The sequence below is a fragment of the Aythya fuligula genome, chromosome 1 (assembly GCF_009819795.1).
Source record: "Aythya fuligula isolate bAytFul2 chromosome 1, bAytFul2.pri, whole genome shotgun sequence".
Lineage (NCBI taxonomy): Eukaryota > Metazoa > Chordata > Aves > Anseriformes > Anatidae > Aythya > Aythya fuligula.
The window spans coordinates 53700132-53766305 of NC_045559.1; the positions used below are offsets into that span (position 1 = coordinate 53700132).

The 66174-nt window shown below is 41.3% G+C and overlaps 1 long non-coding RNA gene across 1 annotated transcript; it reads right to left on the minus strand.

The window, feature by feature from the left end:
- Positions 1 to 17662: 17662 nt before the first annotated feature.
- On the minus strand, positions 17663 to 45760 carry LOC116489029. Its single transcript, XR_004253239.1, has 4 exons — positions 45698 to 45760; positions 42631 to 42703; positions 36773 to 36862; positions 17663 to 17764 (listed from the first exon to the last, which is right to left on the minus strand). It is a non-coding gene; the product is annotated as an uncharacterized LOC116489029 (long non-coding RNA).
- Positions 45761 to 66174: the final 20414 nt, after the last annotated feature.

The window sequence follows — 66174 nt, forward strand, 5'->3', positions numbered from 1 at the left end:
GGACCCAGGAGTTGGACTCACGGATCCCTGAGCTGTTCAAATAGGGAAACAGCAAACTGAGCCAGCTCTTCAGAAGGAGGCAGGTTTCTTCTCTATCAATTAAAGAAAAAAAGAGAAAAAAAAGAACAAAACATCCCTCAAACTTTATAAAACTGCCAGCTAAAGACAATACCAAGTCAACACCTTCCATCCTCAGCACCAAAAGCAAAGTAGTTCCACGATGACCAGAATTCAAGGTCTGCCTCAAGGTACAAGCCACAACACACTTTTTTGCAGAGGAACTGGGAAAGGTACTGATAAAAATTCTCTAAGTTTCTACATTTGAATGCTTTTTTTTCCTCTAGTAAGTCATTTAGTAATACGTAAGAGACAAAAGTCTCAGAAGGTTAAGTTTAGCTGGAACCAGCCAACACAGAGGGTATGATCTTAGGAATTTCTTTTTTTTTTTCCCTCCTTACCCAGGAGATAAAAAGGCTAAAAACCCCGCTGAAAGCCAAGCATACTGATTTTTCAGACACTTGTTTTCCCTTCCCTCCAGGCTCCTGTATACTGAAGCTCAGTGGTAATAAGGCTTTTCTTGTCAATTATTTCTCAAGACTCTCAGATGTAGTGCACAAAACTCCAGGGGCTCTGCTGACTACAGACTTCACTGTAGTTTTCAACCTACTAGAATAGTCTGCCTCGGAAAAGGACTTTCTGATTCCTGCAGATACCAATAACAATCGTCATAGAAACGCAAACAGAAAAAAAAAAACCAACAAAAAAAACCACATGCTTATAAAGCCGCTGTCATCGTTGTAAACCGAACGAAGAAAAAAGGCTCCTTCCCTCCCCATCACTGCTGTAGGATTCAAACTCAGACACAGGAATTGCAACTCTTGAGTCAGGTCCTTCAGAATGGACCTAAATCACTTTTTGTTCCCTTTGTACTGCAGGAATGTACCAAATGCAAACAGTATAGAGAACTGCCTCGATTTGGTCTTTTAAAGTCCTACCATTTTACAGGCTGCAGTCTTCAACACACCCTGTGCTAACATTTCCTAGGTCGAAGACATTTATATGAGGAATAATTTGAATTGGCCCTTCCTATTCAGAATGTGCTGCCTCAGGAAGCCACTCAAAAGGACGAAGACTACATACTGGAATCACTTCTACTCTCAGCGATGTGTGCACGCGTGTGGTTTTTTTTTAAAGCATCCATGGCAGCTCCTAGTTATGAACAATTGCAGGTACTATAAAATATTACTTGAATATTATCAAAGTAGAATACAGGATACCATTATTTATGAGCTTTGACAGCATACAACACAGACAGTAATGAATGAAAGCAAAAAAATACACAGGAAGGGCGACTACTTTTCCAAAGCGTAGAGTCTGAGAAGGCCGAGCCCTACCATATTGCCAACCCAGAACCAAACTCACATCCTCATTACTTCCTCAGTTCAGCCATCCTAGGCTATAACTAGCATCACATGAACTACGTAACTGATGTTTCAGTCAAGCAGTTACCAAATCTAAGAACCCTACTACCTATAATGCTGTATCTGAAAACTGAATTAATTAAGTTTACTGATCAACAGGTATATTCAACATATTCTGTCTACGTTAGAACCTCTGTTAAGCTAAAAAATGCTTTTAATAACAAAAGGAGCTTCAGTCATCAGGCTCAGGCTGCATCAGGTCAAAGACAACATTTTTATAATATCCTCCCACACAGATACATGCTAATAGAGCAAGAGGGTGGATTCCAATACATTCGTTAATCCTAAGAAGGACCAGAGCATGTTATTTTATACATGAACGAAGTAATGCATTACATCTGAACTATAAGACCAAAATTTGAGTGGAGTTCTTTTTTTTAAAATTGGCTTTCTTCTATTTAAAAGAAAAGCTACCTTTAATTTCCAAGAGCAACTTGATATACTGCAGAATTACTTCACATACCTGCTAGCTGAGAAAACAAACCCATGATATACGCTATGAGACTACAAGGACTGCTCGATATACCTTCAGCACATCTGTCTCCTCCATTTGTATTTAACTGCGTGGATGCGAAGCCACAAAGAAATATAAAATACGACCCTGTCTGGTACGTTTCTAAGTTGATCTGCAAACCATAACCACGGTACGTGTACACGGCAATCTGAAAGCAGATTCACAAGACGGTTTTTTGCTGCTTCGACATCCAAAGAGAGAAAAACCAGCCGAGCCGAGACCTACCAAGCGGAGATGAAGAATACCGTAGAGCACCGCCGAGAAATTGTTTCATTGAACCCCCCAGCAGGAGCATTACATCACACTCCTACAATGCAGGGGGAGGGGCCTGCTCGCAGCAAGCTTCGCCTATTTCCCTTTAATTTTCTGCTCGCTTCTGGAGGGAGATGCAAAAATAACTCGGGGTTAAATCGCTACTAACAGAGTCGGGGGGGGGTTAAATGCGAGAAAACACCCCCTTTGCCCCTCCATTTGCCGCCGGCGAGAGGAAAGCTTGTTTTATAGGGGCAACCCGAGCCCCGGGCAGGCTGCCTGCCTGCCTGCCTCCCCCCTACCTGCCTCGGGGGGGCTCCGGGCACCGCGGGACCCCCTGGGCCGGCCCCGGCCGGATCCGGGCAGGCCGGGGGGAGCCCGGCCGCTGACATTTTGCACCGCCGGCCGCCCTATTTGACGCGAGGTTTTTGTTTGGTTGCTTTTGTGTGTGTGTGTGTCCCGTCCCCCCCCCCTCCGGAAGGATGGCCTGCTGCTGAGAGCACTTCCCCATCTGTCCCCCGCCGGAGCCGGCAGCAGCAAGAATGCAAAGCCGGGGCTCCCTATGCAAATTTGTGCAGCAGATCGAAGAGCTCGGGGTGGCGCGGGGAAGGAATCGGCTCCTTCCAGGAGGCTGCGTTTAAATAAAACGAGATTTTCTGCGGGGAAAATAAAAAATAAAAAAATAAAAAAAAAATAAAGATCGGCTGCGATTTGCCCGAGTGCTTTAAATTACCGATCTCTGCAAAAACCTAGGCTCCCACGGAGACGCCTGGGTAAAAACCCGCAAAACCCCTCCGTGCACGGGGAGCAGGCGAGGTGTTGGTGCAGGGAGGAGCCCCCCCAGCAGCCCGGGCTGCCCAGCCCCGCGGCCGCCAGCGGAGCGCGCCACTCACCTCATAAAGTGCAGCAGTGCTTAAATCCAGCGAGCTGAGGCATGCGAGGCGGAGGTGGGAAACGGAAAGCGATCCGGGGCTGAGCGTCGCGTCGGGGCTGGCGGTGCCGTGGCGCTGGGTTGCGTTGTGTGGTGGTTTTGTTGGTTTTGTTGTTTTTTATTATTTTTTTTTTTGCCGTGCGCGCTCTCTGCCCTCCCCCCGGCTCGCGGCGCTCAGCAGGCAGCGGTGGCGGCCATCTTGGCGTCGGCTCCCTCCCTCGCTGGCTCTCCCGCTCCCTCCCTCGCGCTCCCTCTCGCTCTCTCTGAAGGAAGCGGCGCCTGGTGACCTTCACAGCGGCGCCCGGTCACGTGGCGCCCGCCGCCTGTCAATCACGCCCGCCGCGCCCGCCCCCCCGCCTTAAAGGGCCAGCGCGGCGCGGAGGGGACACCGCCGGCCTCCACAGCCAAAGCCCTCAGCGGCTGAACAAAGAAGCCCCGCGCAGCGCAAACCCATAAAAAGCTGATATGCCTCAGGTTTTGGCATGTTTTGCACCAGGTGCCTTCATGGCAAGGTGCAGAAACCCTAACTCAAGGATTCCCTCAACAAGAGTTGTCCAACGGGACCCCAGCCGTGTCTGTTTGTTCCCTGCGGTGCCTCACAGAGCAGAGGAGCGGTTAGCGGGCTGCAGGGCGCTGTGGCAGGGCTAAGCCAAACACCACGATCTAAAAAATATAGTGAAACCTCATCTGCAGCAAGACCTGAAGAGAAAACCCAAACCAACTGCATCAAATGTTGCAGCTTCACATCCCATGCATATGTTCGCACCAAGTATGAGTGCGTGCACTACAGCTACAGATAACTTCACTCCCCTCCCCAAAGCCAAATTGTTTTACTCAGACTTATAAATCCTCTCAACTTCGGCAGGGCTTGCCAGCTCTCCATTCTGAAGCCCTGGAAGCTTTCAATTCAAGGAGCTGACAATACTGCTCAGTCTTGAAGCAACCAGCACTCAATTGAGTTGCTGCGTATCAAGTGTGAAGCACTGCTGCAAAACTTCATCTTGTCCCTGCTCAATAGGCTAAACTTTTAAAAGCACAACGCGTTTTGGGAGGACAAGCAAATAACCAACAAATACAGAGAGTATGAGTATGGGCAATTCTTAAATAACTGCAGCACCCATAAAACATCTTGACTAATTTACCATACTGTTAAAAACGGCTGTCTGTGGGCCTATGTTTTATCTTGATTAGCCTGTCTTCCAGAAAGAATTGTGGATTCCACTGATGAGGTGAAAATTGTCTACAAACAGTATTTGGAAGCAACTTCAGGATTGGTATTTTAGTATTAAAAATTCAACCAAGCCAACAACTGAAACATACTTCACTGTATATCTGTTCCTGTTGGCATATTGGTTAAGCCTTGACTACCCATGGCACAGAAAAAAAAGATTTTTGTTTCGTTTTGCTTTAATGCAGCATTTCTCCAACCAAAATTGTGGAAGGAGAACCAGCAGCATAGCGGTTCAGAAAACTGAGCAGAGCATAAAAATACAGAGCATATACAAAACCCACACATCCCTTTTCAGAGGGCAATTGCCCTTGAAAACCTAACCATTAAGCTGTCTGGTGCTCACAGCTCTGTTAACAGCTAGTGTTAATTGGTTGTATCTTTGTTATGTACTACTAACTTATCTGATTATAAACACTTCATTTCTAAGCACCTTCCATCTGAGGATCATAAAGCACCTTAAAAACTGTAACGATGCTTCAGAGTGCTCCTACCAGGACAGCGTCCAGCCTGAGCGGACATGCACACGCGCACACTGAACGCTTACAGTTACAGATTCTGTGTCCTCATCTCAACTTAGGCAGGAGGAAAGGGATTTTTTCTAACTCACATTGAGGTGCGTTTTGGTTCTAGTTAGAGACGATCCTTTTTGATGGCCTTTTGATACAGAACTAATAAATTCGGCTTCAACTGTACGTGCACAGCAATGCTGCAGCGTCCTGTAGATGAACGATGACATCAACTGTGCCTTCTAGCTGTCACATCAGAAAGGAGATGTTCTCCATCCCATCTGCAGAACTTTACTCAAATTTAAAAGATTCAGGTTCATCCAGTCCTTATGCAAAACTCCGTCTGCAGGGCTGGCATTTTGTTTTGGTTCACAAGTCCCATGGGTTGATGCCATCTTACTTATTTTGAAGGCCGAGCCCCTACCATCCTGCAGCTCCTCCACCCCCAGGGCCTTCTACATTGCCCTTATTACCCGTGGCAACAAATTTAACACTTAATTTTTCCCCTAATACGTTCTTCATAGCTGATGCTATGGAAGTGAAAAAGTCAACTTGGCTCCGCTGGACATAATTCCTCAGCAGAAACCTCAAATATTAACAAGTTTCTCATAGTACAGATGCCTTCTCACCAACTGTCATTTTTTCTGCTGGTGAAAAATTTGCTTCCTAGAGCATGAGAGGCAAAAAGACAAATCCTGAAGTGACCTGAGACCTACACGTCCTCTATCCCGCTGCAGCTCATCAGTTAGAGTCCCACAGAGCGACCCCAGACGGCTGGTGGGGTAATGGAGACGGGGTGATTGGAGGCCGATTCCTCCACAGCTCCTCAACCAGTCACCAGCAGACCAACTAACCTGGATTGCCGTCCTAACAAGCACAAACTCCAGCTCGTTTACTACATCACATTAACAGGGTTTAGAAGGATCACTGTCTTTCTGGAGGTGAAATTAGAAACATATATCTTAGCATGGGGACATGCATGCATACAGTTGCATGATGTCTAATAACAGCAAGCAGTGAAAACACTTAAATTATGGAACAGAATTACGAGTCTCAACTATTCCTTGGGCGCTCTAAAAATTATTGATTTCAAGAGAACAATTAAAAACATTAGGTTAAAATTTCAAAGCATCTTGCTTCCTCGACTTGGTAGATGCCTGTGTCAAGTTCCTAGTTGCTCAGGTCTAGATAAGGGACAGTTAATAAAACGTTTAAGTTGTTTTCTTCAAACAGCGATGCTGAATGCCTACCACTTCTGAAAAGTGAAGGCGATAGCTAAATCTGGCTGTATCAACTATCAACTTTTTTTTCTTTTTGAAGTCTTCAAAGCAACTGCACATTAAGCCATTGTTCAAGAGAGATAGCCTCCCCTCTGTAGGAGTTCAGACTTTGAAGTGTCAGAGCATTCTTCAAGGACAAAATACTCATTCCTAAGGAAAACTATATTATCTCCCCTTCCCCCCTCTTAGTGAGCAGTGAGACATCTGATGCTGCAGAACTGTGAAAAGAGAGTTAGCAGGATTTATTTTTTTTAAACTATAGTAGCCAAAGTATAATGTAAATTCTTTCTACAGAGAAAAACACCATGACGAAAAGCGACCGACACAGGAAAAGTTTGCACAATTTCTGAAAAGGTTACAACCGCTTTTGCAAAGGCGCTTATCAACATGTTTTAGGAACAGAGTATATATACACCATTAGTATTCAGAGTTTATGTTGTGGCAGTGGTCTGGAGACTCAGTGAAACTCAGTTTTCCTACCTTGCCAGGGACAAAAAGAATGCAAGACCTGAATAGTTCAGAGCACATTAAGTTTAAGAACTATTTATGTCTTCAAGGCCAAGACCAAGTTTTGAATCCATACATTGATGAAGCGTTCACAGAAAGATAACTCGGAAGGAAAACTTCATTCACAGAACTTAGCAAACACCCACTTTTCCACCTAATTTTTTCCTCAATCTGCCACAATACTTTCCCTAGCTGCGCGGCCTATAAATAATCCATCGCTATGCCTCCACTTCTTCAATCTCCTCAAATGCCCTTTCCGAAGTGGAGAAAGATAAAGCCTTCTATCTTCCTCGTAACAAAGTTGTTCCACGAACAATGGAACTAAAAGCTCATTTCCTACCCAACTCTGTCACACACCACCGAACCTCTGCTCTGCCCCGCTAATCCCAGCATCCTGCAGCCAGCTCTCCTTTGATGCCAAGGCCCTGCCAGTACACGAGTCCTACGCAGATCTCTTCCTATAATTGTTTTGCACCCTCCCAGCCTGGGCAGAAGATAGCATATGCTGCAGCTAATCCCAGAGCGCATCTGATGATTAGCTAGCCACTGTCGTAAACACAAAAGATTTGTTTTGTCCTGAAGCCCTTCTTTTAGTGGAAAATTATTTTTGCTCTCTCTTCCAGGCAGCCTGATGTTTTACATACTGGCAGTTGTAAGTGGCCTGTCATTTCCTACTCTAAGGCTTCACTTGAACAAAACTGGACAAGATGCTGAAAACTTCCTGGGAAAGACAGACACAGAAAGTAATAGCATGAGACTTAACTGAAGGAAACAAAAGAACAGGCCTTCCAAAACCTTCTCCCGTTAAGTCCCCTTCTAAATGCTGAATGATTTTTTTTTTTTTTTTAAATTGCAGAAATCATTTATACATATATCCCTGCAAATTATGAGAGTACTCTGCACTAACACAATGCGCAAGGCAACTTTTGCAGATCAGTCTTCTTACAGTTTAGCACTTCATTAACCTGCTCCTGTATTATCATCTCGGAAGCTTCTCACTTTTGGAGACTATAATCCTTTCCTAATGGGTTTCCATCTTTGGCTTCTAAAATCCTACAAACTGTCAAGGTATCTATGAAATATGAAAAGCTTATCAGTTTTATATGCCAAATATGATACATTTTTTTTTCCAGCATTAACACATGTTCAGGGAAATAGTTACTCCAGCTGTATGTACAGCAAGCTGTTGCTTTCTAATGGTTGTTTATGACAGGTGAATTACCACACCAGTTAGAGGACGGATTCAACTGACCTTCCCTCACCAATAGCTGTTCCGCTGCATTTCAAAAGGAGTAATAACCTCATGGGTTAAATCCTTCCCTCCCCTCTGTTTAAGGCTAGAAGCTTTCAAGAAATTTAAACAACTACCATCAAGCAGTAAGACGAATATTTCAGGAAAAAAACTTATCTTTCATGTCAATAAACCCTACTGCAACAGGACCCCCTTCCTCGCATGGAACCTGCAGACAGGCCTCTCCTGAAATTCAATATATCCTCTGCACTTTGGTTTAGCCTTTCCATGTAAAGCAGATTTCTCACAAATATTTATGTGAGGTCTCACAAAAGAGAAGCAAGATATTTAGACTGAAAGCAATGGTCTTATTCACCACCCCCCTTTTCTTCCCCTGCACCTAAAAGGAAACTATTTTGCACTTAGCTTTTTGTATATAACTTTATTATTTATCTATGGTGACATGGACCTGTACCTCTCCGCAAATTGTTCTAACTTGTCTTTAATTTTAGTGTGGGGAGTTCAGTCACTGGCCCGGAAACCTCTGAGCAAAGGAATTTCTGGCATCTTGGTTGGAGCTGGCACCAACCCATTTGCCTTTGTTCTCATTAAAGGAACCATAATACGGTACGTTAAAGAAAATAGAAAGAATAGTAAAGTGAGCTGAACACCTTCCCTAAATAATTTGCCTTCATGTACAGCCCTTGAGTTTGAAATGTCAAAAAAGGAACAGCAAGGTATCCAGGCAGAAAATCCTACAAGCAGTACTGCTGTCAAATGCTCAGATGCATGCATTAACCTAACTCAAACCAGTGTGATCCCCAAATATGACTGAGTCGATGAAGTGCAAAGAGTTCAGCAGATCTATCAAGTCAGAGGTAGAAGAAATTATACCAGCTTTCCTGATCACAGCATGCCTGGGGATGCAGTTTCGGAGTTCCAAAATATCTCTGTAAACAAGTTTTTAATTCATACCATGCTGACCACCGAGAGCAGTATTTTTAAGTCATACAATGCATGCCCTATCTTCTACACGGAGAAATAAAGAACCCCATAATTTACAATAATGGATGGTCACTTCCTGACGGGTCTGCATGAGATCAACAACTTGCAGCCACGTTCTAGGACTTTGAGATCATTCATCTTTTTTGTCCTTTAACTTCTGGCATCTGGAAGCCATAGCAGATAGTCACCAAGATTTCTATTTTCTGGACACAGGAAACAAGAAGAAAGCACAAACCCTAATGTAACATAGAGCTATTAGTCTTCTTCCTCTTGCTTTCTCCATCTGCTTGAAATGAATATTCAACTTTTCATCTGGGTGTCCACGGAAAGAATACAGAAGACTTGATGAATGTATTTATTCTTTGGAGAGAATTTAAAATTAAAAAACCAAGTTTGGGGACTGTAATTCATACACATTTATCATGCCACTGGCTTCCTCTAACAATCCAGAAAGAGAATCTTTAGCAAAACCATGTGGCACCAACTTGGTGTAGATACCACAGATTTTTTTTTAAACTATACTTTTACATCAGTAATATAGAGAAAACGCTAATTTAGACAAGGCTCAGAATTATCCTTGTCACTTAAATAATTTTTCCTTGTAGTTCTTTAAACCTGTTGCTATTACCTGTGTAGCAAACACTTGCAGCAGGGCACATTAGATTTTAAAGAACAAGTACAAAGCTATTCCAATTTCCATTTTGGTTAAAAACATGCTTCCCACTAAAAAAAAAAAAATGACTTCAAACTTCTTTTCAAAACCAAGGCAATTTTGCAGTAAGCTTCATCATTAATAAATTCAATCACATGAGGTTATATTCAAGTTTTACATCCTTACTGTTAAGAAGTTAATCCAAGCAACTTGAGTAATCACCAATTTTTTAGCTAATACTAGTTCTTGTTTACGTACTAAGCCACTTTTTCCTCAGCAGTAAATACCTCTACAAGCAGAATGACTTTTGCCTCTTTACTTTGTGTATCAGTTCAACGACAAGCCTACTGAAAAATCGATGTATCAACAGGTAACTGAAAAGCAGAATTCCTTGTTTTTCCTCCTTCCATTCTACAAGTATTATTTGGAGGACAAGATCTTCTCTTTCAGAAAGTGTTGTGTTTTTTTTTTTAAAATATACTAACCAGAAATACATTTGATTTATCAATGGAAAATACTAGTTTTGTTTAAGGAACTTCTAAATACTTGCTTGAATTCCAAGGATTTCCTCTATAAAACACTTAGAGGATAGCACTGAAAGTTTTACTCTTATAAAAGTGTACAAAGTTATACTGAGAGGAGCAAAGGTGGGGAGAAGAAGGAAGAAATCAAATTGTCCTCAAGGAAGTGGCAGTACAAAGGCAAAAAGGTAGAACAGTTTCTTTAAACTGCATTTCCTGCCAATCTCAGGAACTAACTTTGTAGTATGTGTTCTTCCACATCAAGGTGGGAGACAAATCACAAACGGAACATTTAAGGCTCACTGCGGACTTATGGCATTCTATATAGCATTTAAGGCATATATTTGATACAGACATCATACCTTTTAAGTTTGTACATCACAAGTACGTGCTTGAGAAGGGCAGCATAGAAACAAACAGATCTAAACAGGTTTCTTTATGTTTGTATTGTTTGTTTTATATGTATGTTTTATCTACATTTCTAAACATCAACCTGTAAGCAACTCGTCTCTCTCCTATGTAAGAGGCCACCCATCAGTTTCTATCTAGCTAGCAGGGGAAAGCTGAAAAGAGAGCAATTTCCAGCCATCCATATAAATGATGCATCAGAAGGCAGTTACCTCAGGCAGCTTCTGAGGAAGCATCAGCCTAGGAAAGGGGTGGCGGGGAACATCCACTAGTCAACCAAACCAAAAAAGACTTCTCGGACAATTAACCTGATCTTAATAGTGTCCCTAGCTAGTTCACTCCCTGAAAATGGGCTGGAGAGCTTAGGTTGGAGGTTGTGTCTCAAATAAAGAGACTCTGGGATTTTAGGAATTTAGTCTGTATACAATTACTCTCTGCTTCAAAATACAGTAAACTGTACAGTAAGTTTTTGTTAGCAATTAGAATTACTACTAAATTATTAATTAAACTGGGAATATGTAACGCTACCTACTCCGGATATTTTGCAATACCGTATTTATAAGTATCAGCAAACCAGAACACAAAATACACTTTTTTTTCTTGGTCTGGGAAGACAACAAATATGAAGTCTCTTGATCAGATTAGACTGCAGAGTTCAGACGCAGATTTTGTGAACTTCCTACGCAGGACAAATACAGATCTCGGAAAAAACAACAAACTAGCCTGGTCTTACCAGAAGACATCTGGAAGAAAACGCTGTAAAATCCCAGGGAAAAGAAGCGTCATGCTATTCAAATGTAGAATGCATACTGTCCACAAATCTTTTCTTCTCTCAATATTCAGTAGTGTGTAGCTTAAATACGTGGATAGTAAGTAGGAATTTTATTTCCAGAGTTGATGTTTTTCTGTGTGATATGTTATCTTTTTCCTCAAGTCACCTAGCTTCTGCTTTTCCACATATTAAGAAAATACTTGCTAAATGACAGCATACTAATGGTATAGGTTAGCTGGAGTACATGAAAAGCCAGTATCTGTTCATGACAAAGTAAGACACAATGCTGTATGCTTTGCTGCCTCTTAATACAAGGTTTGAAAGAAAAATGAGTGAGTAGGTGAATCTGCGTAACTTTAAAAAAATGAAATGACAATTGAAAACATTTTCCAGCGTTTTCAAGACTAGCTTGCAGAAGTGAGTGTGATTTTTAATGATTTTTGCATAGAATACTCAGACTGGAGTTTTCCTGGGAAGAATAACTTTAGGCACAAAAAAGTTAAAATAAATAAATAAATAAATAAAATAAGCTTAACACTAACTGATAAAACATGGAAGAGAATTGATGGAACCCTTAGCATTTAAAGTGCTGAAGTCTTAAGTATATTCTGCATATTTTTGTAGTTGTTTAGTTCTGAAGTATTCTATTTTAAGAAGTGCAAGCCAGCTTTTTCAACATTATTGACTTACCAGTCTTAGGGCTAAAACACAGCTGCTCTCCAGCTAGAGTTCACAGCTGCCTCATCCATTACTACCCACTCCATCGCACAACAAAGGGCAATGGTTTTCTGTGCCTCAGGCCCCTTCCTTACCTACACAGGTAGGGTCGCCCACACCAATGCAGCGTAAAAACACTTGGACAGTATGTAGCTGATGAAAGTATTCCTGAATCCTCACCTAGATACTCAATTCTTACCTCTAGCACTAGTTTCGTGCTCTCCTGTTTCCCATATCCTTTCAAATCTCCAAGGATGTAAAAGAAAAAAAAAGTCCAAGTCAAAATTCTCCTGCTCGGATGCCAACACCAGAACTAGTCTGAATTATTACCAGCCTGAAGCATCTTCTTGTACATTAACAGAACCACAACACCCTGCGACAAAAACGTCTAGTATGGCCACTACATACGTAGTGCATGTCTCAGCTGTGCCTTGTTTGGATGTAGGACAAAGGACTTTTTTTGGGGGTGGGGGAAAGAGGGGTGGATGGACAGTTTTGTAGAGGATTTATCTAATGGGTTACTTATTCTACAGACACAGAAAAAATAGCTACGACCTTTAATTTTGATCATAAGCATTGATATTTCCAAGGAAGGGCATAATTTGCCATGAATTTCAACAGAATTTGAGCTGACATCCAAATTAGGTAGCCCAAATTGGGTTGATAATCTGAACTAGGATTTGGAGGTTACTTTGACAGTATTAGCATGAATACCTTCAAAATCTTCTGTTTTGGCTGGCACTGTCAGTTAATTAAAAAAGGTGTGGAGCTACTTGAGACAAATCTTAATACCTTCCGTACTAAGGAGTGTCCTTAAAACAACAAGCAAAAAAACTCTGTTATGCAAGTATTTAGCTATGGCTTACTTTAAATTTGCTAAGAACACGATTTCATGCTACAGAGAGAGATTCTATGGCTTTGGGCCTTCTTGGAAATTTAACATTGAAGAAACCCTTCACAAGAATACTGCCATTATTTTCTAACAACATTGTGCATTCCCAGCAGCCAAAGCTGTTTGTTATCTTCAGGATATACCACAGAAGACTTTAGTTTTCAGCATCACTATAAAAGAGGAGTATTGGTTGATTTATGCTACTGTGGCAGCGAGGCGCATAATATTGGTAGGTTGCTGAAAATGAAGGAAGACAGGCCTATTAACTGGTTCCTTAATGCGACTTACAAAGAAAGGCTGATAGCACTTGCTTTGCTTTGTCTGAAGAGAAATTAAGCAAGTGGGCCACGGGGAGATCCTTCTGCTTAGTAAACAAAGAGAGATTAAGTTTTAGTAAAGACTGAGCCTGACTTTCAGACATGCATAATGGAAGGTTGAAAGGCAATAGACTAATTGCAACAAGGGAAATTCCCACTGAATATTAGGATTATTGAGAGTGACTGAACACTGCAAGAGATTGCCCAAAAATGCTCTAGAATAATCCTGAGTAGCCTGATGTAACTGTGAAGTTAGATCTAACCTTCAAATCCCCCTATCCTTTAAGCATAGGATTGGATAAGATGACTTTCAGAGGTCCTTTCCAACCTAAATATTGGTCTACAATTCCTCTTTCCAGCCTGTATGATTTTATGTGTAGCCTTCTTTAAATTACGGTGTGATATAAGTCCAGAAAGACATTGAATATTTCTTCTCAAGCCTTAAAAAAGGATTTAAAAGAGCATGACCAAATTTAAAACAATGATTTTGCGATCTTCACAGCTGCAATCTCTTTTCTGGCATGACTGCAATTTTGTTGCCTCAGAATCCACATAAACCTGTCAAGCCAGGGAAGAGGCTATCCAATATGGCTAATCAATGATACTTAGTAAATGATAATCTTCTCTTGCTGTCTTTCTTGTGGTGTGAATCACTTCCAGATGTACAAATTACTTAGGTAGTTGAAAACACCTCCATAAAGCAGCAGGTAGGGAATAGCCAACTGAGGTGCATCAGACAGTGGTAATAGCTTGGCTTACCTTGCAAATGAATGTATGAACTTGGCTTCCTTTTTAGTCTGAATAGCTGCTGCCTCCAGCAGCCTTCTCCTATGTGTCAGTCAAACTTTTTGTTGTTGTTGTTACAAAATGAGTTTCCCTTTCACTAATAAATCCAGGTGTGCTCTATTACTTCAAATCTGCAAAGTAACAATTTCTCAAATGCATTGCTCTTCTTCTGGAGGAGAAGCACGGTCCATGGTGGCCATCATCAGCCTCAATCCTCTGTGGGAATCCATGCAGGGGTTTCAGAGTAAGGTGCAGCCCTCACTGCTGCACAACCACGCCAGTCCATATAACACTGGCACCACACGTGAACTGCAAATCTTTCAGAGGACTTGAGACGAGAACGTATTTCATTTGTACAAAGGATTTTGAATGGGTAACTTCATAAACAGCTTCAACTGAAACGACTTATGTTGTAAATGACCAGTTTAAAGACCTCATACACCATCTAAAAGGAGAATTCCTCCTCATAAAGCTGACAGATACTAGCAGATAAGAGTTCAGTTATTATCCAGATTTTAACCAAAAGATCTTGAAATGCTACAAGCCTACAGTAGGTTTGCTTGAGAGAACCATTCCATACAGCTAAAGAAAAGTTTTTGCAGTTAAACCATTTTTTAAATACCAGAAGGTACACTTAAAATCCCAAGATTATACCCAAGTCATACTGAGCTGAAATACTCTGTTGCATTTCAGAAATACAGTGCCAGAAGTTGTCCGCGGATGCTGGCTCTTTGTAATCCGTTATGCAGCTGTACTTTTGCAGACGACATTTCACAAGAGACCAAGGCTAGTCAAGAGCTACTGCTTCCACTGGAAGTCTCTCAGAAGTTTTTTTGTTTGTTTGTTTTTATTTATATTTTTTTGTTATTGCACATTCAAACCTTATTTGAGTCCCCTGGAATGCTGCTAGATACTAAGAAATTGCTGGGTTTGCCTAAGGTAAACACTTGCTGACTGCTTCAGCGCTGTGGTGCAAGTTAGCTCCCTCACAGGTCACTTGGTGAAACCTGTATCTTCCAAAGGCCATGGCAGTACAGTTATACAGATTAAGGTATGTATGAAAGGTGATTAAATTAACAAGGACAACTTTCCTGGAAAGCAAATTAGAGGGACTCCAAAAAAAAAAAAAAATCTGCATAGGTGCACAGAGAGTAAACTCCAGGAAGTGCAATGAACAGCTGGAAAGGGAAGGACACATCTTCCACAGAAAACATCTGATTCTGCATTCAAACTTACTATCTTTTCATTAACAAGCTCCAATTTTAATTCAAATCAAACAGGAAGACAATAGTAAGCGCACACATACACCAAATCACAGAAATGTTGAGGATGGAAGGGATCTCTGGACATCATTAATCCCAACCCCTTGCTGAAAGTAGGGCTAACTACAGCAGGTTGCTCAGGGTTGTGTCCAGCTGGGTTTTGAGTCTCTTAACAGCATGAAGAAGGCACAACCTCTCTGGGCAAACTGTTCCATTGCTTGACCACCCCCAACAGCTTTTTTTTTAAAAAATAAATAAATAAATAAATAAATTGTTGTTTTATTTTCCTTCTTATGTTTGAGTAGAATTTTCTGTATTTCAGTTTGTGCCTGTTGCCCCACTGACGCTGCTGAGAAGAGTTTGGCTCAAGTCTTCCTTCCATCCCTCATCAGGTACCTACACACACGGGTAAGTTTGCCCAGCCCTGACCCTTCTCATCTCTAAATTGAGCAATCTCAAATTCTCCTCATCTGCCAGATGTGCCAGCCAGTCAGTCTGTGGCCCTCTTCTAGGCTTGTTCCACAATGCCCAGATAACGGCTAATGGAAGTAATATTACGAAGAGGCAATTTCAGATTTTCTTTTTCCTTTTGAGATCTGTACAAAAACAATGTGAAGACAACGCAGCCTTTTTGAAGTAAATTAAGGTTATAAATTACTGGTCCTCTTTGTGATTATCATCTGTTTATCCTCGATGCCAGAACAAAGTCACTTACAACCTTTAAGCTCTACGTAAGTAGACGATTTTGTTAGGTAGATGAAAATTTGAGATTGTGGGTAGTAAAAGATTTAAGTGACCAACTAAAATTGAAGAGCAATACCCACAACAGAATATTCCTGGCATTATACTACAATGGCACAAAATAATTGCCTTAATCTCTTAGTTGCATTACTGAAATTGCACTTTTAGCCTTTTATCAAAATATTATTTGATATACAAACCACAAATTTATTAGCTTTAAAAATAAAACAACTCCCGCCTATCACCGTTCTCATTCTCTTTCCAGTAACCATAGTTTTGGAGAAGAGGGAGATTGTAAGGCACTTGAAAAGCCCTAATTAGAAATCAGGTCAACTGTAAAATAGCTGGAGCTTCCACTTGCACCTAAAATAAGACAGCAAACAAAAGGCCAGGATAAATCCAAGACGACATCCTCCATATATTCACTCTAATAATGCATTTCATTATACTACTATAAACCAAAATAAGCAATCCAGAAGAACAGAAATCTAACTCCTATGTTTCATTTCGACTCTGATTTCCTTCTGGATCTTTCTGAAAGTTTCTACTTTGACAAGCTTTGTACCTCTTGGTACCACAGTAAGTTGGGCAGTCTGAATAGAAAGAAATAGCAGCAATTACTTTGAGAAGTTTGGCTCACTTCCATGATGGAAAAAATGTGCATGCTCAGCACTCGAACTTCCCTGAGCTCATCTTGGCTACCTCAGAAACATTTTCTCACTGTCGCAGAGGCAGCGAACGTACAGTTGTTAGCTTAGCCGAAAGGTAAGGAAGGCCACCACCTCAAGCTGAATCCCAACCTTTCTGCACCAAGTTTACTGCTGATCGAAGAGACAACAGAATTCCTTTTCATGAAGAGGCGTCCAACTAGGCACGGGGGGAAAAAAGTTGTGCTGTGGATTTCCCAAAGACCATCTTGCCTGCTCTGTAAGGTAGGTGAGGTATCATTTAACTCTGATACAATTGTATTACCATTGCATTAGCTGAAGAGAAGAATACAGGAGACAGCCATCACTGCAGCACACCTTGAGGACAGAGCTCTGCTCTTCTGCTACTGGATTTCAGTCTGAAGTCCTATTAACAAAAGCTGTTTTCCTCTATGCCTTTTGCTGATGGAAATGTGTCTTTTTTTTTTTTTTCCTCTGATCAAGCTTTTCCCCCTAAAGCACTAAGTACTAGCATCTTAAATTGTTCATCCTTAAGAGAGCATTTTGTTTACAATTTCAGTTCCTTTATTAAAGCACATTTTAAAGAAGGCTCATATTTCAAAGAGGACTAATCTACCATATGCACACCAAGAAGGTGACCCTGGTTCTATCATATTCCAGATTACTTCACCGAAGAAAAAAAGTATAAAAGTTTCACGTACAAATTTTCACTTTAAAAATAAAAAATGGAACTCACTGCCTCAGCGCTAAGCTTCCAGAACGATTATCCCTTTCACAACAAATTCTGATTTACCTTCTGACATTGCAAAGCGTACTTCTATGCTTTTAAATTTAAGGCAACTCAACATCCTGATTTATTTCTCTTTATTTTTAACAGCCACCATCCACTATTAAAGAGGGATATTTAATGAACCAAAAGGGCGAGCACCAAACGAACAACCAATGTTTCCAGCACATTAAAACAAGAGTGCTTCACACCATTTACTATGGTAAGGCCCTTTTCAAATAAACGTGTGACTCACTGTTTGTTTTCTTCACCAGGAGGTGGAGTCTTGCCATGCCCCTCCATTACAAAATCCTCATGTTCCATCTGCAAAGGCAAGCATTGCAGGTCAGAAATTGGTGGAGCAAAACGCACATCACCTAAAGTGGCCCTTTTCCATATGCAGCAACTTAAGGCAGCCACTTTATCAGAGCGACTGGTCCAGAACAGACCATGTGGTTTCTTAGCAACATATGTACATCTCCATCCCCATTGCTATGGTATCATTTTATAGCACAGTTCTCAGAAAATCTTACAAGGGAAGAAGAATGATTTAATGGCTATCGCAGGAGACTGATCAGTCAGGGTATCGATGTTCTAAATCTTGCTCTGTTATGGACTTCCTTCATTATTCTCAATAAGTACAACTTCTACCGCTTTTCTTCCTTATGTATAAAGTAGGAATTTAAAAAAAAATAAAATTGTGAAGATATCTCTCTCTCAAAAAAAAAGATTTTTAAAAATTGTGTTAACTACAGATAGAAACTGCTGTAAAAGCTGAGTATTATTTGTGAAAAGCAACTTTATATGAAGGACTTTCACTGCACACACACAGCTTCGTTAGTAGGGTAAAAAAAAGAGGCCTAAGGGAACCTCAAATAAATGCTGTTCCAATGACAACATAAGGTAGGCATTTCCTTTGGCTCACATGATAAAAGATTCCAAGGGCACTAGGAAGCTTTCTGCTTAATTGTTTGCTTTTTAAATACAGTTTTAGCATACATTTTCAGTAATTTCGTTGGCCAGAAAGGGGAATTACATTATATTTTATCATTAATTATGCACGCTTCATTTAATTACTTCATTCAGCCAGAAGTTTTTGCAAAGGTAGCAGAATATTCTTTTTCTACAAAAATTCAACACATGCACTTAGTATTTTACACAAACATCCAGGCATACGGTTAGCAATGCTCTGCTTTACATGAAGTCAGCAATCAGGCCACACTGCGATGTTCAACAAGCCATACAACAAATAGAGCAAATAAATCATCGTCACACACAAATCCATGACCCCCTACATCACATTTGGGAATGGAAAGTAGAGCAGAACACTATTCAGTCAGAAAGGATAACATATTCTAGTTATTCAGTTAAGGAGGAAAACAAAACCAAACAAAACCTACACAACACAAACCAGCCAACCACTACCTCAGCCTTTCCCTTGTGTCCCTTCCTGAAGAAGAGGCAACTTGACTCATTGCTACCTTGATCCCGTTGACAGGTCAAAAATACTGACAAAAAAACGTTATGTGCACACTGACATCTAACAGGGCTAACAGAAATTATGTTATTTGCCTGCGTGGACACAGCCCTAAGCAAAATCACAAACGTACTGAGAAACCGAGACACTGTAAGCTGGTAATGACATCCTTGAAGACAAAGTCAATCAAGTAAGCATATAAGGCAATTTCACATTTGTGAGCATGTACCCAATGGGATCCAGAGTCAAAACAGTATTTTATTTAAAAGCAAAAGTTTGAAAGCAAAAGAAAAATTTGCATTTCCATTCCCTGAACAACTCGCATTTAGTCTCACCATATCAAACACACTGAAATCTGCTTGCACATCTGTCTATGTCTGCTTCTCAGGAGCTCTAACATCTGCACTCAAATTGCCAGGTAGAAGAGAATATTCCACTAATTGCATTGTTGTAGATGATAAAAAAAAGAAAAAACACAAACTAGGACAACTGGTAAAATAGCTACAGATTTGTGGCCACATCATAAAACAACATGGTTTTATTGAGTGAGAGTAAATGTGTAAGAGTTACTCCTATACAACCTGAATTTTAGCTTGTTTGCTCTATGTTTAGGTGGGTGGAGGAAAGCCTCTTGCTGATATGAGACAAGCACTATTCACATGAAAGGTAAGCAAAGGAACGGTTTGTGGCTAGTACCAGGAAGAAAACATAAGATACAATGTTTGTGAGTAAAGAAGAATTACATACAGCATGTATAATGCTAAACTAACGAGATTCCCATATAAAATAGAAATTCAGTTTAATGAAGCTGGAGATTGTAAAAGATTGAGTTTAAAGCTAGAAAGACTTTAAAGTCAACAAAAATTTGGAAAGGAATGGGAATTTTATCAGAACATAAACAAGAAATCTGGATGAGAACTGGAACATCTAGTAGATCACCAAGACAAGGCAACTGCCAAAGTATTGTCAATAAAACTGTTGCTTTACTACGAATTTTAAATGCTAGTGGCATAGCTCTTCAGGCAACATTGTTATCTAGTATGCACATCTATCAAAATTACCATTATAAAGAGGAAAAGTAAGCAAACAAGAACTACAAATACCCTGGGTTAAAAATAACATTCTTGTAGGTCTAGACACAATCTGTTTCAAAGCAACTAAAAAAAAAAATTCTACCATCTACCAAAATGTTAATCAGTTTACTTCACTTCAGACAGCATGTAGAATTATCTGAAATAACTAAAATCTACATTATAAAAAATAAAGAACAGGAAGAAGAAAAGAGCTAGGCTTCTTGTCACTTAGAGGAAGGCAATGGCAAAGTTTCTCAAGAGAAGTTCACAAAGAACATTAGTCACAGAGCAAGAAAGTCCTCATGAACATGGAAACTGTTGAATTCACAAAATAAAGATTAATTGGTAGATTTTCACTGAAAAAAAAAAAATAACAATGAAATGCCTCAAGACATGGGAACTTTAAGAAATTGAGTGTCAGGGAACTAGAATGAGCAACTGGACTGGTAAGAAAAACAGCTGGGTGGTCAGTCTCGGGGTAATAGTTAATGGTTGCACACTACCTGGATGCTGTTAAAACGTGGGATGCTGCACGGGTCTGTCCTAGAACTTGTCCATTAAACATCTTCATCGATGGCTTGAAGGACCAACACGGTGTACTCTGCTTGAGTTTTAAGCTAATACCACAGGCTGAGGAATGACTGGCTAGGAAGCAGCTCTGTGGAAAAGGCTTTGGCAGATGGCAAGTGGTTCATGAGCCAGCAGCATGCCCTGACAGGAGAAGCCAACAGTGTCCCAGGCTTTATTGGTAAGAGCCTTGCCAGTAGATGAAGGAACTGATTATTCCCTCTGCTCAGTGCTCAGTAGACCATATCTGGAATAATGCACCTAGTTTTGGGCCCCCCAAGAAAACACAAGAAACACATCCATGAAGTACACCAGCAAGATGCTCAGGGGCTGCAGCACTTGCTGCATGAGGACAAGCTGAGCTTGCTCAGCTTCAGGACAGCTTTGGGGGGACCTAACAGCAACCTGCCTGTACCTACAAGGACATCAGCAAAGAACCAGGCTCACTGCCATGGGCCTGGGGGAACATGCACAAGTTGGATCAAGAGAAGTCTAGATTGGATATAAGAAGACTTGTCTTCACCATAAGTCAAAAAGTGGAAGAGGTTCTCCAGAGAAGTTCTGCAGTCCCCATGTTTCAAGGTTTTCAAGGCCAGATTACATAAAATCCCTTGTAAGCTGGTCTGACCTCACAGCTGACCCTGCTTTGATCAGGAGGTTAAACTAGAGCCCCCCTGAAGTCCCTTCCAATCTGAATTTCCTGGTGATCTTGTAAATACAAGGACAGTTTAATGTTGAGAGGTAATATACAGAAGAAAACAAAACACTACCAAGTTACCAACCCAGAAAGAACTGTCACTCCAGTATGGAAAGGTCTAAGAAAAATCTAAAAAAACTACTTTAGAAAGTAGTTAAATAATCAAAACAAAAAATCCAAAAATAAAACCACCAAAAAAAGAGAAATTAAACTATTCCATATTTCTATCGTACTACTCTTCAGCAATGACTGTAGCAGATCTAGAGTATGTCCTTTTTTAGATTACTGCCTATGGGTAGCAAGCAGCTACTGCAGGCTTAGAAACCTTACACAATGCTGTAAGAATGAGAGCTCAGAATAAAGAAAGGTCTGAGGCAGAGAACAGATTTGACATGAATACAGCCCAGCATTTGGGCTTCAGATCTCCCTTAACACAAGACATATGACTGATGCATACACAAGGAAGTAGTCTGACGATGTTGTAACATGTCCCTCCTTCACGACCACAACATAAATAAAACCTAAGCTACTCAAAAAGCAACTTAAGATACACAATTAATTGTAAAGTATACTAATTAGTAAGCAGACAACTAACTTGTTGTACAAACATACCTTGCAACACTGAATTTTGCAAGTCCTTGTAGACTGCATGCTTTTATATGTCTATCTATACAAAGATGATGATTTATTTGTCTACTAGAGGATTACAAAACACAAGCAACATAAGCTTTTCTGATTCTGACAAGATCATGTTTACAAACTCAAAGGGACAGGGCTTTAAGCAACTGGAGCTAGTGAAAGATGTCCCTGCCCACGGCAAAGGGCTGGACTGGGTGATTTTAAAGGTCCCTTCCAACCCAAACCATTCGATGATTCTCTCTACAAGGCTATTGCATAGGTCTGATTCAGCACAACCTCGTTTTGCAGAACTCTGCCTCTAATTTTCTCACTTGTCTGGATATGGTAAATATTATTTCATGACCAGTGGTATGCATTTTCACAATAAGCTTAGGAAGTCAGATTATGCATTTTCAGCTTTCTCTGACATTTGAAAGTCTAAAGCGCTTTACTGGATAGTTCATCTTAATTTAAAGAGGTGCCTCTGACAAACTGCCTTCTGAAAACAAAATTAAACTGACCAAAGAACATTCCATGGACATTATTTACATATTTTTTAAATTAATTCTTAGGGCCTAGGTAATTTATTGACTAGATTTACTTTTGAAATTAAAAAGTATATACATTTTTTTTAGGTCTTATTTCCCCAATGATAATAGTAGCACCCCCTTGCAGAAAGGATGAGAATAAGATATTTAAATTTTTGATTAAGTGACTACCTGTGAAAAGAAGAACAGCACTTAACAGCCAAAATGAGCTTGAAATATTTTTTTCTCCCCAACCACAGCTCTTACAAAATGCCTATGGACATTTCTTCCCCCCAAAAGTCTCACAGCTTCTCTTCAATCTGTCATCATGACATCATGTCCAGCAGTCTTTTCCCCTTCTTTTTAAGGCAGCAGGAGTCCAGACTCTTCACTATGTTTTAGCAATACACAGCAACCACATCAGATCCAGTAAACCACAAGCATTCTGAAGAGGAGTATTCAAAGTCTTCAGTCGCTTGACTTACACAACAGACAGAAGATTAACTTATCCTAATATGTAGAAATAGTGTGGAAGGTTCAAGGTAAGACAGAACTCTTCTATCTAGTGTATTTCTCCCAAGGAAAGAAGAAAAGCTTGAATAGCTGAGGGTCTTAGGCACGTTAGTTTCTCTTAAAAGGACTGCAGGGGGAGCCATGGGTCCCAAGAATCAGAGAAAGCGCGCTCCACACCTGTTTCTCCTGGCAAGAGGTGGTAAAGGCTTCAAGATTCTGGCAGCTGGAAGCAGGAACCAGAAATAGACCCTTAAACAGCAGGGGGGAAGCCAATAGAAAACCCGCATCTATTAAAAAAGGAACTGCAAATTGTCAGTTTTTTTTTTTTTTAATTTCTTAATTTTTATTTCAAAGCTTTTTTTTCCCCCCTTTAAAATCCAAGCATCTGAATTTCCACATTTTGACAAAATATATTGAGTGTTCTAAATACAGAAAACAATTGGAATTTTTGTAAAAGCTACTCATGATTAAACACCTGAACACTTAGTTTCTGAAGAGTGAGATATACCAGAAGGATCTTGGACATAACAAAATTAGTACTCACCCCCCCTCCAATCAGTGCAGCAGCTGTTATCAGTTACGTACAATGCTTTTTAGAAAGGTTTTCAGTGAAACCCTAAGGGATTTGATTAATCTGGAGTTCCTGGATAGTCAAGTTTGACATATTTTGAAGGGTCAGAAAATTTCTACAGCAAAGCTCTCATCTTTTCTGAATGCTGATTTCAGAAAGCACGTTCCTAGCAAGATTCAACACCTCCATTAAACACCCTAGCCCACCAAAACTGAACCGAGCGTAACAGAAACCAAATACCTTCCCACGGAAAAGGTGAACGTTTGTAAGAAATCCTACATTAGCTATGAAAAGCTACAGATTTTTAAACAGTATTTTGTTTTTTTTTCCTTCACCAGCCATAAAAACATACTAATGCAGCTTCACGAGACAGCTGCTATCACAGCCTTTTTCCAGTCATTCAATAGGTCATTCTCATAACTTTTTAAAAAATGATTATTAATAAAAAGACCAGCCAGCCACCTGAGTGAATAGGATACGAAGTCTCGTAAGAATGTTCATTTATTAGCATCTCCAGTGGATGAACAGAAAACCTTATCTAGCATGTAACTAGACATCCTTAACTGAGGACCAAGGTCAAAAGCTGCTGTCTGCAGATCTGTGGCAATTTACTTCCCATGCTTAAATTTAACTGTTAATTTCAACACAGCCTACGGCAGGTCCAGTTTAAGAATGATGCATTTGGTGCTTCATCACAACTACTTACTTTTAGACCAGAGCGCCTTCCCACTCATCAGCTGCAACAGAGCAACCATAAGTAGGCCATCAGCTTTTCTTTTGTCTTGCTAATACTTCGTTAAAATCCAAGCAATTAGTCACCAGTCACGGCAGCTAGCAATTGAGGAAGCTCTACAAATGCTGAGCAGTTAGAAGAACTTGTCGGAAATATCAAACAGAGACAATCCCAGGTGTAACAGAAACGTAATCACTACTACAAGTGAAAGCAGAGCTGAGTCACCTCTCTGCCTGGCTTCATGTAAGCATTTCGGACAAACTCAATGAAGGTTACTCGTTACCAACAGATATAAATGTGTTTAATTAACCTTTAAATTTACCTTCCTTTATTAAAATCCGTGCAATTTAGCTGCAAACACTTTAATATTTTCCTTTAAGGATGCATTGTTGTTGAGCTAGCTAGCATCTCAAACTGTGCAAAGAATAGCAGCAATTAGTCCCAAAATACACATTCGAGATTAAACCTTAATTTCAGCACACAGATGAAAACACTCAAAGTCTGAATCACTGTATAAAAGAAAAAACAAAACAAAACAAAACAACAACAAAAAAAAAACCACAGCCCCTGACCTTCCTTTTCCTAAAGTGAGAAAGCAAAGCATTTTCCTGAACTATGTACAGGAAAATCTTAGCGACAAGATACCCGGGAAAAGTTACCTGAATTTTTGGACCCTCTGAGGTTTTTGCGGTATTGCTCAGCTTTGCGATGTTACTCAATTTTTACTTGAACCTATTTCTACCACACACTTTTTTTTTTTTAATGGCAAAACACAGCCCCATTATTCAACAAAATACTGACACAAGATGTCAACTATCTCCTAGCCTACTCACTATTTTCTTGAAGTTTCTCATCAGCATCTAGATTGAGCCTTTCAATGTTACTACCATCACGCAGCCTTAACTGGTTTTCCTGTTAGTAAAAAGAGAAGTGAAAACTTACTATTGTAATTTTACTGATAAATAACAATCACATTCAGCACTCCCTGCAAGGCACAGGATATTCTTTTGAAGACTAACACACTTAACATTCCTATAATTACTTTTTAAAAATCACTAACCTAACACCTGTGTTTGGTATCTGCAGCCTAATGGTACTTTAATTCCTGACTCAGGGAAATTTTACAATAACTATAAATGCCACCATGGTAACATATATATTAAGCATGTATCACCCTTACAGAGCAACAGGACAGATTATCAACAGCAGCTCAATAAATCTTTAAGAATAGCAAAGTTATGTAACTCAGAATATGTAATTTATGTTTCACTTAAGCACCAAATCTGCAGTAGCAGTTACAAGACTAGGGATGTTTCTTCTACCACCAACTCCAACTAATCATCTGTACTTCCAGAAATAAACTCTGTCCTATTTTCTACGTTAACTTTTGAGATGCTTTTATTATCTAATATTCTCTGAAATACCCAGCAGCTTAACAAGAATTCCCTGCTAAGCTTAAAACAAACAGCTTTATGAATATAACGACAAGAGTCACACACACTGGAAATGCTAAAAAGATCAGAAGCCCAGCAACATTTCCTACTGTACAGACAAGATTAAATAATTCTTTTTTAATTAAATAAAAACATTACTTAGCTGCAAAGTATTTGAAAAACTACAACTCATGAATATAAACAGTAATTCACCTGAATCTTGGTCTGGAGGCACTCTGAGCTACAGAATCACAGAATTTCTAGGTTGGAAGAGACCTCAAGATCATCGAGTCCAACCTCTGACCTAACGCTAGCAGTCCCCACTAAACCATATCCCTAAGCTCTACATCTAAACTACCCAACTGTTTGCAGCAAGAGATACTGAAGGTAATACCTTCAGCCACCAAAGAGGTTTCTTTATGCCACCCAAGTTGTGGTATGACAGAATGACTTCTGAAATCTTCAACTTAGAAGCTCTGAATAATAAATTCAACGATCTCAGGCTCAAAATGCTTAATTTTCTGAATATAAGCAAAAGTGCTGTCCGTGTCCTGTGCCACAGCTGATAGGGGACTCTATCCCTCTATGTTTCTGTACATATGTAACATGGATCCCAGAAAAATCTGGATTTAGTAAGACACAAATAATTCACGAATTTTATTTAACTATCTGTATTATCTATTTTTTATTTAATTATCTGTATTATTTTATTTAACAATCTGTATTATTCCTCATACAAAGACTATCTGCATTTCACAAGGCATGAATTCTAGCTAACTGCTGCAACTCAGGAAAAAATCTTTCATACTTCACAAAAACGTAGAGGGAAAAATCTGACCTCAAGGCCCTTGAACAATTCACTCTTCCCCACTACTCTGAACAGCCACCTGTAGGCAGCCTGATGACTGTATTTAGGCGACTCAGTTTATAGTTAATTTACTATTTATGGTGCCGACACACATGAACAAGTTATAGCAGTTTAAACTGACATCTGTAAGTGGCTGATATTTTAATATGCACATTGTTAACCACCCTGACAGAGAAGAAAGAAAACAAGTTAACTGCTTTTTCCCACCTTAGATTTGGGAAGCTAGATGGCACCTTACCACAAAAGGACAACTGGCACAAAGAATTTTTAATGGCTTGAGAAAGCAGATGATAATCACAGTTACTGAGAACTAAATTTTGCACCATGCATCAAATCACCTTCACTGTGCCACAAACACTGCTTTCTGCTGTTTGTTAGGACTGACCCAAAGTGACATAACCCAGGCAAAGATGTGCTGAAGTCAGTCAGCCCCGAGAGCCACTGACAATGTTGATGGCTGGCTTTTACATAATTTCTCCTAATTTCTTGAGGTTATTCCAATTGGTGGGATATCTGACAGACCACCAAACCACTGCAGCATCTGCATCATGCCCGAGGAAGAACCCGGGCTTTTCTTGTTTCCATACATTACAAACTCGCCCTCAAACAACTCAAATGTTAACAGAGCTATTTGGGTAGGAATCACACACGGAAGCTCTGTATCTGCTGAAACCTATCGATGTGATTTTATTGATAGGAGTACTTCTATAAAATTTCTTAGAAATCTAATTCCACCTAGGCTTACTGCATCTGTAGACAGCTATCACATTCTCCCTTCTTCATAATACACTGTCCTGTCTACCATCCAAATGTCTGAGCGAGTTGGCTTAAAACCAGTGACAGGAAATGTTGACATGCTTTTAATGTTGCTTTTACCCTCAGGGGAACTGACATTGCACAATGCCTTTGCAGAGTACACGTGCCTTCAGCTGTCCACACACTCTCCAGTCTACTGTAACGATGAAGACCATCGCATCTATTTTTAGTTGCAAGAAGAAAAGAAAGGCCTTCTCCACAAACCACATCTCCATTTCTTCCACAGGCAATGAGAGGGGAAAAAATAGTTCGAGGAACTGAAATAAATTTATAACCATCTAGTTCACCCACTGAAAATGAAATTGCTCATTTAGGATCTTGCAAATAGATGAGGTCAGCAAGACCACTCAGTTTTTCGCTTTCTAATGAATCAACCCAAGACTACAAACGGTACAGATATTCCAAGGGTCAGGAAAAGCTTTACTGTCTGTGGCTCAGGTTTCTTCCCAAACACCTATTCCCCTCAGCTTGCCAGAAGACAATAAAATTGAAAACATCAGTGCAAGACAAAGAGCTGATCTGGGACAGCCAACATAGCTTCATCAAGGGTTAATTGTGCCTGACCAACCTGGTGGCTTTCTGTGATGGAGTGACTGCATCAGATGACAGAGGAAGACCAACCAACACCATCTACCTGGACTTCTGCAAGGCCTTTGACATGGTGCCACATGACATCCTGGTCTCCAAATTGGAGAGGGATGGATTTGATGGGTAGACCATTCGGTAGGTAAGGGGCTGGCTTGAAGGCCGCACCCAGAGAGTGGTGGTCAATGGCTCCACGTGCAGGTGGAAGCCAGTGAGGAGTGACGTACCTCAGGGGTCTGTCCTGGGACCAGTACTGTTGAATATCTTTATAAATGACACAGACAGTGGGATTGAGTGCACCCGCAGCAGGTTTGCAGGTGACACCAAGCTGAGTGGTGCTGTTGACACCCAGAAGGAAGGGGTGCCATCCAAAGGGACCTGGACAAGCTGGAGAAGTGGGCCCGCGGGAACCTAATGAGGTTCAACAAGTCCAAGTGCAAGGTGCTGCACTGGGGTCAGGGCAATCCCAGACAGGAGTACAGACTGGGAGAAGAACTCATTGAGAGCAGCCCTGCTGAGAAGGACTTGGGGGTTTTGGTGGATGAAAAGCTTGACATGAGTCAGCGGTACACACTTGCAGCCCCGTAAGCCACCTGCATCCTGGGCTGCATCACCAGAGGGGTGGCCAGCAGGTCAAGGGAAGGGATCGTCTCCTTCTGCTCTGCCCTTGTGAGGCCCCACCTGGAGCACTGCATCCAGGTCTGGAGCCCCCAGCACAAGAAGAATGTGGGGCTGGTAGAGTGGGTCCAGAGGAGGGCCACAATGATGATTGAGGGACTGGAGCACCTCTCCTGTGAAGAAAGGCTGAGAGAGCTGGGGATGTTCCGCCTGGAGAAGAGAAGGCTCCAGGAGGAATTCATTGCAACCTTTCCGTACTTGAAGGGAACTTACAAAAAAGATGAGGAGCAACACTTTGCTCACCTGGATAATGACAGGACAAGAAGGAATGGTTTTAAACTTAAAGAGGGGGGATTTAGGTTAGAAGTTAGGAGAAAATTCTTTGCTCAGAGGGCAGTGAGGCATCGGCACAGGTTGCCCAGAGAGGCTGTGGATGCTCTATCCCTGGAGTGTTCAAGGCCAGAATAGATGAGGCCCTGCCCATGGCAGTGGGTTGGAACTAGATGATCTTTAAGGTCCCTTCCCACCAGAGCCATCCTATGAGTTTTAAGTGGCTGATTATAAAGGCTCTCTAACATGCCACATTGACAGGGACTACAACCACTGCCAACGCCTTTGTAAAGCCAATACTGAAGAGAAAGAGATCAAAGGGCAGTATTCTGAAGAGGTGGTGGCCAGCCCTCGAATTGCGTGCCAATAGCACACCTACATGAAGAGACAAGCAAAGCTACAAAGCGATGGCCGTGCCCATCTCTGCCCCAAAAATCATAGAGGGACTATACCAGGATAGCTCTCAAATGTAGAACTGCCTTTTTTCCTTTCCTTTTTAAAGCATTTTTTAAGCTTTTTTGTCTGTTTTGTGAAGTATTACAATCTGCTGTATTCAGCTGAAGAGATGGTATTAGCCAAGCAAACTTTATTGAAAAAAACATTTACGAAAAAGAAAGAACCTTTAGAATAAAGGAAAAGGTGAGTTTAAACTGAATTTTATTCGAGACTGAAGCATCTTTTCATCTAGATATCAGATTTGCACCTGTTCACTGCAGTGACTTTTCAGGCCATTACATATCCTCCACATAAACCCTACATATGAAAAGGCTGCATCAAAGGATTGTCTAGCAGCAGTCCTTACGGATCCCAAAGTCAGTTTGGCAGGTGATGGTATTTGCCAAGAGAAAGAAAATATCTCCTCATATTAACCTTCCTTTTTGTACCTTAATAGCACTTCAGGGTATACGGAGGAAAGAAAATAGAAGGAGTCATCTTCCAGTCTTGGTATCTATATTTTAGCAATCTTAGTCTTCACTATGGGTAAATAGGTTTCAAATGAGCAATCCATCTTGCCCTTGTAGAAAACAATAGAGCCAACTGACAAAATCTTGCACTTCCTGCTGAATCCCTTTAAGAATGCCCAAGCATCCAAGCTCTGAACGGCATTCCTAAAATAGCTCAAGTAGCACTGTCTAATTACATGTTCTTCTTTGGAAATGCCTCAACAACTTTACCTTGTTTATAATTGCTGTTCTGTAATGCCAGCAGACCCTGATAATGCATTGTGATTGATAAGTCTTTGCTACAATGCCTTTAAATTTCAAGGATCAAAATTATAAACTGACAAGCAGGTTCTTCCCCCCCGCTGTAGAAAGGTCCACCTATGTAGTATTTCCTATAAAAGCGTTATTAGGCTCTTTTGTTGGTCACAGCACTAAAAGTTCAAGAGAAAAAGCGAAAAACAAAGTCATACTCCCCTTAACGGATTATGTTAATTTCTCTTTAAAACAAGAGGAATCTGTTGGAACATTTTTACAAGTTTTAGGAATAAGTCATTAAACGAAAAGAGAACTTTATTAACCTGAGATTTAAACCTAGTCCACGCTTCATTGAGAGATTAATACATTTTTATTTTTAAATCCACACTATGCAAAGATTTTGGTTTTGAAATTGCTTTACTAAGAAGTTTTTAACATTTTCAGGCTAGAAAGATGAAGCTAGCAGGGCATGAAGAAAAGAACATTAGTTTCTTTTGTGAAAAACTATCTTTGTGCTCAGAACTGTTCTAAAACTGCTGCCCTTCTGGAGAAGCTCAAGGTATGTGCTTGCTAGGCAGAACACCTCTCTACTCCCAGAAGACTTTATGAGATATTTTATACAAAGACTTTAGACTCCTACAACTCAAGAGTACACCTCCTGTAGATTGAAAGTACACCTCTGTAATAAGCCAAAATTTTCAAGAGTAGCAGGGATTCATTCTGCAAGAGAAACCGTCAAGCCTTGAAGCACCATATATCAGAGGGCACTACTACCCTGGAAAACAGAAACAGCTTTTTTTAATTACAGTGACAAAGCATTTTGCTCATTTCATCACTGTATAGGCCTTCAGCCTGAATGTTTTAAATTATTTAGTGCCGTCTGAATAGAAACTCATTTCTGTATCACTCAACAGTAGTACTATAAGGGCCCAGATATACAGGCGTTGAGGTTTTGGACATAGTGTTAAGTTTAACTACCCAAATAGGATTTTCTTCTTACCATGTTAACTGTAAATCCCAAGCAAAGACACCAGCCTAACTTTTGCACTGTTGTCTACATCAAGTAGCAACGACTATCAAAAACGGAGCACAGCCTACTCATAAACACAGCTAGTGAAACATTTATTTATTTATTTATTTATTTATTTATTAACAGGTACCTCCTCCCAGCTGACATTTCTTCCTCCTAACAACACTTCCTTCTGAATGTTAAGCTTCTGTTTATAAATATCAAAACACGTAATTTATCAGATGAAATACAAACGCTATTCTGGCAAGCTTAAATTTCCTTAGTCTTAATAGCTTAAATTCTTGAGTAAGTACTGTGTACTTTTTAACCTTTTCATCACCTCTGTGTGATTGCCTCTGGATAGAACAAGCAGAGCCACCACCACCAGGGTACTGAAGTGATTTAGACAGAAGGAAAATGCTGGCTCACAATTAGACACCGAGAGGCAAGAAAAATGAGAACAGGCAGGCAATAAGGCAAGGGGAAGATTCACTCTGACAGATATGAACAGGTGGGCAACTTGAAATAAAACAATGATTAACAGCCACACAGAGTATTGAGATGTAGCCTCATTTCTAGACTGCTATTCAGTTCAATAATTGCTCCTATGTATTTTTTATAAATACTGATGAAAACTTGAAATAACAATATGCATCCAGCGCAAAATGTTTCTTTCCCATTTTCGTGCACCTATCAGGAGTGAAACATGTTATTGTGGACACTGTGGAGTCACGTTTTTCAGCAAAGCTTTGAGTACCTAGATTTTCATCATATGAAGGATCAAATGGGCAGAATTAACTATTTTCTTCCTCTCTCATATACAACACCAAGTAAAAACGTCACAAATGAATTTATAAATACCTTTTTATCTATTACGTGGGCCAACATTCCTTCTTCCCTGAAAATTCACAGGCTTTTGGTTTGAAAGATGAGGAACCTCAAGGGTGGGAGAGGAGAAATTTTACACCATTTGACATGAAAATTTCAATCACATTTTTTGAAAAAGACGTTTGCAACTTAAGCTCAAAACCCTGACCAATACTGAAAGAAATCTAAAAATATTCCAAATCAGGCATAAACTTTTAGCTTCCTCCTGCAATATTTTACAGTAAAGGAACAACTGAGAAACAAAGTTGAAGTGTTGCCTGTGCAAAAATCCTTAACAGATGGATGAAAGCAGCTGAAAAGAAAATCAGCCACAAACAAGAAGCTCAGAGCTTGTTGACATCTTCAGAGTACCGATGCTGTTAATGGAAAAAGCTCAGTAATCAAACATGGCAAATCAACTACCATAAAACATAATTAGAAAAAAAATCATAATCTAAAAGAGCATTAGAGGTTGTTGGGTTCTATGCAAAAACTTTGTATTAAAAAAGTGAAAAGAGGGTGGTGGTGGGGGGGGGGAAGATCCTGAAAAAAGGAAAAACAGACTCCCCCACACCACTTTTTATAAAGTGAAAGATACACTGCTGTATGATATTTACCTGCAGATCACATGGATAAAACAGACCCAATATTCCCTGTCAAATGTAGCTCCTACGTCTGCCAAAAATAACTACTTTCTCAAAAACTAATCACATTACAAAAAGCTCGCATTTGTACACGTTCTCCTCCCTCTCTGTGGCACCAATATTATCTGATTATTGGAATCAGACGGGTCCTATTGACAGCTGCCTGCTGTCTTCACCACGTTGATGTCATGCTAACAGAAAGCGTGTTTTCTGACAGTCTGACAACAAGGAAGAAACTGTGAGATCAAACAATGGAGCCAGTTTAGACCAAAAAAATAAATAAAACAGGCAACAAAGCTACCAACACAGTAGGGTTCTCCAAAACAGGCCTACAGTGAGGGTGGTGTGGAAGGAACCCACTCTTTGCTGGAAAAAGGATACACCGCCAAAAAAAGCCGTAGAAGCTTTGCAAATGTGCAAAATTGAAAAGGAGAACAGCACAACTCAACTAATAAAGTATCAATCACTGTACCATTAGAAACAGCCTGAGTAGTATAAATGAACTGCAAAATGAATTTAAAATGCATACATTAATACAGTGGGGAAAACAAACATTCAGAAAAAAAGTTAGGGCTGAGCCCACCAATGACCTTCTTTAAGCTTACTTGCCAAGAAGTTGCTACTGGATTTCTGTCATTCATTTCAAGAAGAAATGAATTTCTTGAAGATCCATTTTCAAGAGCAAAGGTAAGTGTGAAGTTCAACTTTTTCAGCAATACTGCCAGGCCAACTGGAGTCAAGCAAGACCACCCACTCCTCATGATGCCTGACAGCAAGGAGTACATTTTCTGATCATATTTCACGTAACGTTAGCTTGAAGCACACATGTATTTAATCTTTAAAGTGTAGAGCTGGGCAGGTCACAAAGCATGTTCTTTTGTTTTGCAAAAGCAGAAGTAAATCTTCTCAGCTCAAGGCTTGGTCTTGTTATCTCAGAGTACAACCAAGCCAGTATACAAGGAATAAAGTGTAGGTTATCCTTCTGTCCCTGCTGTATGACATTGAGTCGCCAAATGTAACGTTTAAAAACATTTTAAGACTGGCACCATAATTCTTGCAGTATGCAGACCCCTCTATCCTGATGTTCATCTTACCTCAGAGAAGGAGAATTTTGTCAAAATAACCCTGACACCCCTGAATACTTGATTCAAGCTTACCTCTAACAACAATAGGACAGAAATTCTGAACAGTGGGGAAATACCTACCAGACCCCTGAGTATCTTGCATTCTGAAAAGAAAAAAGAGTATCAAGCATAATCACAGCAAGACCATTTCCTACTGGAGAGAAATACTTTAAGTGTAGCTGACAGCAAGGCATAGCTGACAGCAAGGCATTCCAATATGTAGGCCTTTGCTTTTTGAACACCAAGTGGCTTTTCATATTGATCTTAGGTAAAAATATAAGATCTTATGTGACAAGATATAAACAAAAAGGCATACAAACGAATTCTACAACCTTTTCTTCCATCTTTTGCAACAATAGCTTTACTACTGTTGCTGAAGCCCTCAAAAAAAAATGGAAGAAATCATTTCAAGAGAGAAATCTTGCCTGCTTTTTCATTATAATTATTCTGGTGGAGCCAATAAAAGATGCTATGAATCACCACAAACAGTAATTTCATTCTTTCTATCACTTGCACAAATCTGTTTTTGGCTAGAAATGAATTATCCAGAACAAAGGCTAAGAATGGTGCCTTAACCTGACCTCATATATGATATAATCAAACGTATTGTCACTGGGGTAGCTTGAACGTGCTTAATCAGCAGGAAATAATCTCATAATAAGACCTATGAGCTGCAGGCTCAAATTCTACAATGTTTAAGAGAAGAGCTTCAAAGGAGCTGCTAATACACCCAAATGTTCCATGTCTTCCTTGAATGTTCATAGGAAATAAAATGCTAGAAGATGATGACTTTCGTAGATATCTTTTACAGGCTCAAAAAAATCATTTTCTAGTGAAGGCAAAAGAATAGGTAAGTTATGGGATTTTGAGAACAGACCATAAGCTGAGGGGGGACCAAAAGGATCCCTAGTACTTAAATATGGGTATAAACACCTGGAAAAAAAACCAAAGAAGATCCACTGATCTGAACAATAAATATAACAATAGTTATATACTTCGGATTTATTTGCAGCTTAGTGTTTTGGAATGGATAAAAGGGGAAAAATGAAAGATCCAAATAAAATATGAACGATATATAATTATATTAATGTATTTGAAGCACAAAATTAATTCCTTCCAAAAATTCATGTCATCTGTCTGAAGAGGAGAGGAAAAACAGTCCTGACACAAAGAAAGAAACTCAGCTGCATTACTGAAGTTTTAAAAAATCTCTTAGAAAAATATCTTTAAGAAAATGTCTCGTTAGATCATGTAAGTGTTGTTAAATGAAGTATATCATTTAGTGATACAAGACAATATAGTGAAATAGACGTTGCCTAAGTTTTTCTGGGACAAACCCTTCAACTGTTATAGCTATAAAAGCATCCCAAGAAAGGGAAGACAAGCATTTACAGACTAAAGAAACACTGGGGGATACGCTTCAGTGACTAGTCCTGTACGTCACAGGATGGGGAGAAGGACTAGGTGTAGTCATCAGAACATTTTGCTTAAAGTATATTGATTCTATATAGCTCTGATTCCAAGTCTCCTACCTTCTCTAAATGATAATCATTTCATGTCATACTACATACGCACTTAGTCAGTCTAAAAGATTTGTTTGGAATTTAAGCTCTGTATATTTTTGGAACACCTGATGGTGGGATAAATATTATAATCTGTCATTACACCCAGAATTAAGCATGCCAGAGAAAAGCATGCTTTTAATTGAAGGAAAAGAGTAATTTTCACAAGAGAGTTACTCCAATCCATTTCCTGCCACATGGGCAAAAGGAGGAAAAAAAAAAAGCTATGTATCCATATATACACACACGGACCTGGGTGTGTATACACAAAAACATATGCCCACACACACACTAATTCTGTTTGATGAAAAGCGAGCACCATTGTCCACGCCATTAACAGTGGTAATTAATTACACTATGACATTTCCTCTCATCAATATCCCCCGCTGATCTGTGTAATCATATCCTTGTTGAGAGAAGCATTCGATCATCTGGCTGGATGCAGGTACATCCATGGATATGTTTTCCTTTGTCAATTCCTGATCTATTGAGCCTTCCTTCAAAGCCATTTAAAATTAACACAGTTCCTAAAGTACATATAGGACAACCACCCAATTGTTTACATAATTAACCACCTCCTAGGATGATGACTAGAGCTCAATCTTCCGTTCTATTAGAGCATAAAACCATGAGAGCATCTCTCAGAAAACTACAGCCCGATAATGACAAATGTTAAGTCCTCCAGTTATTTCCTTTTTCAGCTGCTAAGTAGGTTAACAGAAAACTACAAGCAAGCTAACAATGATTTGGACCTTCATGAAATTTAGGAGCTGGATTTTACAACAGATCAGTTGCCAAGTTAACACTCACTTGTTGAGATAGGACCATAAAATACATTTATAAACCCACTGAAGAATTAGATAATCACTGTGACATTATGCAAACCAAAGTAATTCACAATTCAATATCTGCATCTTCAGGAAGTAGCACAAAGCAGGACACAACCAACACGATATTCAACAGCACACTTAACAGCCTCTTGTCTCTACAAGGAATGTCTAGTATCATAGATACCTTTACAAGCAACACCCTACCCAGTCTCACAACAGAACACATGCTGGCAAGTGCAGGGTAATGAGAAGCAATCAGTCAGTAATCCACAAACACTGATACCTGCACCTAAGGGCTCACATGCCTTATTCTTGAAGTTAGTTGAAAGAGCAGGTGGGAAGGACAAAAACCATGGCAAGCCCTTCCAGTTCTAACAAACACAACACAATCAAAGTTAGTATTTCTTTTCAAGAGTTTCCTCTTTCCTTCCTGGTGGTGCCCTAACTCAGACATACTTTTCAATCCTTAGCAGGCTACAAAAAACCCTGTGTTCCTAACAGCCTTTAAAAATGTTATTTTTAAATGTCTCCAGGGTCATACAAATTGTTTATTTGCATGCAGGTATTTCTTAAAAATACCACCAGTAGTCAGCGTTCACTCCACGTATTCCCCGTTTCAGCCAAGCAAGCTCTTGGTTCCTCCAAAATACAGCGGTGTTTACCTCACTGACCTTGGGACTGCCTTCCTCCAGTATTTCTCCCTCATCAGTTTGCATGGGAACAGGATCTGTGCAAAGCTCTGCAGAAATGCAAAATACTGCCTAGAAGATAAAAAGAAAGATATATTTTTAAAAGAATGATTTTGCTGCCTTTAACAGTGTTATGCAAGATTGCAGTGCACATAAATAATGACTCTAGGCTATGACCTTTAATGTTCACGTTCTGCATGTATTCGCTGAATTTATGTTTTGCACAAACAAGTACGGCATCTGCTACTCAGGATAAAATATAATTCTACTTAATGAAGAGAAAAAAAACACCTAGCAGGAAGCTGCTTTCTTTTTTATGTTCAAATATGTCATTGCTGAGTATTTTATGCATTCATCGTGCTTACTGAATAAAACTATGGTCAGCAAGGAATAATCAGAGACTAGAGCTGAGCAAATCTTTCTTATTAGAAAATAGCTTTTGTGATCATACAAGCATTGCAAATTCAGCTTACAGATAATCCAAAGGTTATTAGTCTAAAAAACTGTTATGATTCCCAGCCACCCCAGAGTACCTCTGAATTCTTATTTTACTTTGTCTTCATTTTAGAAATAAATATATTCTAGGCTCTAAATGGTTCAGGGAACAGATAAAGTCATTCATCTCCTGGTCACTATTTCAAATTTAACCCAGGCCAACAGCTCCCAGAGTTTCCAGTATTCAACACTACCTGGTAACTTTTTTAATTTGGTAGACACTGTCTGTGCAGTTCCAACTGAACAAAGTCAACATCCCAAATTCCAATCTTAAAAATTTATCTTATGGACACATGCAATACAGTTAGGGAGTCTACAAAGATTAGAATGTCTTCGACACCAGAGAATAAGCCATCTTTCAGGTGTAACAGAGCATAAAGTCAGCAAGGAATCTCTGAGTCAAGAAGGCAAAACTTCTGCTATCAGCAGATCCATCATATTCCAGTTCTTTGGAAAGCAAGCGCTCACACCAAGCTTACAACTATGAAGCAAACTGCTGTTGGCCTTTAACAACCATCCCTCTCAAGATGCTCATCTCCCCAACTGCACCAGCATTTAAATGCCATTTGAAGTCTCTCCGCATCATATCTGCACCTCAGATACGGACTGTTGTGTCATCCTTTACTGCAGCAATTCCAAGCCTGGAAACTTTGGGAGTGCAAATTGAAATGAGGTCAAAAAGAGAAAGCTTGGAAATTTGTCACCTAAATGTACCTCTTCCGCTTCAAAGTTAGAGGCTGTTCATAAGGTAAGGCTGCCAATGCCTTCTGTTATGTCATGCATAGGTAGACAACATTTTTCATGGCTATTAAGCTGTCACAAGAAATGAAGAATATTCTACAAACAAAAGGCCTGAAACCACAAAATGTTGCTTACAGCTTATCATGCCTTATAACCAGCAAACTGCTGGCTATGTTCAGTAATATCAGAGAGTCTCAGGCAAAGCAGCAGCATTTTTCAGACTTACAGCAATTTCCTTTTCTGGGTTAAGAGGAATGAGGATAAAGCAGAACTCTCACCAAATTCTCTCTGTGAGGTATGGGTGTGAGAAACCTCAGAAAAACTTTACTACTACTACTATCATCATAGCTTTAGTCACAAAAACTTTATTTCCCTTTTCAGTGAATGTTGAACCTCTGAACTATTAAGCAAGAATATTCAGTATCTACAAAGAACCTACTTCTTTTGTAGGTGTAACCAAAAGATTCAGACTTCTCTAAAGAAAGTTACCACTCAATAGCACAGTCACACAGATTTTACCAGCGCAGACTTCATAGATCCAAATGGGCATTACCTCACATCAAGTTCTATTTTACTAGCATTGTCACTGCTCCATCTTACCCTTCATCTTCACGTGCTAGCACAAAGCATAATAGATATAATACTCTCCAAATACAAAAATGCTTGCTGAAGAGTTCATAAACCGGAGATTAACAGGACATAGAATCAATACCATGACTTCAAGTGAATGTACTGATCTTTCTCAAAGCCAAGATTTAACCTAACAAACCAAATACATTGTGTTTGTCAAAAACCACATCAAATATTCAGACGAGACTTTCTGAAGCGTATGAAAAAAGCTGATTGAGACCTAGTTAGCAATATATGAAGATGTATTATTTTGTCCCTTTCACGTCCTAATCCGTTGCATGGAAGTTAACTCCACAAACAGTGCGACAAAACAATTATTTCTGGCATAACACAAAACGATGCCCTTGAAACGTGTTCAGCTTTCACCTCCTTCCTGGAATTCTGCTGTAAAATCAGAGAGGTATGTATATCATGACTGATTCATACAGGAATGACTGGAGATGAACCTAAACTTCAACCCTGTCCCTACAGCGCTGAAGAAGATTAACACACAAGACTGGAGTTTATCACGTTAACAAGGAGATTAAGTAAACAAAAGGAGAAGCACCTCAAGTGAAATGCCATAGGAGACACTCCTAAAGGAATTTGGGGTTATGCTCTATTAGCAGTGAACACCCTAAGCACAAAGTATGTATGTGATGAGCGAATTCCCTTCTACCACGAAACAAATGAAACTGATGGGGACACAATGTGGGGATGTTACAATCGTGGGGGTGACAGAGGCAGGCTAAGATACGCTGCCTGTTGCATATAAGCAAAATTATTAAGTACTGAGAGGTAAGCAAGACGTGGATCAGGCACGGACACCAAGAGCTTCGTGCCCCAAAAGAGTGTCTCCCCGCAGGCGAGCTGCTTGTCCCGCTGCAGGGGCTCGGGCAGAGGCTCCGAGCAGAGCAGGCCCTGTCCATGGTACTCGACCACGCTCTGTGTCCAAACCAACCTCAGCGCCGCTGGGGCAGGGACTTTCTTAGTGTGACTTTGCAATGTCGGATTCGAGTAGTCGGGAAGTGCCACAGCCCAGTAGGCAGACATGCTGTGGTCCAACAGTCAAAATGGTTTTGGTTTCTTTCATCCAGAAGCACAACAGAGAAGTTTATAAAATCAAGTGAGGTCATGTCAAAACAAGACCACCGTGAGGAGTGGTCGCTGCATTAAGAGTGCTAGAAGAACTTGAAGATGAACTTCTAAAAAAATTGCTGTTTATCTTCTGAGATCTCCCAAGAAGTCAGCAGAACTAAGACATAAAAAAATAAACAGAAAAAGTCTACAAGAGCAAAGATAAGCAAACTCTCCCACTGAGGACAGACTAAATACACTAGAACAATTCGAAGCTCAGAGAATAGAGTGAGAAACAGAAAAGAGCGCAATGGAGAAGGAAAAAAAGAGATGAGTCACTCACTCTTCACGTTTTACCAGCTTTGATGTTCAAAACAGACTCTATTATTTCATACCACGCTCAGTTAGTGTGAACTCACTCACATGGAATGGCAAGAAGCTGAAAGTTTAAAAAGGCCCCAATTTACTGGAAAAATTCACAAGGGGGAAAAAAAGTAAATCCACTTAAAAAAAAATAAACCCTCACAGCTGGTATAAGAAGACCTTAAGCCACAGACAGCAGGAGTTATTGCAAGAGGAAGCTTTTGCTAAGCACTGTCCTTTTGTTGTAGTTTTCCCCATGACACTTGCGTGTGGCTTTTTTCAGGAGACAAAGCATCAGGCAACAAACTCTGAGTCCAATTCAATACATTTTTACATACTTTCTTCAATTCCCTGTGAAAGGAAGGATTCATACAGCCACTGGCACAAGAACGCTGCATTTCCATCTTCCTTATTGCCAGAAGCAGGCATTTGGGGATTCCTGAATCCATGAAAAAACATCTCTGACAGACTTTTGTAATAGTCATTAAACTAAGGATGACTTCTCAGCCAAGAAAGCAACTGCCTACTGCCAGCACATGAAGAACCAACGTAATTATTCCACATTGCTGGCAGTGACAAGCCTCTTAAGCTTCTGAGCAGAGGGCTAAAGATCACAAACTGGGTAGCTCATTTTGTACAAAGAGGTAATCAGAACTTGTACTAGGGTCCTACAGGATCGGAAAGGAGCCCAACAGCTTCCAAAGTCCCAAGCATTAAATTAGTTATTTCCAACATTGGATGGACCACACTCCTTGGAGATGAAATGACAAAGTTTATAGACAGTCTGTTTAGACTTTCAGATCTGACACCTATTAACAAAGTCAGTCTTGGAAAAGGTCACAGTATGATAATCCTCTTCTTCCACTCTTGCATATATCCACCAAATCTACCTCAAATAGGACTAAGATCCCCCAGCTTCATCTGAGGTCTTCTGGAAAAATTAACCAACTACAGCCTGAGTGGAAGGGACTCCAAGGGAAGTCTAACCAATGGCAACATACAGGTATGCCAACATACAACCTAGGAGATGCACGTCTGAAGTTAATTACAGTATTTATTTAACTCTTTGAAATTTAATCTAATATTCTCAAAGATAAAAATACTCACTAATAGAAGAACTCTAATTCTTATGAAATTTAATGCCTAAGACAGTATTTTCCTACCGTAATGTAATATGGCCAAATCAGTCTCATGTTTCATCCTGTTTGTGTTTCATCTCTTTCTACAGCAATGATGTACAGAATTTTTTCAGTGATATCAGGATGATGGATGCAGCTACCAGTCAGAAATTCAGCGTAATTACAGCAGTGCAGAGCACCTAGCTCCTTACTACTGCATTCTAGCGTATTCCAGTGAATAAAACCTCAGCCAACCGTCCATATCCTCAAAAAGCCCTCACAAGTACTACCAGTGAACAAGGTACTTCTACTTCCTAAGGCTGATTGTTCCCCAAATAGAAAGGTCTGTCGTTCAGAAGCATAAAACCCTTATTAGCAGGAGAGAGCTGGAATCCAGGTGTCTTCAAATTTGCTGGTCACCAAAAAGGCATTATCGCAACGAAGCACTTTATCTAATAAACAGGTCTTTCGACACTTTGTCTTCTGATTGCCAGCAGACATCAAATACGGACTGAAGAGGAAAATAGTGCCCTTCATTTGATATAGGGGAAAGAATAATATCAAGCTTCTGAAGACAGCAGCTGCAAAAGAAGCACTTTTTGATGTAAAAGCAGTTGTGGTTCCTATGAATTGCAAAGTCTGAATCAGATATGACCAACAGGAAAACCCTCAAAGAAGAGCAAGGCTGTGCAAACTGTCACCATTATAGAAAGTAAGCAGAAACTGAGGGTAGATCCTAAACTCTCTCAAGAGCACAAAGCAAAACAAGTGCACACAAGTGCTCTTCAAAACATGGTGATCTTGTATACATGCCATACTTGAAAACAGGCAGTTCTGTAATGAATTATATCTTAAATGAGACTAACACAATCACGTTGATACATCATTGCAACCATTAGTCCTTACCTAGGTATGCGGACACAGAAGTGTTAGTTTTTAATAATGATCTTGCCATATTACATCAAATCGCTAGTTTCACATTACATGGAGCTTGTTATGACTGTACAAAAGCAACACAAAATTTAACATATGGGAAAAGAACAGAACAGTTTTTGTCATTTTAAATGAGAATTGAGAGGTACTGAGATGAAAGCAAGAACATCCAGAAGAAAAACAAAGCTTCAATTTAACTTCATTGCTTATAGGAGCCAATTACTTACAGAATCCAGTGACTTTAAAATCTCATCAGAAATTAATTCATTTTCAAAGAAAACCACCACACACATCAAATGTAGCTGACGAACACAAATCCCATCAGGCAGTTACAGAAAAATCTTCACATACAAAGCCACAGGAAATAACACACCAGAAAATACATGACATTAGCAATATACTGTAAAAGTGGTTAAAAACTAGTATAGGTGAGTGTTCTTCCCACCTCCAACTTTCAGGGATGCAATACTGAACTTTGGATTTTTATTATTATTTCTTTTTTACCTTTGACAGTTTCCAAGGGCTGCCAAAGCCCACAAGGATCCGTCCTGGCTACATTCAGTGCAAAAACGAAACCCTAGAAGTAGACAAAAATAAATAAATAAATACATTAGCCAACGGTGGTCATTACCAGACAAAAACACGTAGAAACGAAAGACAGTTAATTGCCTCTGAAGCTCAGCAAGCCTTACTCACAAAGCATTTAGAAAAAAAAACTGTCAGATCACATAGGGTAAATACAGAATTCTTATTGTAAAAGAAGCAGCACAGGCTCCTCCTCTTCCCCAAAGTAATGTATGCAGTATCAGGGGGAGAAGAGGAAGAGCTACGGCCAAGGTTAGAGTAAGAGGGAAACGTACTTTTCTCCTCACTATTCTTCCACCTCAACCGCCACTCTAATCAAGGCAATTATTCTTCGAAGGCAAGGATTTTACATATTGCAAAACCCATGTATTTGCTAAGTCTTAGGATCAAATTTAGGCTTAGGTTTTAGCAAATTTAGATTTCTACAGAGTAAAATAGCACCACTGCTGAAAATGTGTTTTAAAAATAGCCACCCTCCAAGAAAATGTCAAAACCATAATACTGTATATTGCTTCCACGTAATTATTACTCACACACCACCACACAATTCAGAGCAATAATCAGTTTTGAAAGAAAAAAAAACACTCATCCTGCAACCCAACAAACCATTTAAGAGGTCAGACTGTTTAATGAAGATTGAGAGCAAGCTGATCAACCAGCAGAATAAATACTATATACTACAGCCTGACATTGAAGTCTGATGAACAACACATCCTGCATACTGCTGCATGACAGAAACATCAAACTGATATTGAACAGGAAATTCCTCTTCCAAGGATTTACTGTGGTTACCAGTTTGTAGAAACCTCGCCACTGGAAGCACCGGGGGAATAGAGGGGAGAAGAAAAAAAAAAAAAAAAGAAGAAACAAAAAGCTAATGATTTCTCATCACAATATAATGGTAATATAACGGAAATACCTCCTAAAACAAACATTATCATTTAAACTAAGCACTACAACTTCATAGCTGCTGAAAATGTTATTTTTGGCATCACGTTATGATTTCCTCATTATTATCATTTTATCCTTTTCACAACAGTTTTGAACTGTTAGCTATCTGTAGGTACAGAACTGAAATGATGGCTTTCCAGCCAGAAATGAACATGCAAAGCAGTATGGAAACACAAGTGCAACATGCTGTCTTCTCAACCACTCCGAAATGTACATCTTCACTTGGAAAACTATTAAGTACATTAATATGGCATTTTAAATTATTGTTACAAAGTAAGGCTCTGGAGACAGAAGTCTACCAGAAGTCAAACTCCTGATTAAGTTTGCAGTAAGTGAATGCATACCCTGGAATGAGTAAGAAGCTGTAACATTTACCTCTTCTTAACATTTCCTTCAGTGAACAAACACTGCTTTCATCCCAGTTTGCTAAGTAAAGCAAGCTGCATTTACCTGGCTTCACTGGACAGTAGAGATTAAGGAAATACTTTTACTACTGACATACAATGAATGTAATACGCAGAGGTGAGAGCAGCCCGCTCTGTTATCGTTGAGTTTTCAGCTTTCCCTATTAATTTCCAATTAACAGAAAAGAAGGGAAAACTGAATTCCTTGACTGAATGGGAAATTGCCACCCATCTCTCTGAAACATCTCAGAAATATCCAGCAATGCCACGTAAAACACTGTTATTTATCCGTGCAGTCAAGTACAAAATACCTTACAGGTGTAGCCGAAGGCTGCTTGCCGTTGACCTAGCAGTTTCAAGAAACGTATCCGACATCCACCCCCACCAACGAGGGTATCAGCCAAAATGCAAGCCTCACGTCTGTGCCATTGCTGACAGCAAAGCATCTGAAGTTGGGGGATATGAAACACTGCAGAAGCTATCCAAATAACAGCTTTTTTTCCAAAAGGGCTTGCTACAGGACGGACTTGGAAATACTGCAGCATTACTATCTAGCAAAAGCATTTAAAATTCCAGCCAAACCACCACATGCTTTTGGACCACTAATGTCTCGATGGGAAGAGAGAGAACTGCTACTAATTATGCCAATAACCTGTCCTACCTCATCACAGAGTCTTGTTCATGAGGAGTATGGATTCCTACCACTAACAGAAAAAGGCCTCTAGTGAGTATCTATTTCACTTTAACAGACAGAAGACAACAAAAGACTGATCATTCTCCTTCCATTACTCTGATAAATTTAGGATTACATTTCTAGAGCAATAACAAAGTTAATTAGCAAAGTCAAAGTAGTTCAAAAGACTAGAATCCACTGAAAACAGGCTAGGTAATGGAGCATGACATGTATCTGAGCAGGACTGCAAAGATGTTACAGCAAAGAGAATCCCAGCATCCACCACAGTCAGAACAATATTTAAATATTGTGGATACACCTCCTAACGCAAGTCTTCAGACGGAGCATCTATTTTGACCAGCCAGGGTTTTAAGATGTGTCAACATGCTTGCCCAGACTGCAAAGGAAAAAAAAAATAAAGGAAAGAAGGCACAGTTTGATTACGTAGCCACCAACTGCTCAAGCAAGAAGGGAGAGGAAGCAAAAATGAAAGGAAACAAGAAAGCCCACCTACAATTTAGGCACTGCTGACAACAAAGTGAGAAAAGGAACTCCCCCTGCCCACCAAAAACTGTGCCAGGTCCTAACCAAGCACTAACAACGTAACTACAACACTTGGTCATTCAATGTCCAAGTGCACTGAGAAATCTGACTCAGTATGTGTTACCTTGCAGTAACAGAAACAAATCACTCAACCTACCTGCTGGTGGCTTACATAAAGTAAGCCCTGCCCTGGCAGACCACAACTGCATCCACGCAGCATAACCCCCTAACTGTTCTGTACGCACTTCTGGTTCTAATCGAGCGAAGAGCAGCACTTTGCTTAGCTGGGTTAGGAAATCTATGAAGCAGCCGAATATCCTGCACAGTGTCAGGACTCCCAGGCTAGCCTTTTTCTCAAGTGTTTGTTTAGGGTGTTGCATTTTTCCCCCGTTTCCATGCCAAGTTCATTACTTACAGCAAGTGCCTCCTTTCTGGTCACCTCACATAAGCTGCCTCTGTAGGAACACCGCAGTATTCCAGCTGCACAGAACTGAAAGGAGCAAGGTTACAATCAGAAATAAGTTTTCTTCCAACTTTTCCCACAACCTCCCACCCAAATCCGGAGAACGCTGGTGACACATGTGAATGAAGTTCCTACCAGCTGTGAGATACCACAGTACAGGGGGAAATTCTAAAAATTTAATTTCTATTTACAAGGGAGTAAAGGGAAGGGGTGAAACTGGTTTCTTGTGTAAGAACCGAGATAACGCACACAGGCGCGCTCAAGGAAAGTGGTTATGTAATTCTACGAGGACTCCTGAGTAGTAATTACGTATAAAAATGAATCCCATTAGCAATTGTTGGGTATGTAATCCTATTTGGATAGAATAATGACACACGAGCATCGCTGAACTGGCTAACACTCAACGCGTTCAAATCATTCAGAACCCTCTACCCTGCACTGACCACAGCTAGAAAAGCCCTCAATTTTGGTTTTGCAAAATATAACTGACTTGCAGGACTGCGCAAGGGTCCAAAACCGTTGGTTTACCACTATACATCCAAGTTAACAACAGGAAAATCTGAATTCCAGTTGCTATTACTTAAGCACCATTCAAAATTAAAAAAAAAAAAAAAAAGTTAATTGTGAAGGTACCCAACAGGTGGCACGTTTCTGAATTCACTGCGTCATGCTGTTGGCGACCACTCGTGCTCAACGCGCAGCACCGTGTGGTGACAAACTGTTCCCGTCGCTGGTCTAGCTGCCATAAACTGAGGCATTTTTTTGGAGCTTCTGGCATTAACTGAGAGCTTTCTGGGCAAGATTTGCATTCACTCCATTTCTGACTGGCAACAACAGGACGCTTGGAGACGAAAAGGGGGTCTCTGCTGCCACTGCAATTTAACTACCCCCTTGCTAAATGGCTAGCTGTCTGACAGCACTGAATTTTAGCTTAAAACTCGGTTCCAATTTACATGCTGCAATGATTCTGATAAAGCAACCAAAAGCACACTCTCTGCTCAAAAGGCCTCAAGCTGTCTAAAATCACCTCACAAAAGCGAGCTGACGTAAATGCCCCAAACCATCACGTAGCCAAGTAGGTAATCGGCAAGTTGGCCTGAAGTCATTTGCAGCTTCAAAACAACACAAAAAATACTTTATTTTTCTCCTCCACCTACAGCACGCTGTCATAATTTACTATAAAAATTATTCTGGACAACCCACGTTTCGCTGTGGCAGTCCTTCTCCACTTTATTGGACTTTCCAAGACTGAGCAGGGAAATGCCATCAGTGAGGAGCAACGAGACTGGAGAAGGAGAGAGGTCACTGGTGCCCAAGACACTGAACCACCGTGCTGTTTCACCGTGTTTAGAACCATCTTTCTGCCGTAGGTGGAAGGAAACCCAAAAGACATACTTCAAGGAAAAAAGAGCTAAGAACATGAAAGGGAAAAGCAGAAATCCTCTGCTTCTTGTTAAAAACCCAGAGAATTAGTGTTCAGCAAGGGCAGTTGGGTGCTCCACAGAATCACCACGGTGTCCTACAGCAGAACAGGACGCATTGCAAAAGGTCCACGTTTAATTCAGTGTTGGCTGTACAACTTCATATTTTGTTCATTATTAACTTGTATCGAAGATTTCTCTACTGCATGGCAAATAGCTCACCTGTTAACACAGTTACCTTGCTGGAAGTGGCTGTGCATATCGCACTGTAACTCGGAACAGATATCATGTATATACTGCTCTACTAAGGGAACGTTAGAAGGACTTGACAAAAATTGTCATTAACCTGTATGTACAACACACGAGCCTCAAATCACAGCACTTAAGTCCTGTTTTTTTGTTTGTTTGTTTTTTAATCAACAGTTCAATAGCACAAACATAAACTAGCAAAACCACTTCATAAGGCAGAACACTTGAAGATGTCTTTTTTTTTTTCTCTACAAAGAGAACTACACAACATGAGTTGCTCAGGAAACCCTTTCTTTTCCAATTAAAGAATGTCTTTCTATCAATGTTAAGGAGGAGATGGGAAACAAGTGCAAAAGGGTACTTCTTTCAAATCCCAGTCATTGGACTTTTTCTGAGAAACTAGTAATATATCTTAAACCACATCTGTGTAATTTAAAAAATGAACAAAACTTTTGTTCACTCCATCACATGGATACCAGATCATCCACATCCATTTCAAAAGCAGGAGGATGGTAAAGAAAGGCAGACCTGGGCTACACAAAAATGTTCTTCGGTCAGACTTCCTACTTAGAAATCCTGTGTCTAGCTCTCTCATCTGAAAACAACCTTGAAAAATGAACTGAAGACAGAACATTGCATTGCCACCTCCCCAGTGTTCCAAAACATTCACATAAACAACGTGTAAGGTGCCAAGTATTCCTCCTCCCACTAAGGGGAAAAAAAATTGAAAGCGCATTTTTTAAAAATGCTTTGTTTACCTTTTTGCCACTTTCTAATGCACAAGAAGCACCGAAGTTCACTTTTTTCTTGCTCATGCTTATATTGCTGAAGAATCCATTAAAAAGGTAACAGTGAACGTGAGAGTTATTTGTTTCTAGTCTGCCTCGGCACCTATCCTGCACTACACATCACTTCTCAATTGTAATCAAGGTTAAAACCAACTCCCAGCAGCCTGAGGCTGCCCACTGGTTATGTCTCCCAAACTCCTCTGTGCTTTGTCCCACTGCCTCTTCAGCATGGCTGAAGCACACACGGACACATATATGTTATGTATAAAATGTGTGCATATCCTGAAACTGTTCCTACTTTTACCTCTTTGAGTCCTTTTACACTCTAACTCTGTGCTTATGGAAAGCTATCAAAACCTGAGGTTGTTGGGAGCACCCTTTCAGCATCTCAGCATCTTCTGGAATCACACCCCGTGTTTCTTTCTTGTCTTTGACTGTAAGCTCTGTGGAGCAGGGAAACTCCCCTTTTCCCTATCCCCTCTCCAACACGAACTGGATAGTCAGCAGCACTGTAAATTTCAGTGACGACTGAGGCACCTAGGAAATAAAAAAGGATGAGCTTTGAATATTGGCTGCTTTTTCTGCTCTACACTGGTTTTACTCAGCTAACGCAATGAAAGAAAATTTTGAGTAAAGTCAGAAACAAACTATCACTATCAAAACTCATTCCTTTCAATTGTTCATCTTCTGTTCTCTTAGGTATTGCAAACTAATGCTTTACAGGCACAAAAGACGGCTGTTTTACACTGCTAATACTGCTTTCTGCTTGATAATGGGAGCAATGCTCGGAATCCTAATGGCACACAAGCAGCCATTACCATGAGTATTACAACTATCATGTAATTTAACGATGCTCTGGTGGCAAAAACGGGGATGCAGTCAACTCCAAGTGCCAGCAATCCATTTACACCAGCATTCCCAAAGCTGCAGCGCCGCTGAAGCAAAACCAGTACAGCAGCAGCGAGGCTTTATTTCAGGAAAGCTGCAAAATGAGTCTTCAGAATACAGAGGAATTCAGTGTCAGAGTGGGGAGGTGAAGGGAACAAGAGGTGTTACGCTAGACCAGAGACTTTAAACCCTTTTGTCCATCTTAAACTAAACGTTAGTACGAGAAACCTACTTCTTGACAGCTCAACTGTAAACCTGAAAGCTATAGATAACTTCTCTACTGCTGATAATCCCAACAGAATCATCCCACCAGGTTATTTATACCATGAAAGACAGGCAACTCAGGATCGAGGGTTTCCTTTTCATCCAGAAGTAACAGCCATCAAGACCTACGCACCACCATGGTTATCAAAAACAGCAGCAGAAACAAAATTAAAACTGATAAGGCAGTAAGCAGGCATGCGCCCTGGGGAAGAAGGGTGGCTTATCTATCCATTGGCACATTGAAATGGGAACTTCAGCAGTTACAGGGGTTATTTAAAGACAGCGCTACTGAAATCATTCAAACACAGCATGGGGATTGGAAGATACTGCACCTAACCCTTTAGTTCTTAACATCTTCCTGCCTTACCATTAGAAAAGTATAAAAGTTTCTATAGGTTTATTAAACGTCTTGTTTTTTTAATACTTTCACACTAAGAAGCCGACACTAACACAGTTCTGGTGCTAACTCCAACAGCAGTCATGATACACAAACACAAAACACATCTTTGCGTAGCTGGTGCATGCAGAAGGCGCTAGAGCTTAACACTCCACCCCGCAGCGCTGCTTTGGGCAGACATTTATCACCACGGTGGGCTGAGGCAGGGCCAGGAGGAGGGCCGGGCTGCGTGCATGTGTTGAGAATGAATAGTAAGTCACAATTTGCTTTTATTTTACATTTATTTTAGTCTTTGCTATTTTACACCTTGAAATTTTCCAAATGAAGGTGCCGTACTTAACACATTTCTTATCATTAGTAACTGAGATTTTGGTTTTACACAAAGGCATTTTATTTGGCTTCCTACCAACATGATTTATATATATATATATATATATATATATATATATATATATATATACACATATATATATACACATATATATATATATATACACACACATATATATATACATATGGTCCCCTTCCGTATATATATATATATATACATATACACGTGTATATATATATATATATATATATATATGCGCAGAAAAGTTTCAGATCTTGACACTATCATTGTCAAAGAAAAAAATAAATACTAAGTTGTAAAGCAGGTAATTCTAAATTACAATTGTAAACACCAACTTGCAACGTAACCAGCTGCCAAGTTCAGCTTCATCAGTATTTACAGCTTGACATCAGCCTGAATTGTACTTTTCAGCTATTTAGGCACCTAAGAAAGGGACAGGAAGCCAATTTTTAAAAAAAATCTGCTGTGTATTTAACAATGTTAATTCAATCTTCTGCAAAGAAATGAGGCAATGCTTTTTTTTTTGTTCTTATTTTTATTATTTTAAAAGAATATGTTATTAGTGATATAATCCTAGTCTTCAACAATGCAAGCGCGAATAAATGTGCTCAGTTAGAATTACTGAATGTGGAACTATTTGTACAAAGAGTTTTGGTTCTCCTGAGGCATGCGCAAGAGTCCTAAATCTTCCGTGTTCTGGGGGTGGCACAAAGTCATTCTTCAACATTTGCATCTAATTTCCTCTAAAAGTGGCATTTAAAAGACAAGTAGCCAGTGTTCATTATTACAGTCAGGATGAATCAAGCCTACTTTAGGCTACCTACTTGCAATACATGACAATTGACCTGCACAGTAAAGCTGCCCTATCGTACCTAAAGATGTAACTCTTTAAAAAATTGCTTCTAGGTTTGAATGTTTTTCCCTTTCAGATACCGTTCTTCGTTCATCATTTATTTAATCTGAAAAATGTAGTAATATGAATTCCCACTTGTTTTTTGGGGTTAAAGCTTTCTAAAACTGAATTAACGTTTAGTTTACACAGCTAGTCTCCTTCCACGCGGCTAAGGTAGGAGCAAGTCAAGCTGCCATATAGTATTCATACACAAGACACTACCAGTTTGCCTCGTTACCCAAACTGGTGCAAGTAACACTGCCCAGCACTGGGTAAGTATAGGGCTAGACCTGTGACAGAACAGACCAATTGTGTCATTGTATTCTTGTCCCAAGGCCACCGTTACCTTATGTAGTCAGGAGTATTTTCCATTGCTTATTGGCCAACGTCAAAGTATTTAATACAATGGGACTTGCACCTTTTAAGACATTTCTCCTCAAGCCAAGTTACCTTTTTATTCAAAGACTCTCCCAACTTGAATGCATTTTCTGCAGAACACAAATTGCCAAGGATCCATACAATCCCCGTTGGATGGGGAGGAGAAAGAAGGTTGGCCTTTGGATATGAAAGAACCAAAGGAGTTACCTTCCAACAATAGAGAAGGTTTTTTGTCACTTTGGGTTGCTTCTCTGGGTACTCCAAAAGTTAAAAAGCTTGAACAAAGAAAGTCATGCAAAGCTAATTTACTAGAACTATGTAGTTTTCTAAGCGAGTGAAAAAGCTGAGCTGTGCAGTAAAGAATGTTTTTCCACTTTCAAGTCTCACTCAGCAAAGTGAGTGCCATCAGAAATGTAAGTACCATTCTTCTAACTTTTTACTGAATATAATAAAGGCTCTGACAAAGTAGCTAAAATCTGTATGTATTCTTCATGCCACCAGCCACATAAAGTAGATGAACAGCTCCCAAAGCAGCCATTCATCCAAGCAAAAAGCACAGCTATATAAAAACAAAACAACCCCACTCTCAAAGAAGAAACCCCAACACCTCAAGATACGTTTCAGTATCCCACTTTGGTTTTAAGTGCTCAAGAAACACAGAGTATACAGTTTCTGGTACTGTTATTGCAGGTAACAGCAACTGTGCCCATTTAAAACCACTACAGTAAAGATGTTTCATATGATGGGTGGTGCGATGCTAATACAAAGACAGCATTCGTCTTTCAAAAACTCTAATGTAAGAAAGTTTTCAGAAATATTTTTCTATGAAAAATGGTCTGCAACAAATGGATAAACCAGTGCCGTGGCTTGATTCCCTTTCATTCTTATTCTCCTCACCAAAAGGCTCATCTACACTTAATTTCAAGCGTTCGTATCTAGTACAATGCAATAAAAATCTCCTAAAGCAGAATCTTAGTCATTTAACAGAAAAAGACAGAAAACTAGTTGGAAAACAAAGTTCTTCTGAGACCCTAATTACACACAGAAAGAATGTGAATTTGAATTACAATGACTGTAAAACTTCCTGTGTGGATACACATTTGTGCAGAAGCTCTCTTTATTTAGCTTCTTTCTTAGGAGCAGCTTAAGTTCAACTTAAAAAATAAAAAAAAAATTCATAATAAGTCCATTCTAATCACAGTTAAACTGCTACGTTTAGAGCAATGTAACAATGCTGTTATAATCCCACACGTATCCCAGAAAATCTCAGTGCAGAAAAATCCTGGAGAGGGTCTCAAAGAGAGATACTCAAGTCTGTAAAGTAGCTGACAATGTCCTAAAGCAACCCTTTCACACAACTCTAAGTGTTTGCTTTCTTAAAGTAATTTTCAGCTGCTTCAGGTCATGAATGGATCACAGTTTGGAGTGAATTGTGTGTCTTTACCTGTAAGAAATGGGCAAGCAGACACACAACATTCCTCTATCGCAGAAACAAAACTTTATCAACTACTTTATACCCTAAGTTTGTGTTAAAGACACCAGTTCTCAAGCTAGCTTTTGCACCTACTAATATTAACTTAGAGTATCTTAAGACACTGTGCAAACAGAAACCTGTGACGTCTGAAATAGTGTGTCCTCATATTAGTAAAGGAAATAAATGCATAGGTGATTCAATCTCCCACATAACTTCTGGAAAAACTTCTAAGTTACGGTACTGCTGTATGAAGAAGCAGATTCTGCTGTCAGCTGCAGCAAGAAAATGAAACGTACTCTGTGGCATTTTAATTATCTCCAGAAAAAGTAAATCGGATTATTTTTAAGGGTCTTAAAGAAAAAAAAAAAAAAGAGAGAGAAGTAAAAGGTTTTCAAACAACCAGCGAAGAGCTGGATGACCCGTGTCTCCTCAGCCACACACAGCTCCTGAGGGTGTGAGCAGAGCGTGCTGAAACAGGGCTCCTGGGTAATTTACGTCTCTCAGCTGCAAGCAGCAGCAGCAAGCGAAGAGGGACTGCTGCTAACGCTGGTGGATCGCCCAGAGCCAGAGCGTGTTGCACGCACAGTGGGCTGGCGTGCCCCAGGAGGGTTACATCCTTCTCCTCAAGGTGAACCCAATTCCTACCACGAACGCATGACAGCCACCAGGCTTTTGCAGAGGTCACAGGGCCCGGGAGGTCGGTGAGGACCGCTGTAGAGCATCCCAGGGATTGTCTGTTCTGATAACACGCAGACTTAATAAACTAGTCTTAAAACAAGAACGCTGGCACAGGGCTTTGCAAAACATTTAGCTTCTAGATTTGGAAATCATACTTGTGATTTCACTTGTGAAACTTGTCTATTTCTGCTACGTGACAAACGTAGCAAAGAACAGCAAGGCACAATCAATGTTTCCTGTAAGAAAAGAGATTTGAATAGGAAAAAAAAAAAAAATGCAGTTCCAGGATACAAGATGAGGGGAACGGGAAAAGCCATTTTCAACTAGTAAAAGAGAATCTGAAAAATCCACTGATAATCTGTGAGTTTGGAGGTTAAGAACTATGTTCTTTGTAGACCGCTACGAAATCCAACAGCACAAAAGAAGCCATTTCTCCTAAGGCAGGATGGTCTTGCTGCCAAAAAACTAAAGCTGACTGAAAAAAACACTGTCAGGTAGTTTTTCACAATGTATTTTTCACTGCACTGTCAAGAACTAAGATGACATTTTAGAAATTAAATGCAAGTAAAAACATATACTGGGTTATTTCTTTTGCCACTCATTTAATAGGTTAGAGTGTTTCCCCTCATGCAACGCAATATTATTGTATCACCTTTTGCCTAATCCTCTGACAGGCTATTTTAAATTATCAACCCTTTGTTTTGCAACTTTGCTTCTTATCCTTTCATCCGCTAATTAGCTTTTCAGCCTTCAACGTCTGCCTAGAGGGTCAAAATACATTGACTGTGAGTTTTTACTTTACCCATTTATTTTGACCAGTCCCCTACAGCATGCAGCAGGAATACTGCCGTACCGTACCTCCCATTTCTCTCATCAAACAGTGTTCTCAAAAAACACAACAGCTAAACTGAGTAAGAGCTACTTTTAGACCTATGTCAGCCTTTTAAACATATATATTTGTAATTAAATGCTGACCGTCTCAGATGAAACATCTTTCTTTTTGGATTTTTCATGGAACCATTGTGCTTTTTTCTAATCCACACGCATTAAATCAGGAAATAAGACAGAAGATATCTGATTTCAGAAGCTGGCAAGGCCCAGAAACGCAATCCGTACTGCCTAGCTGAAACTGGAAAAGGTCATCTCCATAGCTCACTACATGGTAAACATGGAGAACATCCAAACTCCAACCACAATCCTTACACTGATGAAAACTTGAAAACCTCAGAACATTTCCCTACAACATGCAAATCGTAAGTGCAGAACACCCTCTCCTTCTTACCGCTACCTGAAGGACAAGGGAAAAATTATTCAATACACTTATTGCCTACCGCTCCACAGAGTAAAAGAAATGTCACTTTTTTGTAGTAAATCATACTTTTTCTTCAGAGAAATAAGCGAGTAGAAGCTTTCGCTATTTTTGTGCAAAGCAAAGAACTCACGAAGAGTAAAGCAAAGCAATCTGAGGAAGTGTAAGAGTTTTACTGTCCGCTGAAAGTGACGGGGAAGAGGAACCAGAATATCCCGATTACTATTACCCTGGTCAACTCACAAGCCGAAATACCAACTGGCAGCTCCTTGTCTGACAGTGACAGCTGGCTCAAGGACCAAACAGCACCCCTATTTTTACTAGCAGACGGTAGCAGAAAGTTTACTTTGCATTAACAAGAAATTAGGAGTGATTCTTCAGTCCCTATTCCACACACTATGAACTGAAAAAAAAAAAAAACAAATTTAGCGTACATATTTTATCTGAAAAGGGAGAAAAGACAGTAAATGTTAAGCTAAGGAAGGATTATCAGCAAGAATCCAGAAATCTTTTTCTACCACATCTGGTTAAACAGTTAGAAGTATATGCTACTAATTGCTCCACATATCTGTGGTTAAGTTCTTACTAATAGAACACAAGACTGACATCTTCTTCCTATTCTTTCCCCAAGATAGACATAATACTTGTAAAATGTTGCACTAAAACAAAACAAACAACAACAAAAAAACAACTCAAAGATAATTAAAAGCATTTCCAAAGATAATTCAGGCACATATATTATATGCACCAAGGTGACAAAGTTCTTATATTAAAGAAAAATCAAGGTAAATATTTCCTAGTATCAGGTATTTCCTCTTAGTACAAGTATTGTAGAATTTGTAAGTCTTTGGGGCAGACAGAATTTGTGAACCTAACACTAGCATTAGAGCAATTACTGAGTAACATCACTGTAAAGAAGCTGGAGAGTGTCCGCTGATCGTTCCTATTGCACAAGCTCGACAATATCTATGCATAAATAGCCATTCTGAGGGAAATTAAGAAAGATAATGGCAATAAGTGACTAGGACAAGAGATTTTGCATCCAAGTATTCTGTAGAAAATGGCATATCAAGTAACTGAACCATTAGGTATTAATAACTATTAATAAACTTTTTCAAATCAGTAACTAAGCTCCAAAGACTTTTTCTATGCTCTTCAGTTCATAAAGCTTAATTGTAAATCCAATCTCTTCTGTAAGCAGAAATGCAGTTTTACTGAAAAAAATAAACTCAAAAGCCAATAGAAGAAAACCCATTTGAACTCAATTTTCACATGGCTTTTTCTACAGCAGTACTCTAATTCACTCCATCCTTCTGGATGCAGCTCTCTCTAGATATGATACATGTTATGCATTATTTCTACAAAACAACTTATTTCTATTTTCTACTACCTGTAAGAGAAGGCAAATCTGAGGCGCAATATAGTATTTTGCAACTGCAGAGTTCTCCCCTGAAGCTCCCTCCTCTTCCAGTTATCCCGCAACATGAATCAGCTCCACACTCTATCAAGTTTTAATGATCAAACACTCATCACCAAGCAAAGCCATGACACGCATTCTAACTCGAGTGTTTTATTGGAATATTCAGTCACAATCTCTGGCAGACGATGCTTTTTTGATTCACGCTTTAAAGATTCTTCTTTCCTAATATTTGAGCTAGTATTTTTTTTTTTTTTTTTTTTTTTTTTTTTTTTTTTTAAGATGAAGGCTCAGATTTCCAGCTTAATTTGCAGCCACACAAAAGCTGCAGTAACACATCAATTCATAAGCTTGTCTAACCAGGAGACACTGGTATTTCTGTAAACTAGGGTCATGGTTTTTCCTAGTGCTTCCACACTACCGGAATGAAGAGAGTTCCTTTAGTAAGCAGCCTGTTGACAACATTATAAAGAAACAAACTTTCAAGATCAAGTTGACACAAGAATCACACATGTTAGAGTATTACCAATTAGCAATTCTGTACTAATTGTTTATATACGCATAGTTTTACATGAACACTATCAATATACAACTCCACATGCAATATAGCTAGCCCAGGTGACAGTACAAGGTATGACACCAACCTCACCTAGTTTCTACAGCGTAAGACCTGCTTGCACCTTGCTGCCACCAGAACTTCAGAGCAGAAAAGCTAACACACACTTGCTTCTGCACAGGGTCCCACGCTCCCTTCTGCAGCCTCAGCTTCTCGTGAGGTGATTTATTTCGTCAGTGCAGAATTGGCTAACTTTACCTGTAACTGCGTTAGCTGCGAGCAGGTGAAAAGTCACCTTAAAGCACTCCCGAGGTACATCTACACAGCAGCTCCAACGCTAATCATGGATCACATACGGAAACCTTGACCTAACCGTTAAGTTCAAGACCTCAGATGCTGCAGCAGATCAGGACGTGGACTTAACTTCTCAACAGCATGCACGCTCCAAGGAACCTGAGCCACAAGAGCCACAACAAGAGAGGCGAAATTGCTGAGCAACTCCAGTATAGACGAGCTTTATACAAAGCTGGTTCAATTTGTCAAAGTATCTAAAGAGTCTGAAAATCAAAGCTGTTAGCCATACTACACTTGTACCAGAAAACTAAACTCTGATTCATCTGAATAGCAGTGTTACTGGGAACTAGTGAGTAAAACGTACCTGTTAAATATGGAGCTATACAAACTGCAGAAGTCTACCTACTACTTCTCACTAAGATTCATGGGGTTTGCAGAGGATGAAACACTGAAACCTAACAAGTCGTGGTTAAAATAATAATAATGACAGAGCGTAAAGTATGAAACTTAAGTTAACTGTAAAGGCGCCCTGCAGACTCTCTGGAGGGTTATCAAAACAAATATTCAGGTTAGTCTAACATGGAAGAAAAAACACAGGAAAAAACGAACCACCGCTTACAGTATTAGCCTTATCTACTCCAGCTAGGAAAACACTTCTCTGGAGCTGGGTGTTATCCCAGCAGCTCCGGCCACCTCCCGCAGCAGCAGCTACTCCTACACCCATGCTCACACAGCAGCTTTCTCCTCGCAGGACACCGAGCGGCGTTACCCACAGCCGGCGACGCGTCCCCAGACACAAACATTGCCTTATTTTGCTACCGAAGTTGTTGGTTTTTTTTTTTTATTTATTTATTATTATTATTTTTCACCCTCCGTGCGCGTTCGGGACACACCTCTGCGCGCAGCCCCTCCTCCCACAGCCCCAGGAGCAGCATCACGTCCCGCACAGCCGCCGCCTCGCCCCACAGACCCTCATTCACCCCCCCAAATCCCCCCTCCGGCCCCAAGCAGCCTGCTGGGGGCTCCCTGCGCCGCCTGCGTGCCCAGGAGGGGGGCGAGGAGAAGGAAAGGGGAGGGAAGGAGGCAACCGGGGGGGGGGGGGGGGGGCACCGCTGACCGCGGCGGGGCGCAGCCGAGGCGCTTCTGCCCCGGGCCGGGCGCTGCGAAGCGATCGGGCGGCGCCGGAGCCGGGAGGGCAGCGCCCCCCCCCCCCTCCCCGTCCCCCTCCCGCCTCCCTCTGAGGGGCCCTGAGGGGAGGAGGAGGGAGGGGAGGGGAGGGGGGGGGGGGGAAGGGGCCCGCGCGCCGTTGGCGCCAACGGCCCCTGACGGGCGGGAAGGGCCCTGAGGGGAGGGGGGGGGGGGGGGGGGGGGGGGGGGGGGGGGCACTCACCGCTGAGGCGCGGAGCCGCGCGGGGCCTCGGGGGGGGGGAGGCGGCTCCGCCCGGGGAGCGCCGCCAAGGTGGAGGGGGGGGGGGGGAAGAGAAAAGAAAGAGGCGAGCGGGCCGCCCCCTCCCCCCCGCCAAGCCGGGAAATTTGGTATAAAAAAAAAAAAAAAAAAAGGGAAAAAAAAAAAAAAGGAAAAAAAACTTTGCTCGCCGCCGTCTCCCTCCCTCCCCCGAGGAGCACGAACCCAAACACACCGGGACACGCCCCCGCACCGCCCCTCGCGCCGCCCATTGGACGGCGCCCCGCCGACCCCCGCGCTGATTGGTCGGCCCGCCTGCCCGTCTGCCCCCTCCGCTCCCCTTTCCGCAAGCGCACGCCGTCCATTGGGGAGAGCCCCGAGGAGCTCCCCGCCCATTAGCCGCGGCACACGTCCATCAAGAAGAATGCCCGCCTCTCTCCTCTTCTCATTGGCTACACTCATCACTACTGCCTCTCTGATTGGCTGCCCTCGGTGCCCGTCGCACATTGACATTGCGTGCTCCCGCCCCCTCTCGCACCCCGCCAGTTGGTCTCGGGATCGGCCCCTCAAACAGGGCTCCCGCCCGCCCGCCCCTGCTTGCCCCGCCCACCCGCGCTACCGATTGGCTCGCGGCCTGCGCCCTCGCACGCCATTGGCCAGGGGAGGTGCCCGTTACGCCGCAGCGGCGCGGAGGCCCGCCCACCGAGCTGCGGCCCGCGGTTGCGGTGCTGGGGCCGGCCCCAGCCCAGGCGGGGTGGGGGGGGGGGGGGGAGAGGCCGCGCCAACCTGCCCCCTGCCCTCGCCCGCGGACGGAGGACGGGGCCGTGACGGGCACAGGCGGTAACGAGCGCGACCGCGGCAACGACGCCACAGTGCGCCGGCCGCCAACGACGTTTACCCTCTGCCCCGCCCCTCCCTGCGCGGGCACGCCCGCCCGGCCGCAGCTATTGGGCGGGGGAGGTGTCAATCGTGCGGCTCGCCACGCCATTGGTGGGCGGCCGACGCCCCCGCAGCCAACTGGCGACCGCCCCCGCTGTCACCCGCCGGATGACACAGCAGCCGCGTGCCGGAGGGGGGCGGGGAGACGGCCTGCCGCCCGCTGATTGGCCGATCCAGCCGTCAATCCGCTCCCGGCCGCGTGAGGGTGCGCGGGCGACGGGCGGGGCCCCCACGTGGCCCGGGCGGTCGCGCACGTGACGAGGCCGCGAGGCGTCGCCGGTGGCCGTTGGGGGGGGAGGGGAGGGCGAGGCGCCCCGTCAGGGCGCAAAATGGCGGCGCCTCAGGGGCCACAGAGACACGGGGCTGGAGGAGGCCGCCCGGAGCACCCCCAAACGGTGTCACCACCGAACCGTGTCCCCAAGCACCACGCCCAGCCTCCCGTTAAACGCGCCCAGGGACGGTGACCCCAGCACCTCCCTGGGCAGCCCGTCCCAGTGCCTGGCTGCTCTTTCTGACAGAAATGTCTCCTCATTGCCAACCTGAACCTGCCCTGGTGCAGCTTGAGGCCATTCCTTCTGGTCCTATCACTCGTTATCTGCGAGACGAGGCCAACCCAGCTCCCCACAGCTTCCTTTCAGGTGGTTGCAGAGAGCAATGAGGTCTCCCCTGAGCCTCCTCATCCCCAGACCAACCACCCCCAGCTCCCTCAGCCGCTCCCCACAGGACTTGTGCTCCAGGCCCTGCACAGCCCTTACACAAAATTTCCCTGCACCAACATCCATGCCCCTCAGCACGTCTCAGGCTCGTTCTCCATCAGTTCTGCAGCTGCTGTTATCTTGGTGGCTGTCACTGCCCGACCTCACCTGGGCTGCGTGCCAGTGCAGTGTTTTCATGTGGCCCCCTCCAGATAATCCTGTTACACCCTGATCAACAGAGTACGGGGGCTGCCAAAAATACGGTTTTGATGCTGAACCGGCAGCTAAAGAGGTGGTGAGCCCGCCTTGTTACCGAACTGCTCTATGGATGCTGAGTGGAAAACAGCCTGAGCAGACCAGCTCCACCTGAACCCTGGCCACACGAGTCAGTAAACAGCAATTAATCTTTTGATGGCTTCCCCAGTCAGTAAGAGCAGTTGTTTTTTACATTGATGGACGAGGAAAAGAGACCCTTTAATACAAAGAAGTCTGGCTTCTTCTATATGCTTGTAGTGTATATATAACTATACACATGTACGCAGTCATTACTGCGGTGCTTTAAGGAATGCAAAAGCCACTATATAAATCAATATGAAATACTGGCATAAATTGGGGGTGCAGATCTTGTCTGTTCCCCAGTGTTTATTCACAGAGCAGGAACTGTCCGTATCCTGTGTTCCCACATCTATTTTTTTGGTGCGAGCAGAAGCCACTGATACACTGAGGCTACAGGTTGCAGGTGTTGGAAAGGAGGAGATGTCCAAGATACTGACCTTGTTTTTGCCATAACTGAAATAACGTTTTACTCTTTAGATTCCTTTTCCCATTATAGGTGTTCTTTTGCAGTTTTTTTTTTTTTTTTTTTTTTTTTTCTTTCACATGTTTTGCTCAGGGCTTTGTAGCATGCACAGCAGGACGTGGAAAGCAAGGTGAAGCGATGTGATTTATTTTGCACAAACCTAGGGAACCAGAAACTTTCATTTCAGTGGAGGAAAAGGTACCACATTGCATTGCCCCTGTAGAACAAATTGAAGAGCAAAGTTGAACTGTAGAAAGCAAGCAGATTTTTTTGGTTTGTCTGAAATGATAATGGTTGACTCAGAAAATCTCACCTAGGCTCTCCTGTGGATTTAGGGGAATCGCAGCTCCTGGGCTAGTTTTTGGCTGTTGTAAAGTCCTAACACATATCAACAAAACAGTTCTTGCTATTTTTTTCACATCTACCCAATCACCACTTCTGTCCAAAAATGGGACCGAGTTGGCTAGTGAAACTGCATTTTTCCATCCACTGGATGTCAGTATTACACTACCGCTGTGGTGCATTGCCAGGTGCTGGGGAAGCTTGGGCTACTTCGGGGTGAGGACTTCTGGAAGAGCTTTCCTCTGTGGGGGTGAGTGATGTGAAAGACCAAAGCACAGGGGAATGTTCTCACTGCAGTACGTGGACACGCTCCCTTTGGCTTCTACAGAAGCAGGCTGGGACCCTTCGTGCAACCCTCATAAGGTGTGAAACCTCATAGCGAGTGTGCCCCGAGGGAGGTGTGGGGTCAATTCCACAACGTTTTGACTATTACAACATCTCCTCCTTGTGCCATGAAAAGACCTTTTATTTTTTTTTCTTTCTTTTTTTTTTTTTTTTAATTAAATTTACTTGTGATATCAGAGACAAATAATACTGCATCTGACATAGATCCAGTACGGGAACAGGGATTCTACAAACAAACAAGGGCAAGAGTGCTGCCTGCTTGGCACAATTCTGAGTGCACGAAAGGGGACGAAACACTAAAAGTAACCTTGATATTTTTTCCCCCCATATCTGTCACTGATTTATTATTTCCAACCTCTTTTTTTTTCTTTTTTTTTTTTTTATAGGATTGCTTTTTTTTTTTTTTTTTAAACTAACACACCTGAAGGAACTCTGGATAGTCAGTCTCTAAAAGCTATTGCTACTGAAAAATACTCTTTGCTAACCCTTTTTCTTGTTTTTCTTTTTCTGCTTCTGGTCTTTTAAGCAGCAGGTATTTAGTGGGCACAGAAAGTATCTGTTCAGTTACCTGTGTTGCGAGTAGAGGCAGGTTACCTTTAGGGAAGCCACAGTAAAGCTTATGCTGCTGCTCTTTATTGTATGTTATGTTTAAGCGTTTTTGAATGAAATGCAGCATTTGCCATGTGATATAATGCCGTGCTTTAGCCGTGACTCAAATGCAGCCAGCACTGGAGAAGAAGATGGCTGTTGTTAAAAAGATGATTCGTGAAAAAGTAATAAAAGAATTTATGTTCTCTTGTTATATATGAAGACAGGCTGATTAGGTTATTCTCTTGCTTATTTCTTTCCCTTGGAAGCTGCATTTTTCTCTATCCTTTTCCTAGAAGACTTTAGTGAAGATTCAGCAGGGATATGACATCAAAGTACCAAAGGAATAAAACAAATATTTGGAAACATTTGGATGCTGTTTAAAATACCGATTATCCTTATTTAAAGGTATTTATCCTAATAATTACTTTCAGAAAAGATACTTGCTAAGGATTCAGCATTTCCTTTTACTTCAGCTGGATGGCAAGAGTATTTCTCAACCATTCTTGTGCATCCTTCACATAGATTTTCAGGGAGCCAGCAAGACAGGGAGGAAGTAAGACTTCATATGCCTGGAAGCTATAAAAATGGGGATAGGAAAAAAGGATTTGTATTTAAAACAGAGAAGATTTCAACCCAATTATTTTTTTTCCTTTCTAGGTCAGCTATAAAAGCAAAGAACAAACATAAAGGAGCAATGTAAGGAAAAAGAGAAGTAATGAATACTAGAATTAAATGAAATAGTAGGAGGAAATTAAGGAGATAACGTCAAATATAATTTTCAAATTTGTACATCGGTCAGGTGATTAACACTAACATTCCTGCTTTGCAAAAATAGTTTAAAAACATATCTTTAATGACTGCTAGCATTCAAGATCTGAGCTTCAAGTCGCAGTCAGACATGTCTAAGTCTGTAACTGCTCCCAGCATAATAAGCTTATTTTGACATGACTTATTTTTACATGCCATACCCACAAAAGAAACGCAGTTGCAATAGGAACGAGCAGTTTATGTATGTCTTGGGCAAAACGCTTAGCAGAAGTTTTGACTTGTGCTGTTGTGCTCACATAACACTGTTGGAAGGAAAAAGGGAAAAGAGAAGGTCGTCAGCCCACAGCTGAAGGGAAAATGTTACCAGCATGATGGCAGTTGTTCTTAAATGGAGAACAATTTATAATAGTATTTTGTTTCATTTTTTCCTGGAGGCAAAATTAAAACAATGCTTCATTAACATTATTTGAAGCTATTTTAAATATTGCAATTTTTGGCAAAACAATGTTAACATGTGGGATTTTTTTAATGGAAAAAAAGGCAATTAGGAAAATGTTTTGAATGATATTGTATTATTTTACCCTTCCCCACCCCCCCCTTTTTTTTTTACCCACTTTTTTACTGTGTTGGCAGAGGAAGATGCCTGCTTTGTGCTTTCAGTGCTGAAAACAAATCAGTGTGCATATATGAATTATTGGCCAGGACTGGAGCAGTTATGCTGAGGCTAGAGGTCAAGCAGCTCTTCAGGCGAGGTTTTATTTACCTTTTAACCTCCCCATTCCACCAGCTTGGTCAGAGGCACGATACTCAACACCAGCAGAAGCCTGCGCAAAACAGTTTAGAGTCACCTTTCACTGAACCTAAATAAAAACTAAAGCATAGGTATGTAAAAGCAATTACAGGATTTTATTGTCTCAGCTCCACCTTCATCATGAGGACAGCGTTAGAGTTTTACATTGAGACACAGGGTAACTGCTGCGGGCACTCTCTCCTTCCATTTGCCAAGGTTGAAGCGTACACTGGAGTTTTTATTGCTCCCAGGGTAGCCACACGTTCATGTGTGATGGTCATTTACGTACAAATTTATGTCACCCAGCCCCATCACGACAGCAGAATCGGGCTTGGAAGAAGGAAAAGGGCTGGGGCACAAACCTGCCAGCTCCTTCCCTGTTGCACAAGGACTGCGGGTACGTGTGTACCCATGCAGGAGGGCAATAAGGAGTCCGTGCAGATCTGGTAACACCACACGTGTAGGACCAATACTGATGCTGGGGAAAGCTCCTATCTATCTTTCGATTTCAAGCTCTTATTAGGACAGCAGGAACATGTGGTTGTTTTTTGTTTGTTTTTATTCTTTTTTAATTATTATTTTTTGCTGGAAGTTTTGGCTGTATAGTAATTGAAGACTGTGGCTTTCTAAGGCTTTGCTGTGGTTCTAATTAACTGGGTACGCTGTTTAATTTTTTATTTCAGCTCAAGCTTTTCCCCTCATATTCAAAAGGGCTCCCTTTGTGCTTTATTACTGACGAGATCAAAGCAAAACGAATGGCTGCCATTTCTCCTTACTCTGGGGAAGTGAGGCTGTCCTTAGCAAAAAGGCACGTCGCTGTCCGCACTTGTCAGCGGGACTGAAAGCAGTCCCACGGGCAAAGCTGCTGCCCTTCTTTGGTCTGGTGAGCTGGACACAGGCAGCGAGCAGGAATAACACTCTGCGAGGAGAACACGTGAGAAAACCAGGAGTGGGGTCTGGCAGACGGGATGAAGAGGGACTGGAGGATGGAGACGGGAGTGGGCTGACTGAAGGGCAGAAAATCCGGGCTGGGGGGGGAAATCCAGTTTCCTTTTCTGGTATGGAAAGTCCCAGGCAGCCCAAGAAATAAAAAAAAAAACAAACAAGCACAACAGTTGCCATCAGTTTGACCAGGGAGTTAGAGCTATGGTTTGACTGTTTAAACTCTCCACGCTTTGGGTGGTGGCTCTATTATTCCCCCTTCACAGGCTTCCTTTCCTCCCCAGTGTTTCCAAAACTGGCATTTGATGGGGAAAGCACAACACTTCCATTTTTATGTAAAACCAACCAACCTGAGTGTGTAACAGGACCGCTAACTGCCACTTGCAAAGAGGCCAGAGTTAATTACGGCAGAACCTGAGGACAAAGTGAAAATAATTCAGGAAGGGAGCACTGTAAGAAAGAAAGCTGGAGCAGGAAAACAGCTGAAAGACAGTAGAAAACTGGGATCAATAATAATAAAGTTTACCGAAGATCTCAGTGCAGGGAAGGAGGAGAATGATGGTGGTGAGAAAAACGTGGGGAAGATGTGTGCCAAGGAGTGGGAAGCTACATGGGAGGTTTCTTGGATCCAGGGCTGCACGCAGAGGGGTGTAATTTGTCCCTCGCACGCAGGTGCACGTGTGCACACAAGCACACAAAGCCTTATTCCTTGGCTCTCATCAGCCAGAGCCTCCTCCTCGCCCTTGCATCACCCCCGGTCAGCTGCAGGGAGTCCCCAGCAGAGCTCCTGCAGAGCGGGGCTAGTCGGTGACAATGGGATGAGAGCACCAGCAGGAAGGGCTGCGAGGGAAGATGGAGCAGCAGCAGCAGCCGCAGCCGTTCCCATGACTTCGCCTCCAGCAGTTGCTGGAACAAAGAGCCGTGAAGCTGGGTGGGCCAAGCTGTTCCTTCTTTGCTGCTCGAATCTGAATGCTTGCAAACCCCATGACTCACTGGCTGTCCCAGCTCGTCTTCTGCAAGGGTTGGCAGCAAAGTCAAACCCAGGTTCGCGAGCAGAGCTTTCTGTGTCACCTGCCCAAGGAAAACCTGCCAGCAGCTTCCCTGTGGCTGATCTGCTGCTGGGAGCTCAGGGTGGGGCTGTGTGGGCAAAGCCCTCAGGCCAGCTCCTGGGAACAATTATAAGACCTCTTGGTAGCAGAGAAGATCTCTTCGGAGCCACCGACTAATCTCACACAGGCAGAAAGGGAGGAAGACTCATTCGCTCAGGGCTCAAGAAGCATTTGAGCTACTACCTTTTGCAGGGGGAAGGTAGGGTGGTCAGGATTCTAGTGGATTTCATCATGTACAGACAGCCCTTCTCAAAACATCAGATTCTTTCTCTCTCACTTGGGAAAAAGCAAGCAAAGACCCCAGAGCTTTCCTGCTAATCCTGCACTAAAGCTACTCCCAGATAGCT